This window comes from Rattus norvegicus, chromosome 15 (genome assembly GCF_021556685.1).
Source record: "Rattus norvegicus strain SHRSP/BbbUtx chromosome 15, alternate assembly SHRSP_T2T, whole genome shotgun sequence".
In the NCBI taxonomy this organism is placed as follows: Eukaryota; Metazoa; Chordata; class Mammalia; order Rodentia; family Muridae; genus Rattus; species Rattus norvegicus.
The window spans coordinates 31,392,655-31,453,288 of NC_141548.1; the positions used below are offsets into that span (position 1 = coordinate 31,392,655).

General features: G+C 47.8%; 2 protein-coding genes and 1 long non-coding RNA gene across 21 annotated transcripts; 2 read left to right on the forward strand and 1 right to left on the reverse strand.

The window, feature by feature from the left end:
- Nucleotides 1–1,878: 1,878 nt before the first annotated feature.
- Oxa1l (OXA1L mitochondrial inner membrane insertase) lies at nt 1,879–9,473 on the forward strand. Its single transcript, NM_001168583.1, is given in 10 exon segments — nt 1,879–1,958; nt 2,363–2,509; nt 4,021–4,234; nt 7,396–7,539; nt 7,734–7,819; nt 7,993–8,157; nt 8,316–8,420; nt 8,525–8,687; nt 8,965–9,045; nt 9,128–9,473. Coding segments are annotated over 10 exon segments (1,302 nt in total). The 5' UTR covers nt 1,879–1,895; the 3' UTR covers nt 9,262–9,473.
- Nucleotides 9,474–10,241: 768 nt separating this feature from the next.
- Slc7a7 (solute carrier family 7 member 7) lies at nt 10,242–59,382 on the reverse strand. 19 transcript variants are annotated; one of them, XM_087586662.1, is made up of 13 exons: nt 59,216–59,382; nt 58,181–58,357; nt 55,632–55,772; nt 54,462–54,518; nt 50,631–50,773; nt 18,583–18,708; nt 17,377–17,521; nt 14,286–14,409; nt 13,953–14,056; nt 13,584–13,680; nt 12,502–12,651; nt 10,893–11,076; nt 10,242–10,691 (listed from the first exon to the last, which is right to left on the reverse strand). In XM_087586662.1, exons 7-13 carry the CDS (start codon nt 17,472–17,474, stop codon nt 10,591–10,593), a joined length of 858 nt encoding a protein of 285 aa, XP_087442788.1. In that variant the 5' UTR covers nt 17,475–17,521; nt 18,583–18,708; nt 50,631–50,773; nt 54,462–54,518; nt 55,632–55,772; nt 58,181–58,357; nt 59,216–59,382; the 3' UTR covers nt 10,242–10,590.
- On the forward strand, nt 49,166–50,503 carry LOC148000944 (uncharacterized). Its single transcript, XR_015638784.1, has 2 exons — nt 49,166–49,704; nt 49,818–50,503. It is a non-coding gene; the product is annotated as an uncharacterized LOC148000944 (long non-coding RNA).
- Nucleotides 59,383–60,634: the final 1,252 nt, after the last annotated feature.

A 60,634-nucleotide genomic window follows, 5' to 3' on the forward strand; every position in this document is an offset into this window, starting at 1 on the left:
TGTGTATAAGTGTTTATCTAAATATTTGTCTGTGCACCACATGGAGTCCCTGATACTGGAGGAGACTAGAAGAGGGTTTCAGATCTCCAGGAACTGGAAATAGAGACAGTTGTGAGCCCCCTGTATGGGTGCTGGGACTCACACTCAGGTTAGCTGAGCCATCTCTCCAGCCCTCATTTTTCATGCCTATTAAATTTTATCAGGTATTAAATAATGGGACTATTATATTGTTGAAATCGTTAGATTATATTGGCTTCCTTAAAGTATATATTCAATTTTGTCCAAACAAAAAGAAAATCAAATTTTCTAGGATATTTTTGTTTGTTTTGCTTGTTTGTTGAGACAGAGCAAGACAGTAAGTTTCATTATGTAGTCCTGGTTATTCTAGAACTCACTATGTAGACTAGGCTGGTCTCAAACTCACAGAGAGACACACCTGCCTCTGCCTTTTGAGTGCTGATATCAAAGGCCTGTGCCCACAATATTTGACTTTAAAAAAATAATAATATGAGTGTTGTGCTTTCTTCTATGTATGTGTACTACCCACTTACCTAGTGTCCATAGGGACTCGAAAAAGGTCACACACACACACACACACACACACACACACACACACACACACACACACGCTCCGCAAAATAAATACGTATCAGTGGTTAAGAGTACTTGCTGCACCATAGTGAATACCAGAGTTCAGATCCCAGCACTCATGCAACAAACACCTCTAACTAGCTCAGAGAGACCCAACGCCCTCTTCTGGCCTCCAGGAATGTACACCCACACAACACACAAAAATCTATACAAAAACTTTTAAGTTTTTATTCCTCCAGAGTATCTAGCAGCATATGAAGAACTATATGTGATCAACTCCCTCCTTCCCCAGCAGTAGCTTATTTTTCATGTTACATTTATTATTTTTCTTTTTTCTTTTTTTTTTTTTTTTTTTTTTCGGAGCTGGGGACCGAACCCAGGGCCTTGCGCTCGCTAGGCAAGCGCTCTACCGCTGAGCTAAATCCCCAGCCCCACATTTATTATTTTTAAGGGCTCCGTTTGTAACACCACTGGCCTTGAACTCACCACCTCCCTGCATCAGCTTCCTCTTCAATGCTGGAGTCACAGGCATGCAACACCATGCCCAGCTTGCTTCGTCTCATGCTTTACTTTACGGAAGCTTTTAGTTTCAAGAAATACGCAACGAAATCTATACATAGATGACAACAAGCTTGAAACAGCAGATCCAAGGCATCAAGTTCAACTTTCATCTTTAGTCTCCTCACAGCCAGCTATTTCCTGGAAGCTGCCTTCGCTATAGCTTTGTCCGATTCCAGGCTACTTTCGAATTTCATTGGATCTGTCACTACAGTATTACCTTGCAGTAAGAAAAAACCCATGCCACTGTTTTTTGCCTTTCTGGTTTGCCTGTTTGTGGGGTTATTTCTAGTTTGAGGTTTTGATTCTTTGTTATCTTCTTGTGACAGGGTCTCTTTCTGCTGTCCAGGCTGGCTTTATACATAGTAGGTAACCAAGATTCGAACTCCCCGCAATCCTCCCAAATGCTGGGATTATAGACTTGAGGAACCATTTCAAGAGTAAAGGCTAACACAAAAAAAATCAGGGAACAATTACAGGTTGGCAAATGGAAGGGAAAACGGGAAATATACTATGTTTACACTGCTACTTAACAGCGGTCTCCAACGTGTCTTTTAGCTTCAATATCTGCGTAATCTAGTTGATGTTTTTTTTAACAACTTCAGTTTCCACCCCTCGCTTCCTTCTCTCTCCCTACTCGATCTGTGACGACAGGTCTGACTTCCTGCCCATTTCCAAAATGGCCTCTCCCGCAACTTCAAAGTTCTGTGTGCGCATGCGCGAGAGTAAGTTCTCTTCCCGGCAAGATGGCGATGGGTTCAGTTTGCCGTCGCTGGCAGCTTCTGCGACTCCTACAGCCCCCGCGTTCGGTAAGGTTCCGTCCATGGTGCAGGGATGCTGCCTTGCCCTTGTCACTTGAGCTGAGGTCACGAGCAGATGCTGACCCGGCCACTGGGACCTGCGTGTCATGACCTCGGGTCGCGTGAGGACACCACCGGGTTACGTCCCGGGGTTGGTGGCCCGGTTTCTCTGTAGCTGTCTGGGAACTGCTTTCGACCCTGAGCCGTGACCTCTGGGCCCCATCCCCGGGCTTCCGTAACAGGATGCGGGAGACCAGGGCCCGAGCTCCACCCTGCACGCTCCAGTGCATGCCTTCGGGGCCTGAAGTCAGTGCGAGCAGAGTTGCAGTGCCCCGACTGCTGCAGCAGGCTGCCGGCGGGAGAGGCGGGTCGGCTGGGACTTAAGGCCTTCCCTTATCCTTTCACTCGGTCAGTTCCACAGCGTCGCAGGGTCCCTGAAACCGCTGGCAACCAAGCTCCTCGCAGCCCGCTCGGGTAGTGGGCGGCCACACTACGCTCTTCTCGCCGTCCTAACCCCTCGCTGCATCAGTACATCTGCTGCCCTCTTTGCAGAAGCCCAGGTAAGAGGTTCCCGCTGAAGAAAGGAGCACAGCTTCTTGGCCCGTTTCTTTTGTTATGTGTTGTTTTTGTTTTGCTGAGTACAGTGAATGTATAGCAGAGTTCTTTTCACACTCCACGCAGTTCCTCACAATATTAGCCTGTTTGGAATAGAAGGAAATTCTCAGCCGACTCAGTGGGGAAATGCTTAAAAGTACACGAGAAATTTATAGGGCAGGCAAGATGACCCTACTGTACAAAAAGCTCTTGCTGTGCAACCCTGGTAACCTGAGTGCCAGTCCTGGAACCGAAGTAAAGGTGGAGCCTGTTGTGACACAGTCCCAGTAATCCCAGCACTCGGGAGGCAGAGGTGGACAGATCTCTGAGTTGAAAACCAGCCTGGTCAACATAGCAAGTCAGAGCTGTGTAGTGTGACCTTGTCTCAAAATTTAATTAATTAATTGATTAATTAATTAATGAGGAAGGCAAGAACTGGCTGGACAAAGTTGGTCTCTGACTTCCACACATGCTGTGGCATACATGCCTACACACATCATTCGCACACAATGAAAATGAATTAAATTTTGTATTCAAGACACTGCCAGAGGGAGTAGTTGTAAGCTAATAATGTAAAATGTGATTGTGGGTTTGTGTATTTGTGATATATGTGATTCTTTGAATACTGTTTCTTAGAAGCCTGAGTAGGATTTTTCTCTTAGAGATTTATCATATAGTGTTGTGTGTGTGTGTGTGTGTGTGTGTGTGTGTGTGTGTGTGTGTGTGAGACTGTGCATGTGATCGTGGGTGCCCATGGGCACCAGAAGAGGGCATTAGAGACCCTGAGGCTGGAGTTAAAGGTGGTTGTGTGCTGCCCTACAAGGGTGCAGGGAACTGAAAATGGATCCTCTGCACCCCTGAGCCCTGCCTCAGGGGAGTACTCAGTAACAGAGCTTGGTTAGCGTGTTCAAGGCCCAACCTGAACTACAGAGCAATCAAGATTCCGCCTCCAAAACTAACTTTCCCACCCACCCACCACTATTAAGAATAAAGAAAGAAAGAAAGAAAGAAAGAAAGAAAGAAAGAAAGAAAGAAAGAAAGAAAGAAAAAAAAAAAAAACTAAGTTGAATTAAAGAGAATTTCATCTGAGGGCTAGCCCAGTGGTCCGTGTTCTTGCCAGAAGTTCGGGAAGCCCTGAGTTCCGTTCCCAGCACAACACAAAAGGATTCCAAGTGCAGGCGATTTGGAATATGGGAAGGGTGCTGGCTATGATGCTCAAATGACTGAAGTCTGGGAGGCATGATGTGGGAAGCAAGTTCCCTGCCTGAAGGGTAGCCGTGAGAGGCTCTCTTAAGTTATTCTTCTTATGCTAGAGGCAAACGCTAATGTCCTTTGAAAGCAGGACTGTGTGGACACAATTGGCCATCCTTGAAGAACAAGAAGTAAAAGCAAGAAAATGGAGCCCGGGACTGTTGAGCGTAAGGGATCCTCACCTTTTGTTCATCCCACTCATGGTACTTGGTCTGGTTCCTCACAGGTCCAGGTACCTCCTGTTGTTCCTGCTGCCTCAGCCCCTGCTGCAGTACCAGAGGTAGCTTCTGCAGGACCTGCAGATGTCGTCCAGTGTGCAACAGAACAGAGCTTCGCAGAACTGGGGCTTGGCTCTTACACCCCAGTGGGACTCATCCAGAACCTCTTGGAATATATACATGTGGACCTGGGCCTGCCTTGGTGGGGGGCCATTGCCACATGTAAGAGTACATCCTGAGCAAGAGAGGAGGAAATGGGGTAGAACCTCAGCCATGGCAGCTCTGTCAGTGGATTAAGGAAATGGGTGTAGAAGTGTAGAGGTCAGAGAAGCAGATGATTCAGAGGGAAGGTACACTTGACTTTTAGTTCCTAGAGAGTATTAGCCGTTTATCATATGTGCAGCCATCAGTGTACAACACACAGATATCCCAATGTGAGCTGAGAGCTGGGGTACGGGAACCATATTAAAAGTAATGAAACTACCCTGACTTAGCAGACTAGAAGGTTAGATCAGGTACTTATGCTCCCAAATTAGAAAGCTGTTTTCATCGCTCTTACAAAAGCTGAAACTTTTAATCCTGTTTCTTCCTTAGACAGGTAGCATTTTTTTTTTTAAATCATAAAAACTCATTTAAGGGTAAAAATGTAACTCAGTGATTCAGCACTTGCCTGTCATGCACAAAACCAGCCTGGGTTACATGGTCAGGCCATATCAAAAAACAAAATCATCTAGACTTTGAAGCATTTGTCTGCCCCCCCCAGTGCTTGGGAGGTAGAGGGAAGAGGGTCAGAGTTCAGTCACCCTTACTTAAATAGAGAGTACAAGGCTAGCCTCGTACCTTAGTCACTGTTTTGTGGCCATGAAGAGATGCCATGACCAAAGCAACTCCTATAAAGAAAAGCATCTAACTAGGGACTCATTTACAGTCTCAAGTCCATCATCATCACCATCATCCAGGGAGCATGGCAGGCAGCATGAAGGCAGGCATGGAGCTAGAGAAGCAGCCGAGAGCTACGTCCTGATCCATAGGCAGCAGAGAAACAAGTCATTGGGTCTATAGTGTGGGCCTTTTGAAACCTCCAAACAACCTCCAGTGTTTCAAAACTGACACACTTGCTCTTTCAAGGCCACACACACCTCTGAATCCCACTCAAATAGCGCCATGTCCAATAAATCTGATGACTAAGTATTCAGATATATGGTCCTTCAGAGGCCATTCTCGTTCAAACTTCCATGCCTGGGCTACGTGAAACTGCCTTTTTTTTTTTTTTTTTTTTTTTGGTTCTATTTTTCGGAGCTGGGGACCGAACCCAGGGCCTTGCGCTTCCTAGGCAAGCGCTCTACCACTGAGCTAAATCTCCAACCCCGTGAAACTGCCTTTTAAAAAGTCTCAGAACCTTCAGTTGAGCTGGGTCTGGTGTACACCATTAATCCCAGTCTGGGGGAAGGGATGCAGAGACTGGAGGATCTTTGAGTTTGAGGCCAGCCTGGTCTACATAGCAAGTTCCAAGCCAACAAAAGAAACTTTTGGGGGGATGGGGAGACAAGGCTGAAGATGGCTCTGTGGTTAAAAGCACAGCTCCTTTTGCAAAAGGTTCTATTCCCAGCACCCACACACTGGCTCACAACTGTCTTTCTTACTCCAGTTCCAGGGGATGCCTTTTTGGTCTTTATGAGCATGCAGACTGACAGGCAAAACACTTATACACATTAAATGAAATTTTTTTTAAATTCCATATATATATATATATATATATACATATATATATATATTATGAGTTGTGCATGTATACCTGTGTACCACATGTATGCAATGCTTGAATCCAGTGACCTTGAACTGCTAGTGTACTGCCACCAAGACAAATTCCCAAGCCCCTTGGTTTTTTAGATTTTTTTTTGTGTGTGCATGTGAGAACATGCGTGTGCATGCATTTCCCTGTGATTATGTACATTTGCCAGCGAAAGCCAAAAAGGTATTAGATCCCTTGGAGCCGGGGTTACAGGCAGTTATAAACCACCTCTCATGGGTACTGAGAACCACACTCGGGTCCTCTGCACAAAAGCAATCACTCTTAGCCACTGAGCAATCTTTCCAGCCCACTCCCTTGATTTTATTAAAGTAAGGTCTTACTATGTGGGCCAGGCTCTCAAACTCTTGATACTTTTGACCTCTCTGGCGCTGAGTTTGAAAGCTGGTGCCACCACTGTTGGTTTCGGTGACTTCCTGTTTAAACTGAGTACACAAACAGGTTAAGCTTGCCTGTGTGTTACTTGTGGGATCCAGCAGGCGGCCTACTTCTTTCTCCTCTTTGACCCATAGCTATCGGGGTTTTGCTGAAATCACTTCACTGTAACTGCTGGTGGTGGCATTACTAAATCCACTTTCTCATACTTAACCTTAATGCGTTAGACATGTTAAAACTTAAAGGCTTTCCTTGGATTTTATGAAAACCTGCCCTGTTGTCTCTCCCTAATTTCTTGTTTTTTCTGACCACACCTGCCCATATTTGTTACCTGATACTCCACCATTCTTGGATGAAGGTATTCTGAGTTATGTCCTTGGTTTCTTAGCCCAGACCCACTTGGATGTCGACAGATAGCATAAGCTAATCATTCGTTGGAAAGGCCAGGAGTATAAGGAAAAGGAAGCGTTAAACCACCAGAACTTACTACCCCACAGACTTGCAAAACTGACTTTTTGCTTTGTTCTAAGCCAGGTCTGATGGCACATACCTGTATTTATAGCACTAGGGAGACCAAGGAAGGACAATCATGAGTTCAAGGCCAGCTTGTACACACCAAGACCCTACTGCAGAGAAAGGACTCATACTTCAGTCTGAGACTCAGTTCTGTAGAGAGGCTGAGCATGGCGGAGGCTCTGGGTGAATGTTTTTCCTTTCTCGAGGAATCAGTTTGTATATTTTCATCCTCAACTTAAAAGTTGATGGGGCTGGAGAGGTGGCTCAGGGGTTAGCACTGGTTACTCTTCCAGAGGACCCAGGTTCAATTCCCAGCACTCATATGTCAACTGTCTGGAACTCCAGTTCCAGGGGATCCAACACCTTCACATATCTGTTAGATAGATACATACACACATAGATACATAGACAGACAGACAGACAAATCTTTAGAAAGTTAAGTTTCTAGTGACAGAAAAGTCAAGAGGCTGTTGAAGTACTAAAGAATGTTTGCTTGGTAGTGGCAATGGTTGTTTCAGGGAAACGAACAAGATCCTCATCGGCTCAGAGAACCTAAGCTGAACTTTTATTCTGAGCCTTAAAGAGCCAGGTGTACCCTGTCCTTATTTCTGGGCCCCTTGGGTGAGCCTTCTAGCTGCAGGCAACTTTTCATTTCGCTCCAAGCCTATGCTGTATTTTCCAGGTACCGTCTTTGCCCGCTGCCTTGTTTTCCCTCTCATTGTGAAGGGCCAGCGAGAAGCAGCCAAGATCCACAACCACATGCCGGAGATGCAGAAGTTTTCCGCTCGAATCAGAGAGGCCAAGTTGTCAGGAGACCAGGCTGAGTGTGAGTTGGCCCCAGGGTAGGTGTGGGAGAGAAGCAGGTTTGTGCTTGAGACGTCCCACTCGGGGGAAAGAAGGGGTGCCAAGGTCGGGCAATTCTGACAAACCTCAGGGGTTTTCCATTCCTTGGAAAGAATAGGATGTTAGGCTTCACAGATGTCACTCTTAACCCAGTGATCCATTTCCCTCCGGTCACAGTTTACAAGGCCACCATAGAGATGACCCACTATCAGAAAAAGCATGACATTAAATTCTTCAGGCCGCTCATCCTACCTCTCACTCAGGTGAGCAGAAATGTGCCCTGCGAATCAACTCTGAACCCATCGAGTTGTCTCCTGTTTCCCATGTCCCCAGATCCCCAGAAATGCAAGTGATGGTGTTGTGCATGGCTTTTAGTAACGGGGCTGTGAAAACATAGCTCCTGTTAGGAGTGCTGACTGTTTATCCTGTGTAACAGGCCCCCATCTTCATCTCCTTCTTTATTGCCTTGAGAGAGATGGCCAACCTGCCTGTGCCCAGCCTCCAGACAGGTGGGCTCTGGTGGTTTCAAGATCTCACGGTATCTGATCCCATCTACGTCTTGCCACTGGTAGTCACTGCCACAATGTGGGGTGTCCTTGAGGTAAGCTGGGACTGGCCGAGTGCTAAGCCTGCCCATAAACAGGGAGTGGGGATGGAGTAGTATGAAGAATGTGTGTCTTCCGTCCTCCATTCCCTGGAGAAGTGGACAGGGTCACGGCTTGGGATTGACTCTTCTTTCCCTCGTCCCCTTCTTGGCAGCTAGGCGCTGAGACAGGTATGCAGAGCTCTGACCTCCAGCTCATGAGGAACGTCATCAGGGTGATGCCTCTAGCAGTCTTGCCCGTGACTATCCACTTCCCCTCGGTAGGCAATGGCTCTGTAGCTACCTCGGGTCCTTCAGTTGAGTGCTTCTGACAAGCTGACCGGGAACGCAGCTCTGAGCACCTTGCTTCCCCTCACCCACCCAGGCGGTGTTCATGTACTGGCTGTCCTCCAACGTGTTCTCCCTGTGCCAAGTAGCCTGCCTCCGGTTTCCAGCTGTGCGCACAGCACTCAAGATCCCCCAGCGAGTTGTGCATGACCCTAGCAAGTTACCTCCCAGGGAAGGCTTCTTGAAGAGCTTCAAAAAAGGTAAGGGGGGTGGGAGGGTTTGGGGATTTAGCTCAGTGGTAGAGCACTGGGTTCGGTCCCCAGCTCCGGGGGGGAAAAAAAAAAGAAAGAAACAAAAAAGGTAAGGGGGGTTGGACAACATGTCGGCAAGTACCTGTCCTCCCAGCAAGCCTGAGGCTGAAGCAGGATTGCACCGCCTACCCAACCTAGGCTACATAGTGGGCTATGAACTTGAGACTTTCCTCAAGGGAGAAAGTAGCCTGAACATGAGAGAGGAACTTATTTTCTTCTCGCACAGGCTGGAAGAATGCTGAAATTGCACATCGGCTCCGAGAGCGGGAGGAGCGGATGCAGAAACACTTGGACCTAGCTGCCAGAGGTAAGGAGATGGTTCAGGCCAAATCCTGCCTTCCATTTCTCCTTCTCCTTATTTACTGAGATCTTTTTCTCTTTTCTCCCAGGACCCTTACGACAGACTTTTACCCACAACCCTCTGCTACAGCATGATCCAAGTCGCTCCCCCAACACCCCCAACAGCAGCACCAACAGCGTCAAAGCAAACACAAAGAAGCCGTGGCAGGACACACTCGGCTGATGCGTTCTGTGCTCACCGGGACGAGAGCCCTGCCTCTGCACAGACTCCTCGGAACAGAGGTGATGCTGTCCTCGCCCCAGCCCTGGGCACTGCAGCATTTGGAAGTGTTCATTTTAAACATAGTTTCCACTATAGACTCTTACTTGTGTGTGTTAAAAGGGCCCTGGAGAGCCACCTGGATAGAGTTAGTAAACCTCTGTCTTATCTGGGCTTCTGGATGTTTGTTAAATATGGAAGGGGAGTTGTTGAACACTACAGGGTGGGAAATGAGCTCCCACGCTAGCCCCTGCTCTTGGGAAAGATCTTCGTATTTTATCCTGGACTTCAAAACTCAGACCTCTACCTCACACACTGCATCTCCGTCCGCAAATGCATTCTAGAGGTGTGACAGGCAAGACTGCATGACAGTCGCTTTTGTGGTGCTGGGGATTGATCCTACTTCTCCATCCCTGACCATGTTTCTTGACCCTCATGATTACTTGTGCAATTTCTTTAAGAAGCAGATATGCTGAAATTCTTAATGATGGTTTAGAAGAATGAAGGGGGTCTAGAGAAAAGGATCAGATAAGAGTTCAAGTCCTCAGCACTCATGTGAAAAGCTGAGCATGGTCCTGTTCTTACCCTGTGACCCTAGTGCTGTGGGCTGAGGAGACAGGAGGACCACCAGGCTTGCTGGCCATCAGCCTAGCCCCAGGGTCAGTATGAGATCCTGTCTCAGGGTATAAAGGTGGACAGAGCAGGACACCTGATGCCCTGCTCTGGCCTCTGCACATGCAACGCACTTTAAGAAAAAACTGAAGTGTTTATGCACTAGCCTTTTACATTCATGACATTTTAGTCCAACAATTTCGTTGTAGAAATTGGTTTTATTGCCTTTGGCAGCTGGCTTCGGAGGGAAAAGTTGATTCATTTAGTTTCCATGTCTGTTTGAACTGCGTAAATATCCCAGGGCCACTAAGCAGAATAGAACCACTCAGACCTTAGGAACATAATCTTTTTATTGTTTTGCATCTGTGACAGTTTTGTGTCCCTCTAAAGGAGACAAATTTGGAGCATTGTTGGCCCTGGTAAAGGAAGAGAGGAGTGGGTAGGCACCCCGGGTGCTGCCAGAACCAAGCCTCAGAAATGGCCTGCTTCCGCCACAGTCTGCATTATCCACTTATAAAGTCCGAAACAACACGTAGCAAAACAAATAAATTACTCTTCATCCCTCAAAAGCAAGTTCCGAGTTGAAGCTGCCAAGCCTGGGCTCTGGGTGGGGCCTCCAGAGGTTCTGGCCAATGGGAGATGAGAAACGCCGAGTTTGCCCGCATCTCAGAATTCCACGCTCTATTTAGACTTGGGACCTTGTTTGGGCAACTCTCCATCTTCCAAGTCCATTTCTGCAGCAACTGACATACAGATGATCTGGAGGTACCGTGTGGTAGACGCTACAAAGAGAAACCCGAATTAAAGCTGGGTACAGGTTCCAGGGGCTGAGTTCAGGGCTCCACAGGGGACTGCGCCAAAAGGACTGGTTGGTTCAGTTAAGCCATGTGGTTAATGGTAGGAACTAGCTGTGGTGAGGTCTGCAGAAAAGGACAAAAGCCAGTCTATTCAGGTGGCTGACCCATTGGAGCTGCCAAGCTTACCTACGATCCTGCGAAGGCACAGAGGTCGTTTGTGCTCGGGCACTCTGATGATGAGGAAATAGAAGGGCAGGCCCGAGAGCGCGATGCCGATGCCGATGAGGGAGTTGATGGTATCGCTATAAAGCGGGACAGCCACCAGGAAGATGGTACAGAGGCAGAAGACGATGGGGAAGAACAGGCTGAGCTGAGGACACAGGAAACGGTTAGCTCGGCGTGGGTTTGTTTGCTGCTTGTTTCAAGGTTGTCTCACTTTGTAGCCCGAGCTAGCCTCACTCAGCCTGAGTGCTGGGATTGTGGGCATCAACTGATCGGCCCCTACACCCAGCTAACTGGGAAGTGCTGACAACCAAAACAATCTTCATCTCTAAGGTAAAAGCACTGAAGGGCTTAGAGACAGAACTCATTGGAATAGCACTCACGGCCTTCCCATTGTCTGCATGCAGCTGCCACCGAGCCCTAGTCTCTTTACTGGTTTTGGTGGGGGATGGGGTGGGGGGCTGCTTATTTTATGGCATTGGGATGAGACAGTTCTGAAGATCCAGCCCAAGGCCTTGTGTATGCCAGACAAGAATTCCACCACTGAGCTGTAGCCTCAGTCCTTGTTGGGGTTTGTTTGGGGCAAGTTGTTGATTTTTCTTTTTTTTTTTTTACTAAAAGAAAAAACCATACAAAAAAGCAGGGTCTCATATAGCCCAGCCTGGCCATTTACAATTGGTCATCATGCCTTCCCTGCCAAGGGTTGGGGTGACGGGCATGTGCTACCATGCACGGCTTCCTGGCCCTCTGTGTTGTTTCAGAGTGGCATTTTGGGGTGTGTTTTTTTAACACATGTTTTGCTGCAAGAGAAGCCAGAGGGTATTGGATTCCTTGGAACTGGAGTTAGACGGTTGTGAGCCACCATGTGGGTGCTGAGAATCAAAGCCAGGTTCTCTGTAAAATCAAGTACTCTTAACCACTGAGCCATTTCTCCAGCCCAACCCTTGGGATGGATATATATATCTGGGGTCATTTTTTATGTTCATTAGCATTTTGACTGCATGTGTGAAGGTGTCAGAACCCTGGAACTGGATTCATAGCCGGTGTGAGCTGCCCTATACATTCTGGGAACTGAACCCAGGTCCCATGGAAGAGCAAGCAGTGCTCTTTTTTTTTTTTTTTTTTTTTTTTTTTTTTTTTTGGTTCTTTTTTTCAGAGCTGGGGACCGAACCCAGGGCCTTGCGCTTCCTAGGTAAGCGCTCTACCACTGAGCTAAATCCCCAGTCCCGCAAGCAGTGCTCTTAACTGCTGAGCCAGTTCTCTTGGTGTTGGGTTTTGGGTTTGGGGGTGTTTTTTATTTATTTTTATGTATGTGAGAGTACACTGTCACTGTCTTCAGATACACCGGAAGAGGCCATCAATCCCATTACAGATGGTTGTGAGCCTCCATGTAGTTGCTAGGAATTCGGGACCTCTGAAGAGCAGTCAGTGCTCTTAACTGCTGAGCCTTCAGCCCCAACCCCTAGTGTTTTAATCGCAGATATGTTCTACTCTGCCCAACCTAGGGAAAGGATAACTTCCTGTTCGATCCCTGCCTGGCAGCACTAGCTATACTAAATGGAGGCTGGATTACCTTGAGAGGGCGGGGCCGGTCAGGTTCCTTCCAGCGTAGGTAAAGCTGACCCACAATAGAAAGTCCCACAAAGAACCAGTAGCTGAAGCTGTAGTAGTTAATGAGCTGGAAGATGTCCTCCACACACAAGTAGACCAGTGCCAAGATACCCTGTCGGTGCAAATCCAAAGTCAGCTCCTCTCAGGCTGTCCTCCCACTCCACCCCTCCCAGGCCACAGCTTCAGGCTGCAAGTCGGCCTGCTGCTCCCACCCTGTAGCATTTTTGGTACTATATCCCCTCTCTTTCAGCTGGGTGTTGGTGGCGCACGCCTTTAACCCCAGCACTCTGGAGGCAGAGGCAGGTAGATCTCTGTGAGTTCGAGGCTAGCCTGATTCTGACAGAGCAAGCTCCAGGACAGCCAGGGCTACACAGAGAAACCCTGTCTCAAAACACGAAGAAGACACTTGCCTCTCAACTAGATTTTTAGTGCGTTCGTCAAACCCTTGCCAAGTTAACTCTAAGACTTTAAGTGTCTTAGGCAGAAGCCTGCAGTATCTCCAGCTAACACTTCTACTTCTCCTATGGCACAGCTCCACCAAGCTTTGTCGCAGGACTCTGTGATGCTGTCTGACTTACCCAAAGCCCATTTCTACAACTCTAACTTCACACTCCACCTTAAAAATGCCCTCCTTCGGGATTGGGGATTTAGCTCAGCGGTAGAGCGCTTGCCTAGCGAGCGCAAGGCCCTGGGTTCAGTCCCCAGCTCCGAAAAAAAGAAAAAAGAAAAAAAAATGCCCTCCTTCAACAAATGTTTACTCTTAAGAATGCATCACGCACCATCATGGCTGCTACTCATTACAATGTAGCCTGTGTCTCACTCCTCTCGGACCACATGCAGTTGGCACTTCTCACAGAAGTTTGAGTCTTAGAAGCTCCATCCGAGGATAGCACAGTGCATCAGTAGTTTACAGGCCAGAACCTTCTTTATGGCTTTCAGGAACCTAGACTAGACACACACACACACACACACACACACACACACACACACACACACACACACACACACGGTCTGGCTTTCAGCCTCATCCCTGAGACCACTCACATTGAAGAGTAGAGAAGGCACTGGTGTGAACCGTTCAACATGAATCATACAGATGGCATCCGGGAGGTGGCCTTCTCTCGAGCCCACAAATAAAAGCCTGTTGAGGTAAAATAAGAGAGGCTGACAAAACCGTGGGGCACTTAGGGCAGCCTGGGTCACCTGCCACATCCTTCTCCCTCTCTGCTATCCCTTCAAAGGATCTGAATAACAGAAGGGAGTTCACTGTGGAGCTTAGAACTGGGGGAGGCTAATGGGAACAAAGAAGGGACAGGGAATACTGGCAGCTGGAATCCTGGTCCGAGAATTTCAACTGTCTCTGCCAAAGCTATGCCTGCTAGCCACCCTGTCAGCAAGAAGTGACCGTCATACCTAGAAGCAGCCACAATGGAAGCATTGAGGCCACCAAAGCAGGATAATGCAACTGCTAATGGAATTGTCCAGTTGAATATTCCAAAAATCTGATCTGCAAAGGTCTAGGAAAAAGCAGAAGTCATTAGCAGATCCTAAAAGGGATAAAAGCACTCACAGATGTATGCCCAAAGTCCTCAGGAACCCAGTCCCTTCCATGGTGGAGGTTAACAGGACCTTCTTGAAGGCCTTGTGCTCTTAGCAGGCTGTCTCATCCCTTCCCATGGCTGAACCAACTGGGATATATCCAGGAGCCCACAACACACCCTCAACCTGCTACCAAGAATCCTTTACCACAGCAACCGCGTCGCTGGCCAAGATGTCCTTTATGTCTAGCACACTGTAATAGGCCACATTGGTCAAGAGGTAGATGATGGTGACGATGGGCATGGAAATGCCAATGGAGAGGGGCAAGTTCCTGCAGCCAAACAGAAAGAAGAGGATCTGTCAGTCCCTCGCACCTCGTAGTCCTTAGGTCTGCCATGCCATCTTCTCTAGGGATGCAGACAGCCGTGGTTCCCAGGTCCTTTGCCTCTGAGGTCGCCTTGTATTGGCGTAAGCTCTAAACCCTTAAAAACTAAAAAGCTTGAGGGGAGAAATGCCCCATTACAGAAGTTACACAGAGAAGGTGGCGTTGCATGTGGTCCCCGCTACTCTGAAGGCTACGGTACGCGGATCCCGAGTTCAAGACCTGTGGGGACACTTCAGGGAAACCATCTCAAGGAAGAACAGGCTAGAGATGGCTCAGTGTTAAGAGCATGTTGCTCTTGCAGAAGACCTGGGTTCAGTTCCCAGCACTCATGGGGTAGCTCATGGTGGTCTGTAACTCCAGTTCCAGAAGACTTGAAACCCTCTTCTGGCCTCGGAGACACTGGGCAATACACAAATGCAGAAAAAAAAAACCCACCCACACAAAAATTATAAAACTATTCTTAAAATAAAAAATAAGTAAATAATGGGCTGAGGACAGAGCTTCGTGTAAAGTGTTTGTCTAGAATGCCCGAGGGTCCTCGGCCCAAGCTCCAGGATCACGGGAAGACAACAGCGAAGGGGGGATTGACCAAGAGCTACATTGTGTTCCAGCATAACAGGTAGTGGGTTCGATTCCTCTCCACGGCCAGTGGTCAGGGAAGGATTCTGTCTCGAGCCCTGCAAACTGTGTTTTCAAGGTAAGAAATAGAAGAAACTAGAGAGGCAGATTGTGGAATCTCACTTCTTCAGTAGAAGGAACAGTGCGTACGTCCAAACAAGGAAGTCATTTCAAAGGATTCCAGGTGCCTTCTTAACTGGCAGCCATGAAAAAGGCACAAAGACCCCTTAGGTCTCTCAAGCGCAAAAAGATCACTGTCTATATGCCAAAGGAAGAGAGGAACAAATATGGGGTCTGTCTGTTTTTCCAGTAGTAGCAATTAGATCTAGGATCAAGGACACATTTGCAGTGGTTCAACCTGTGTGAGTCTTGACCCCTTTGGGTTGCATATTAGATATCCTATATACCAGATACTTATATTACAATTCATAATTATAGCAGAATTACAGTTATGAAGTAACAATGAAAATAACTGTGGTTAGGGGACACCACAACACAAGGAACTGTATTAAAGGGATGTAACATCAGAAGGTTGAGAACCATCACTCTAAAGCCTTGAGCATGCTAACAAATGCTCTACCATAAGCCCTGCCCAAACTCCTCTGATAATGTTGACAGGGTCTCAGTAAGTTGCTCTGAGAGGCCTTGAATTCACTCTGTACTTGGCTTTGAACTTGTGATGCCCCTGCCTCAGCAAGCCTTTATTTACCAAGAGGCAGGGTTGCAAATTATCCGCTGTCATTCCACTTCCCGCCAGTAGGTGGAAGCACTACTACCCAGTCTCCATTCACTTCTCGTACCCCTGCTCCTCTGTCACAGTGCCAGCAGCTATAGACCAGAAAAGCTTCTCGGTTTTCAAAGTCAAAAGCTAACTGGGGTGACAACTGTCATAATTTAGGGTAACTATTTCCTGGCAAATCTTAGTTTCTAGGATCATGATATTGAGGAGCCAGAAAAGGCCATGGAGATCCTATAATTCCACCCCCTTAACGTTTTATTACAGAAGCAGGCAAGGGCTAGGGAAATGGCTCAGTCCATGAAGAGGCAAGGAGGGCCTGGGTCTAACCTCAGAGCCCACGTGTAAATGATTGATGCATTGTGAGGATGGTGTGCACTTGTAATCCCAGAATTAGAGAGGCAGAAACAGAAGGACCCTAGGGTTCCACCGCCAGCCAGCCCAGCCTAATTAGCAAGCTCCAAACCAGAGAAGGAATCGGTCTCCAAAACAAAAAAGATGGGAGCTGGAGAAACGGTTCAGCTGTTACAAACACAAGACCCAGGTTCTGTTCCTAGCATACACATTAGTGGCTCACAGCTGTCTAATGCACAGCCATGCACTTAGGCACACACACACACACACACACACACACACACACACACACGCACGCACGCACCAGGCAATCTGGGCACCGTCAGGAAGGTTACAGATTCAAAGCCAAAATGGACTGCATACATAGTGAGATACTATCACAGAAAGGGGGGTGGGGGATGAAGCGTTTTAATAAAGAAAAACAAGGTATGGCCAAGTTTGATGGTGCATGCCTTTAAATCCCAGCACTTGGGAGGCAAAGAGAACTGGATCTCTGAGATTTTGAGGCCAGTATGGTCTACATAGTAAGTTCCAGACCAGCCAGGGCTACACGACCAGAGCTCGTCTCTAAACAAAATGAAGGAAGAAAATGGAACAGCAAGTTCACGGCTACAAAGCTCTTCGTCTGCTACAAGGCAGTTCAGAGCAACACAGGTGAGGCGGTCCGGTGAATGGCTGGAACGGTTCCACACTATGGTCATGAATCAGGACAAAGAGAAAAGGGCCCGGAAGGGAAATGGAAGAAGCGTTCCATAGAAGTTAGTTCTGTGACCCAAAATTATCTGTGTGGGGATCAGGGTGAGTGAAGGCCTGAAGACAGAAAAGGCTTTATGAGGTTATCTCAGATTAGTTCACAAAGCCGGAGGTAAAAGCAATCCTCTTGCTTCACCTCCTAAGTGGCTGGCAAGGACCTCGGGTGTCTGAAGGCATATTTAAGCACAAAGTGTAACCTGCTTTATTTCAGGTAGAAATGAGTGCACGTGCAAACTTCTCTAGAAGGATTTATAACGCGCATGCAAGAAAGTGCACATCTTAACATAGTTACTGCAACCATGGACGAGTTATAGCTCTAGGTCTTAAATCTGCTAAAACTCTGGCTGGTGAAATGAATCCCAGAGTTGATGAGGCGTGACACCTGGCATGGCGAAGCTCAGGAAATGGTGGCTAGCCCTGGTGTGGATGGGCAGCGGTGGGGAAACGCCTACCTCTCGGGATTTCTGATCTCTTCAGTGACATAGTTAAGGGTGTCCCAGCCAGAGTAGGAGAACAAAGCTGAGTATAGTGCCAGGGCAATGTCACCCATTGCAAACGATGAGCCCTCAAAGGAGTCCTCAAAGTTAGTTGTGGCTCCTGGAAGGTGAGGACAACAGAAAAAAAGAGTTAGTGGCCCACTCCTACTTCAGCTGATCCTGTAAAGGAGAAAAGGCTGTGAGGGTGCCATGGGTGGGGACTGGGGACAGAAGAAAGACATCTACAGAGGGCCAAGGTGTAGGGAACCATGCATGTGGTTGTGACAGGATAAGAAACTAGCACAGAGGAGTGGAGATGGCTCCGCCGTTAAAGGCTGGGTTCACAACCAAAAATATACGAAACTAGCACACAGCCCAACAGGGCTAGAAACTGAGGTGACATTCCGCTCTACACTCCAGGCTGCCAGAGCCCTACCTACTGTCTAACACTAGTCAGGGATAACTCGGGAAGGGAAGAGAAGAGATGAGGGTCAACAGAGGAGATGTTGGGAAGGCTTCAGACCTGGAAACCAGATAGGATGTCAAGGAGTGCATTTCTGACTGCTCACTTCCCAGGGCAGAAGCAGCAGAGCAATAAATAGCACTGGGCCCAGCAAACTGAAAGCCAATCCCAGGGCACAGCCATCAGCCCCCCTGCCAAGGTCAGTCTCCACGTGGGGGCGTTGTTGCTTTGCTTTAAAATAGCGTCTCACTGTATAGCCCTGGCTGGTCTGGAGCTCGATATGTAGACCAAGATGGCCTCAAACTCAAAGATGTACCCAACTCCACTTCCAAGTGCTGGTATTACAGCATAAGCCACCACACGCAGCTTCTGCGTCCCCGGCTGGCCTCGAGGTCTCTGTGTAGCTGAGATGATCTTTAACTCCTGAGCCTCTTAGTGCCACCTCACAAGCACTGGGATTATAGGTATGCACCACTCTGCCTGGCCTAAGAAAGGTAATTCCATGGCCTGTTCCCTCACTTACATAAAAGGGATACTAGTGCCTACCAAATATGGTATCTGGACAATCAGGTCAGTTAGAGACTCCTGGCGAAGGCATAGATCTGAGATTTCCTGCTTGCCTAGCATGGCCCAGACCTCTGGATTTGATCCCCCGACACTCCAAAGAAAAAGGAAAAGGGGAAAGTTTAGTGAACGTTAGTTGCTATTTGTTTTCTTACCCTGGCCAAGTCTAACAATTCCCGCAATGATGACCGCAATCAGCGCCAACACTTTAGCGTAGGTGAAAATATCTTGGACCAGGGTTCCCCACTTGACATAGGCACAGTTAATGAAGGTTAAGAGACCTGAAAGAAAAACAACACTGACCGTAACCTACCCTCTGCACCTCGAGGGCCCTAGACTCCCGAGTGACCTTCCCAGCACCACTCATCCAGATGAGCCCATCAGGTGGAGTCAGCTATGTGTCTGGGCTGTGCCAGTTTGCCCCCGATTGTCCTCGGTTTCATCACTGCAAGGCACTTGATGAACAGCTGTGTTTACACGGCCACATTCCCAAGCCCTAGTACCTTAAAACTTAGAACAAGGTGGCAGAATCCCTGGTCACAGAAGTGGGAGGCACCTGGGACTTGTACAGATTAGTGGTGTATTCTGGTCTTTCACTTTTTAAAAGCATTCTTTCCTTCCTATCACACACACACACACACACACACACACACACACACACACACACACAGGTCCCAACTCTGTGCTGTCGTTAATAACCTTGACAAGTCTGCTGTAATTTATCCAGTGTCTAAGCCAGCAAGGTCAGTACGTGCGTCCAAGGATTAGAATAGAGACCGAACTTCCTGCCCCCTGCCCACCAGCCCCACTATTTGTTTTGTGCTTTGTAAACCTCTTACAGCTAAAACAGGTTTCCGTAGAAAGAGGGCAGGGCGCTTGTCCTGCCTGTAATGGAACAGTAAGATCCACAAACATTCCTCAAGTCCTTCCAGCTAGAGACAATCCCTCTGCTGCATGAACTCAGGGGCAGTTCACAGACCAACCTCAGAGCAAGTGTTCGCAGCAGGGCGTGACGGTCACTTGCCAAGTGCTGTGGCTATGGACATAGACATTCCTCGAAAAAGAGTCCATATCTTTCGTCAAAGTCTGAGGAGTAGCCGAGGGTGTGTTCAAATGAATGCAGCCCTAGGTTCAAATCCTTTCACCCAAGAAATAGTGATCTCAGGAAAATCCATTAATTCAAAAGTTACAACCAATTACTTGGGAAGAAATTTGAGAAGGGAAGCCTAGCATGCTGTGAGGCTGACTGGCAGCTCGGGGATACAGAGGGAAGAAAGGCAGAGGCAACAACCCTGAGACCCACCATGCAGGCTCTTCAGCAGGCAGGCACCTGTATAACCCCCCAGCCTGCGCCCGCCCCCATGCCACAGAGAATCAATGCTCGGCTTCTTCTAGCCCAGCGACTGGAACGCCCCACAGAGTACCTGGCTGTCGAGTCTCCCTACAGTGGCTCTCAGAGCAAAGCTGGCCTTGCCGGAGTTGGGGATTTAGCTCAGTGGTAGAGCGCTTGCCTAGCAAGCGCAAGGCCCTGGGTTCGGTCCCCAGCTCCGAAAAAAAAAAAAAAAAAAAATTCCATGCTAAAGCTGGCCTTGCCAGTGAGGCAAGTCCAATGTAGGTCTTGATGGACTTGGGGCGTCAACACAATTTTTTAAAAAGCAAAAAGCAAAACAAAACAAAAGAAGCCACTCCAAGCTCAAGGGCAGTGGCTCAGGCTCTCACTCAGAAGACTGGGGCGGGATGGCCAAGTGTTAGATTCAAAGGAGTCTCCAGTTCCCCAAACCTCAAAACACGATCCAGATATTCAGAAATGGGCTCAACCTAGACTAGAGGAGGATTTCTGGAGGTTAAATAAAAGCCAGCAGAGGTTAGATAAAAACCAGCACTCCTGAGGACCCTGCAAAGCCAGCTCCCCTCTACCAAAAGGAGTCTTTTCCCTCATCGCTAGCAGAGGATACCGGTGGTACCTGTTAGCATATGTGCATGCTGGCCTCTAGGCTCCCTCAGTATCATAGGCACCTGTCAAAGTCCATGCTAGCATCTAGCTCTTCTTGTCCTTACCCTACCCTAAATTCCCTCCGATTCACAGGCTTCTCTCCCCCAGGTATCACTCTCCTTCTAACCCTGCTATTCTCACTCTGCTCCCCTCCACCCCTCCCCCAACCCCATCCTGCTCTGCTCTTGCTTTTGTTCTCTCTGTTCTCTATCCCCGCTACCCTCCCCTCTCTTCAGATAGTTCTGCCTGAGTCCAGTCTGCTGGCCAAGTTTAGTCTACTGCTTTCTCTCTCCGCCTGGGCTATAGAGACCTCATCTCAGGAGAGAAAGCAACCTTACTAAGACTGAGTCCTGACAACACCCTCAGGGTCCACAGACCTCCTACAATCATTAGGTCCTGGCCTCTTCGTCACTGTGGCCCAGAGGCCACTCCGCTAAGAAGCAGGGAGAAAGAACCATCTTCTCTTCCAGTCTTCCTTCTAACCTGTCTGTGTCTGTGTGTGTGACCGCACACACATGAGGAATGTGTGCTCACCCCTACAGGCACACGTGGAAGCCAATGCCAGGTGTCTTCCTCCATCACTTCCCCCCCTTATCTTTTATTTTAGTTATTCCCATGTAAGCATGCACGGCACGGCACACATATGGAGGTCAGAAGACAACTTGTAGGTGTCCATTCTCTCCTTCAGCCATGGGGCTCAGGGGTCAAACTCCGGCGTGGTGGCAGGAACCTTTACTGGCTAAGCCATCTTGTCAGCTTGTCTGCCCTACCTTTTTGAGATAATCTCCCTGCACTTGGAACACATCGATTTCCCCCAAGTACTCAGCAAGGAAGCTTTTTTTTTTTCTTTTTTCTTTTTTTCGGAGCTGGGGACCGAACCCAGGGCCTTGCGCTTGCTAGGCAAGCGCTCTACCACTGAGCTAAATCCCCAACCCCTTCTGAGGAGATTTCTGGCTCTACTCAAGTATATGTATTTGCGCCCAATAGACATAACAGTAAACAACCAAACTTTATCAGAAGACTGAGCAAACATGCACCCATCGCTCCAGGCCACCCCAGTGCTAAGCTAATCATTAACGTCACTAGTGTACTATCTCCTCAGTAATTCCACAAAATAAAGAGCCTTTATCTTGCCCTCCACAAGCCTGCCAGACAGTGCTCTTCCCCAGCCAGTCGTCCATCCCTTACTATCCACTGGACCTCCATCCTGAGCTATTCAAATGCCAAGAAACCTGTCTTCCCCTCATCCTGCAATGGTGACTCTTCACCTTTAGGCTCTGCCTGGACTTCTAAACGCAGCGCCAACAGGTTTTATTAGAAACACCAAGCACAGATGTACTGTTGCCACACTATGCTCAGGAGAGTGGGATCCCCTAGAATAAGAGCCCCTGGCAGGAATGAAGACATTCTAAGGTGGAACTTATGCCCCTCCCCACTTTTGGCTAGCAGACCACTGAACAGTGCTCCCTAAGAACTTGGAATTTCCCTAGGAGTCTCATGCCGGGAGAAGGAAAAGGCTGAAGTCTGGTGCCCGCTGGGGGAGAACGGTGTGAGTCAGAGAGACATCACACAGCTTGGCGTCTTCTCAGACCACTTTGCAAAAGGCACTAGAACTAAGGCAACAGGAGCAGGGTAGGTGAGACCACGCTTACCGGGGCTGCTTAGCTGTGCATATCTCTGACCTTCTATTTAAACCTAAACCTCATAGTAAGATCTCCTGAACCTCTTTACTTGTTTGCTTCCCTTCCCAGCGCAGCCATACTGAGTTCATCTCCCTCTGCCTCTACTCCTCCTCTGTCTCTTTGAGTGACCTACTATGGAGCAGGGTGGTCGAGCCTAGCAGGGTAACCACAGGTCACAACATGGGACTGGAACAGACACAGAGGAATACTTCTGCTTCTCGGAGTTTGTGGCTCTATGTCACAGGGCTCTTGTCTCGGTTCTGTTCCCAGTCATGAGCACAGACAAGAGAAAGCTGACTCATGCCTTTCCCTAGAGCAACCCTGGCCTTGAGAATGCAGAGCAGCGGTTCTCAACCTTCCTAATGCTGCGGCCCTTGAATGAGGGCCTCATGTTATGGTGACCCTTCCCAGCTGTAAAATTATTTTGTTGCTACTTCACGACTTTAATTCTGCTAGTTATGAATCGTACTGTAAATATATGTTATACAGGACATCTGATATGTGACCCCTGCGAAAAGATCATTACACACACACACACACACACACACACACACACACACACACGGATGGTGAGGTCACAACTCCCAGGTTGAGAATGCTGATGTAGAGGTTGTTGATATTCTGATCCCTACTGCTGGGGTCACTTCTGTTCCTTCCTATGTTCCCCGCTACTCTACTTATTTTCAGCCACAGACCCACCATCATGTCCTGGTCTACTCTCTGTACTGAACATGGCGGAGGGAGGGTCGATTTGAATGCAAAGTCCCGTACCAAGACATGGGAACACAGAGACCTGGCTGAAGAGAGCCGGCTCTCACCTTGCACAGCTCCCAGCTTCTTCCAGAGAGCCCGGCCCTGGGAACAGGAAATGAGTGAGGCAAGCCTCAATGCTGACTAGGCTCTTTGTCCCCACCCCTAACAGATACAGCTGACCATAGTCCCCAGAACTCAGCCAAATGTACAGCTTCTGAAGCGAAGCCTAACCCCGTGCTGCAGAGTGAGAGAAAGGAGTGTAGGATAGAATAGGGATGGATGTAAATAGCCTGCAGACAAAGACACCTGCCCTTCTACCCCTGGGTAATTCAGTCTCCACCCAACACTGAGCCAAGTCCATGGGAGGATTGCCTAAAATGACCTTTAACCTTGACCCAGCTGCTACTCTATCCCTGCTTTTTTAACTCCAGAGGGAAAAAAAAAAGCAGCTTCTGGGAAAATGACACTCCTGTAACCGGAAGAGGTACTCCAGGACAGGTCAAACCCAGCAGACACGAGTCCCTGAGGAGGATGCTGACTCAAGGGCCCAGAATCTGCTCTAGAACAAAACGGAAATGCCCAGCTCAGGTTGTTCTAAAAAGAAAAGATTGGAGGTTGGGGAACTGATCAGTTGCTGCTCTTACAGAGGACCCATGTCTGCCTCCCATCACCCACACAGTGTCCCACACCTAACTAGCCATAACTCCAATTCTAGGGGACCATACACAATTTTCTGATCCCTGCAAGATCACCTGTGCACATGATACATACATGCATATGTATATATATATATATAATTTTTAATCCGAAAATAACAATACCTTTAGCCTGCTCTGGTCAGTGCCCAGGTTTACTTCAAACAGTCTAAAGTCTCACCAACAAACTGTAAGTCCTTATCCTGTAGAGATTAATCCTGAAGCCTTCACAAGTTAAATGTTAATGATGCCTTAGATAAGCGTCAATAATCTCATGAGACGAGAGCAGTGACTACGTACACTGTGCTTGAATAACATACGCTCCTCTCATCGTTTACTCTACTTCTGCCTTAATACGTGGCTGCGTTTTTCCATGATATGCTTTTCTTCACTCATAGAGGTGCAATATCTAGCAGAATGAAATGAATCCCAGCAAGGGATGCTCAAGGAACGCCTTTCCTTTCCCGCTTTTGACATGCTTTGTGATCTTTATTAGGGAAGCAAACTGTTTCTTTTTCTAATCTGATAATGTGTGTCACGTGCCACAAGTCCAGAACTTCTCTCTGGCCCTGCATCTGCTCTAGCCTGCTTGTTTGCATGTACACCGACCGCACCGGTGCAGGGGCCTGAGAAGGCCGGAGGCCTGAGTTACAGGTGGATGTGCATCACTCCTTGTAGGGATTGTGAATCCAACCCAGTAGAGAGCTGAGAGCCGCAGGGGGCCCTTACTGCAGAGCCATCTCTCCAGCCCAGATTTCCCTGCACTGTTGGGAGACGGTTTACATGACAGTAGCAGACCTTGTTGTGTGTGGAGATGTGGGTGGGCCTTTAATCCCATCACTGGGGAGGCAGAGACTGGTGAACCCCTGGTTTTGAGGCCAGGCTGGTCTACACAGTATTGAGTTCCAGGCAAGCCAAGGGACATAGTAAGACTCTGTCTCAAATTTGAGAGAGAGAGACAGACACAGACACAGACACAGACACAGACACAGACACAGACACAGACACAGACACAGACACAGACACAGACACAGACACAGACACAGAGACACACAGAGACAGAGACAAAGAGACAGACGGAGAGAGAGAGAGACAGAGAGAGAGAGAATAGAGTCCTGTAGGGCAGTGGTGGTAAAGGGAGAGGTAGATCTCCAAATTCAAGGCCATCCTGGTCTACAGAGCACAGAGGCAGGTCCAGGACATCCAGGGCTACACAGAAGAGAAGAAAAAAAAAAAAATTACAACAGTGTTATGTAGTACTTCTCCCTAAGGTAAGGACACAATTAAGAGGCTGGCATCTTTGTGTCCCTTCTAAGAAATGGGCCACATTTCATAAGTAACAAGGAAGACCTCCTTTTAAGCCCAGGGACCAGCCTTCCTGCAATGCAGGCAGAGAGCTGGTGGTGCTCAGTGGCACTGGTTATTACGTTAGTTAGAAAGTAAAGGAAAAGAATGAAAATCTTTAGGCAGGTCTCAGTATCTTGTACTGAAACTTTTCCTCTCACTGCAATCAAAGAATATAAATGTGACCTTGGCAGAAGGGGCAGGGTCACCGACCAGAGTGCTGGGACCCAAGCTCTGATCCTGTGCCAGGGCAGCAAGCACTATTACCCAGTGAGCCTCACGCCCCAGTTCTAGCGAATCCAGCCGAGTGCTATCTTTCACTGTCTAACCTGAAGCAAGTACCACTCTGAGAAAGATGGAGAGAAGCTGCTGACAGACATCCACAGACACCGTAAGCAAGCCCGAGAGACATCTTTAACTTTTTACTGACTCTTCTTTTTGGATTCCCCCCAGGTGTTGTTCCAGGTCATGGAAGCTTTTCACTGACTCACGTGTCACAGGTGAAGAAGATGCAAACAGAGTGACCATGGGTCACTGAGTCAAACCCCTCCCAGTGTCCTTCCTAGAATTCAGTCAGCACTTTAATCCCTGAGGCTCTGGCATCTCTGAGGAAGCAAGCACAAGGTTTGTACATCCCCTAGATTTCTCAGCAACCAGAAGGCAGGCGGGGTGACTCAGTGGATTATCTTGGTTATCAAGGTACTCACTGCCAAGCCCGACAACCAAAGTCTGTTCCCCAGGTGAACTCTGGTGAAAACAGAGAACCAATCCCACAAGTTGCCCCCTGACCTTCGTAGGTGCACCCTGGCGCATACGCATGTGCAGATATGCATATACACAATAAATAAATAAAATGTAAATTTTCAAAAGCAGCTGCATCTTTCATGTTCGCTTAGCAGTTCAGTCCGAGTCCTCTGGCGCCAGGCGCAAGGCCTGAGCAGGCCTGAGAGTCGCCTGCCACAGCGGGGCTCCCGGGGAGGTTCTGATTCAGGAAGTTAGGACAGTTTCCCAGAGCAGTCTGGTAATGTGCTGCTTTGCATTTAACTGAGGTAATTACCTCGAGAGACAATCACGTGCAGACCAACTTAGAGCAGAACATGCCTGAACCTTTCCCTTAACCTGAGCTCCTACATCTCCATGGCACACTGCCATTGCTGGACACGTTCAGGTACCACCCACAGCCACCAAGGCAGAAGCTCTGGGGCAGCCCTGCTGTCACCAAGTTGTTAAACGGAGACCTGCTCTTCCATTTCCTGCAACAGAGGACGCCCCAGCTCTCCTTAGTAATTTGTTCAGTTTCCTCAAGTCTTGCTTTCCCACAGACCTCTGCCCTCTCTAACTCTCTGAGTGGCTCAGATACCCCAAAGCAGGGCATAAGTAAGGAATGTTTTAGAGTTTGGGTTTTTTTTAATTCTTTGGATAAGAGTGGTGGCCAACGCCTTTCATCATGCCGATCTCTGTTTGAGGCTAGCCTGATCTACGTGGCAAGTTCCAGAACAGTCAGGGCTAAATAGTGAGACCCTGTCTCAAAAGGGGGCAGGGGTAGTTACAGAGATGGTTCAGCATTTAGGAGCACTGAATGCTCTTCCAGAGGAGCACGGTTTGGTTCCCAGCACCCACATGGTGGTTCACAGCCATCTGTAGCTTCAGTTCCAGGGGCCCAGCACCTTCTTCTGGCCTTTGTGGGCACCAGACATGAACACACTGTACAGACACACATGCAGGAAAAACACCCGTGCACATAAATAAATAAATAAATAAATAAATAAATACTTTTTAATTCTCTTGATAATCCCTCTGTACGGCCAAGATTCAGACCCGCTGTTCCCAGCAATTCTCCCAGCCTCCTTAGAACATTCCTTCCCTACTTCTGAAATGGAGACAAAGGTAACAGAGAAAAGGGACAATGACTGAACCCCCTAAGAGCTGCATGGGTTAAACCCTCACACAGCTGTGCCCCTTCACTTCTGGTGAGGAATCGACACTGACCCTTCCTTAGGAATAACCCAAAATTCTGATGCCACCCTAATTGCTAAGGTGACCGTGGGACACGACCTAACCTCTAACTTAAAATGGACCGTTGGAAACACCTTCCCAAGATGGGAAACGAGCTTCCAAGAAGAAATTCAAGGAGCAAAAGTCAGTTGGAGGCCCGGCTGTTCCATCTCACTAGCCACAAGCACATGAGGTCAGTCATTCCAGTCAGGAAAAACCGCACGAGGACATATGGTCAAAGATCTCAGACACACACGCAGAGATCCGAAGTCCTTCACAGTCCACCATCTGGCTTGTCAGCTCTCGGTGAACTGTCTGTCCTCCCTTCTGCCCAGCCTCCACAGCAGAGCTTTCTCAACCTCAATCAGGATCCTTGAGAGTCCACAGCATGAAATGCCCTGCCTCAAAGACGCTGAATCGTGAGTTCTAGCTCCTGTACGGTCAGCAAATCAGCACCTACTAGAGATCCTATTAGTACATACAGTTCAGTAGGGCCAAGTGTGAGGCGTGCAAAGATGCTGTGCCCGGTTCATGGCCCTCAATAAATGACTAGAAACATGTCCTGTCAGCAAAGCGGGGTGAGGGGGTGTATCAACCAAAATAACTAATTTGCAGTGAGTGAGAATAGCCAAGACAAGAACAACAATGTCTAACCATGCTCAGTGGCCAGAGCATCCTGGCTCTGAAGAAGGCTGGTTGGGCAAGCACGGACTTCCAGATGCTTACCTCAACTCTGCCAGCCTGGTCTACACAGTGAGTTCGAGGCCAGCCAGTGCCACATAATGAGAATGTGAAGAGAGAGACAGAGACAGAAAACCATCACTCCCTTCCCTACATTGGTCTAGCATCTCCTCTCCTCTGCTGTCCATCACACCAACGTTTCCTTGAGCTCCTGCTTGGAATCTGTTAATCCCAATGAAAACCCATTTCTTCTAGAAAGACTACTTTGAGTATGAATGCACCCAGTCATGTCATATCGCCCTCCCTCTCTGCTCCCTCTTTTCCTCGATATCACATTGGCTTAGAATTGTTTATGTACCTACCTTGAGCTACATGAAGAGAGACCGTTTAATGGATCTGTCTCCTCCAGGCACGGCACAGAAATAAGTTCACAGTAACACTGAGTAGATTTTTCTTTGTGAAATAGTTCTGAAATCCAATTCCAACCTCGCCGCCTTGAAATTGCCTTAGGAGAAAGCCCACATGGGAAGTCACCACTGGCCTCCCTGGAACTCATCCTTATCTAGCTGGGCCACTCAGCAAATGAGACACTGCTCCTCCACGGTTATTTCTCAAACTGCTCTCTCCCAGGCGCTGCCTCTCTGTCTCCCCTCTTAACAGGTTCTCCTTTGTCACCACTTGCAGGACTGCGATCTCTCAAACATTGGTAATCTCAGAGTCTGTTCTTTGTCCTCCTTTCTACCACCAGACCCTAGGGTCATGCCCTCTGTGTCCTGGGTTTCTATTACTATTTAATAACAATTCCCAAAATGCAGTAGCAGCCAACGGACCATGATCCCAGAAGCATGACCAGGCAACGAGGGACGGGAGAGCCGGCTCAGCAGTTATGAGTATTTGCTGCTCTCTCCAGAGGACCGGAGTACAATCCAGCACCCGCATTGGGCAGCTTACAACTGTCATTCTAGCACCCGGGGATCTGGCGCCCTCTTTCAGCCTCTGAGAGTACCAGGTAGCATACATCCACACAGACACGCATATACATAAATAAAAAATAAAGCTTTAAAAAAGATCACTATTGGGGCTGGAGAGATGGCTCAGCGGTTAAGAGCACTGACTGCTTCTCCAGAGGTCCTGAGTTCAATTCCCAGCAACCACATGGTGGCTCACAACCATCTGTAATGAGAGCTGATGCCCTCTTCTGGTGTGTCTGAAGACAGTGACAGTGTATTCGCATACATACAATAAAATGAATAAATAAATCTTTTTTTAAAAAAATCACTACTGGATGTCATCAGCCACACCCAACTCTACATATTGAAAATTAATCTCAGCAGTTCTCCCAAACATACTCTCCCTCAACATCGCCATCCACCATACAGCTTACTACGCGGGTATCACATTTCCATCAAGCCCAGACAACATTAGATCCGACCAGCCCCCTTACCCCCAAACCATGATTTTATGATTCTAGGCCAAGTTACAGAATCAACTAGCTTACTTAACTCACCTTTCTGCTGTGGCCTGTATGCTTTTTAAAAAAAAACTTTTAAAAAATCATAAATTCAAAAATACAGAGCTGGCTCTGCGGTTAAGCACATGCACTGCTCTTGTAGTTCCCAACACCAGATTATCAAGAGGGGTGCAACCACCTGTAACTCTGGTTCCAGGGAGACCCAACACTCTAGCTTCCACAGACACCTGCGCTTTGTGTGTGTACGTTCGTGCACACGTACACCAACTTTAAAGTAAAATAAAATCTTCGTTGAAAGTGAAAGCCTTACGTGATAAAATAGAGTATGGGGACCAGGGGACACCCAGAGAGCTGGTTCTTGCAGCTCCAGCAGAGGACCTGGGTTTAGTTCCCAGCACCCACAAGGTGGCTTACAAAACCATCTGCAACTCCAGTTCCAAGGGAATTCAGCACCGTCTCCTGGCCTCTCTGGATACAAAGCATGCACCCAGTACACATACACGCATGCAGGCACTTACACACACACACAATAAAAACATTTTTAAAAAGCAGACCAAAGGGCCTAGGCAGAGTGGTGCAGGCCTTTAATCCCAACACTTGGGAGGCAGAGGCAGGCATAGCTCTGTGAGTTCAAGACCAACCTGGTCTGCACAGATAGTTCCAGGACAGCTGGGGCTACACAGAAAAACCCTGTGTCAAAAGTTTTTTTTGTTTTTGTTTTTGTTTTGTTTTTGTTTTGTTTTGTTTTTTGTTTTTTGTTTTTTTTTTGGTTTTTTTTTTTGGTTCTTTTTTTTCGGAGCTGGGGACCGAACCCAGGGCCTTGTGCTTCCTAGGTAAGCGCTCTACCACTGAGCTAAATCCCCAACCCCTAAGCTTTTTTTTTTTTAAAGATTTATTTATTCATTTATTATATATAAGTACACTGTAGCTGTCTTCAGATATACCAGAAGAGGGCATCAGATCTCTTTACAGATGGTTGTGAGCCACCATGTGGTTGCTGGGAATTGAACTCAGGACCTCTGGAAGAGCAGTCGGTGCTCTTAACCGCTGAGCCATCTCTCCAGCCCCAGCCCCTAAGCTTTTTTAAAAGTAAAAATAAAAATAGACTAAAGGGAAGGATGACCACTCGGCCGACTCCACAGAAGGGACCTGAAAGAACCTTCTAGACTGAAGAGAAAGACAACTCCATCCATGAGGCCACAAGAAATGAAGGATATAAAATAACACCCAGCACGGGAGGAAGAGAAAAACAAATGTCAGGAATCCATACACGACCTCCAATAATAACTCTGAATATCGGCGGTCTCCGTTCCCCAGTCAAAAGATACAGACTAGAAGACTGGACGGAAAAGCAGGAGACATCTATTTGCAGCCTCCAGGGAATTCCCCTCACCACAAAAGACAAACACAACCTTAGGTTGAAAGGCTGGAAAAAGAATTCCAAGTGCGCTGACCTAGTAAACGAGCGGCTGTTGTTGTTCTAATAAGAAGTAGAATTCAAACCCAAACTAGTGAGAAAGGGGAAGCCGACACTCCATGCTGATTACAGGGTCAGTCCACCCAAGGGACAAGTCTGAAATGGTACAGGGAGAACCTGCATGTCTGTCTGTGTGGCATGCACAGAAGGACTGTGAGGTCAGAAGAGGGGGCCAGGTGAGGGATACAGGTGAAGGAAGTGTAGGATGAGGGAACCCCAGAAGTTAAGTATGGAGGAGAGGCAGGACTGGGGGGTAGAGGAGAGGAGGGTTTGGGGGTATAGCGATCCAAACTAAGAATGTATAAAAATCCCTTATAGAAAGTCACTATTAGGGGTTGGGGATTTAGCTCAGCGGTAGAGCGCTTGCCTAGCAAGCACAAGTCCCTGGGTTCGGTCCCCAGCTGTAAAAAAAAAAAGAAAAGAAAAAAAAAGAAAGCCACTATTTTGTAATCTAATTAAAAATATAATTTTGAGGGGCTGAGAGATGGCTCAGTGGGAAAGACTGCTTACTACTCTTTCAGAAGACCTGAGCTGTGTTTCCGGCAGCCACAGAGGCAGCTCACGGTCACCTGGAACTCCAGTTCCAGAGGACTTGACACTCTCTTCTGATCTCATAGGCATTCCACGCCTGCTACAGACATATGCAGGCCAAACACCCATACAGCAGAAAAATAAATCCAAAAGGAGGTTTTAATACAAAACTTGTATGGGAATTTGAACACGGTAACCCTTCATGGGTGAACAATGCTTTCCCCAGAAGACATGCATCATTGAATAGAAATCTCAGCTCCAGGCATGGGACAAACCCTCACACTCAGTCACTGGATACTGAGCACTGGATAAGGAGGCCCCAAACAACAAAGGCTATTGGTACTACTCCTGGTTGCCCAACCACACTAGATAAGACCCTGTGACTGGAGACACCACACAACAGAGGAATACCCTGGACATAGAATTACGGGCTCTACCATGTAGGCACTAGAAATGGAAACCCAGCTCCTCTACAAAAGCTCTTAAGCACTGAGCCATCTCCCCAGCCCTGAAAGAGCTTCTTAACGGCATGTCTGCCTCTAGGTGCCCACGTTCCAATCCAGCTATGTCAGTTCCCTATTCAGGATAACTCTGAACCCCCGGAAAGGTGCAATTCACAATCCCCTACAAAAACGCATGGTATACTCCATGTTTTCCTCACCTGTGTGCCTTCCTATTGTCTTTCCCTCTGTCCCCTTCTTCGAAAGACGTAATGATTCCTAGAAGGAGGGCACTGATGCAGGTACAGAGTGCAGAGCAAACGCTAAGCAAAGTTCTTATTCCCATGGTGTTTGCCTTGTAGAGAAAAGGGCAGACAATAAACAAGTCATTGATGCTGGGTGGTAATGAGTACTACAGAGCAAAAGGAACTGGGGAGCTGGGGTGGGGCTCAGGAGGAGAGAGAGACAGAGAGGGGAAGGTAGAGAAGGAGGAGGAAGGAGGAGGAGGAGGAGGGGAGGAAGAAGAGGAGGAAGAAGAGGAAGAGGAAGAGGAGGAGGAGGAGGAAATATAGAGAGAAGAGAGGGACTCAGCCAGATGGCCCAGTGGGTAAAAGAACCTGCCACCAAGCCCAATGACCTGAGTATGGTCCCCAGAATTCACATGATGGAAGGAGAGAGCTTCCTCTGCCCTTCACACGTGTGCTATGGCCTGTACACACTCACAACATCAACAGCAGCCATACTTACGTTTCTTAAGAGCGGACTGGAGAGCTGGTTCAGTAGTTGAGCACACTCGCTGCTCTTACAGCCTGGCAGTCGGTTCTCCCCACCCACAGGCAGCATTAGCATTCTCACACACACACACACACACACACACACACACACACACACACTGCATACTACACACATACTCACTCAAAAATACTTTGTACAGTGTTTTAAAGAAAAAAAGTCAAAAACAAAACCGGATGAGAGGCTGAGGAGAGTTACTCTCGTTCTGGCTCCTTGGTTGGTTCTGGTGTTGAAGATCAAACCTGGGGCCCAGCACATGCTAGACCCATGCTCTACCTTTGCGCTACACCCCAGTCTCACGAGAAAGACCATTTTGACCCAACTCCCTGTAAGGTGGGATTTGTTCAGAGAAGTGCATGGAATGGGTCTGTGAACATCTGGGGAAAGAGCCTTCTCTGTAGAAGAGACGAACCAACCTGAAGCAGAAACATACCATTCAGCCAACAAGAACAAGGCAGCAAAGAGGAATAGAGGAGAAGGCAGGAAGCCGGGCAATGCAGAACACAGGAGTGGTAGAGATCTGAGTGCTTCAGCCCAACTCTGACCCTTCAGTCTTTCAGCATAGATGCAAACACCATCCGCTCGCTGAGTGTCTCTACCACTCCTCTACCACACTGCCAGGTACATTTCAGTTTCCTGTTTTATAAAACCTGCTATAATCAATAAAGGTTTTTGTTGTTGTTGTTTTTTGTTTGTTAGTTTGCCTGGTCGGTTGATTGGTTGGTTGGGGTTTTTGTTTTTTGTTTTGGGGGTGTTTATTTGTTTGCTGTTGTTGCTGTTGTTGTTGCTGTTGTTGCTGTTGTTGTGGTGGTGGTGGTGGTGACGACAGGGTTTCTATGTGTTAGCCCTTGCTACCCTGCAACTCACTCTGTAGACCAGGCTAGCCTCTGTCTCCCAAGTGCTGGGATTAAAGGCGCACCATAGCTTCAGTGAAAGTTTTCTCAGCTCAGATTTTTTAACCATTGTCCGGATTCTGTGTTCTGCAGGCAACCTCCTGGTGACTGCTCTGTGCCCCTGTGGTTTTCCACTCTACTTAGGGAAGGAGATACGCACCTGGTCACTCACCATTACAAACACATGCTCGCCACTAACACCTGGCACTGTTTAAATTAAGCATGACTCAGCTCCTCAGAAAACGACCCAACTCTGGGTCACAGTGACCCATGGGAGGCATTTGCTTGTAAGATCTAAGGTAGGCTAGAAGGTCAGGGGTGGGGGTGTATAATCAAGGGGACATGAGAAGGGAGGGAGCCTTCACTTCAGAGTCTAATTGAAATCCCACACCCAATGAAGGTTGAGAATTTTGACACAACTGAGAAAATTTGCCACAAAGATTATCTAATAAAGGAATATTCCTTCCACGTAGAAATAACTCAAATAATGTTAAAATTATAATGGACTGTGCTTATAAAGCCTTTTAGTTTAACCTCGTTCTTTTCCCCAGACGCAAACCTGTAATTTTTTGAGGATCTCACTAGTAAGATTATTAACTTTGTTTGTAATCAAAACACATTGCTTAACTCACTTGTAAACCATGAACCACCCTATGATCTCATTTACCAAAAAGGAGGGGAGAAAAGTTCTTGGCAACTCTTTGAACCACATAACATCAGAAACCATCCAAATTATGAAAATGGATATTGTTGAGAGTTCAAGAGGGAAGTTTTCTAGAGACGCCCATGACCACATTTGGGTAATTAGCCCCTTTTCCTAAGTAGCTTTCTTCCCTTAATGGTCATGCTCAACCCTATGTTAAAACCTCTTGTTTAGAAACTCCAACTTTGGGGGACTGGAGAGACGACTCAGCCATTAAGAGCACTTGGTGCTCTTGCCAAAATCTGGGTTCAGTTCCCAGCACCCACATGGTGGCTCACAACCATCTGTAACTCCACTTTCAAGTTGTCTGGTGCTCTCTTCTTGACTCTGTGGGTACCATGCAAGCAAGTGGTTCACTCAACATACATGCAGACAAAACACTCATACACATAAAATATTTTAAAAAAAGTTTGGACTGGAGAGATGGCTCAGTGGCTGAGAGGCAATTTTCAGGACCAGAGTTCAGGTCCAAGCAGCTCTAAAAGTTGGTTCCAACACCTGTACTCCAACCTCAAGGTCTCTGACACCCTCTTCTAGCCTCCATGGCTACCTGCACACACATCTTTGTAAATAAACTCATACACACACACACACACACACACACACACACACACACACAGGACGCACAAAAATAAAATAAAAAGAAACTCCCAAGTCTCATGCTGGGGAGAGGACTCAGTGACCAGTGTGTGTGCTGGACTTGCAGAACCTAAATGTTATTCTCAACACCCATTTCAGGTGGTTGACAACCACTATGATTCCAGAATCCAATGCCTCTGTCCTCTGTGGTACCCGCACACACATGCACACAGCCACATACATACACACACATGCACATAATTAAAAATAAAACAAATCTTTTAAAACATTACAGTGAGGGGCTGGGGATTTAGCTCAGTGGTAGAGCGCTTACCTAGGAAGCGCAAGGCCCTGGGTTCGGTCCCCAGCTCCGAAAAAAAGAACCAAAAAAAAAAAAAAAAAGAACATTACAGTGAATGCCAGATGTGACATGCGTGCCGTTAGTCCCAGAACTCACGAGGCCGAGGCAAGTGGATCTCTGGGTTTGTGTGAGCTGGGCTACATTTTTTTAATGCCAAGAATGGTGCCATGTCTTTAATCTCAACACTTAGGATGCAGAGGATCTCTGTGATATAGAGACCAGGCTGGTCTAGTGATATACAGTGAGACCCTAGAGACCCTATCTCTCTGTCTCTCTGTCTCTCTAAGCTGAGAATCCTGCCTTCTCCTGAGTGAAACTGTACAAAGAACTCCTCAGGTGGCTGCAGCTGACGTGTGGGTCTCTTTGTTGACACAGACCAAAGGAGCTCAGCATAGGCCCAGAAGGATCGCAGGAGCCCAGGACAGGCTCAGAAGGCCCTACTTCCTCACTCAGCCCATCTCTCTTGTTTTTTTTTGTTTTTTGTTTTTTTTTTTTTTTTGGTTCTTTTTTTTGGAGCTGGGGACCGAACCCAGGGCCTTGCACTTCCTAGGCAAGCGCTCTACCACTGAGCTAAATCCCCAACCCCCCATCTCTCTTGTTTTAAATGGTGGCCCCACACCCAACACCCTTCTCATTACAAAAGTCCCAGAAATTCTCTATCCCACCCCTCATCTGGGTCCTTAAGGTCACTCACTCCTTTCCATCACTGCTCTCCATGGGGACTCTGGTTTCTGTTCCTAAACCAGCACCTCCACCTTCCTTCTCACATTCTTTCCAAAAGCCACCCATTCTTTCCATGTGGCCATCCGAGTTCTCCTTGGAACCAATGTGTTCATTTCAGCACCTCCCACCTCCTGCAACTTCACCTGCTTTGTGAAACCAACAGTGCCCCTACCCCCAAGATCCAGCTCGTATGAGGTACCATGTAGAGCCATCGTCATCCCAGGCCATCTCCTTGCCTGGCCCACATTCCAGCCATACAGCTACCCAGAACTCTCGGAACATTCCACACATTGATGAGTCTCTGCATCTTTGCAAATAGGGTTTTCTCTGAGAAGCATCCTAGAAAGTAGCTGCGTGTCTGCTGGGCTCAGACTCATGCCTGAACTGAACATGACTCTTCTCTGTAAAGTCTTCTACCTCTCTCCTCCCACAGAAAAGTGCTGCCAGGAATGGTAAACACTTGAAATAACCAGCAACTGGGAGACTCAGGCAGGAGGACAGCCTGGGTTACATTTTCAAAGCAAAAAATAAAACTAAAGTTGTCCTCCTGTCTTCTGCCACACCTGTCACCACACTTACACGACACAGCACTGTTGCATGGCATGCCCACCTGTCTCCCTCCTGCCCTATGAGTTCTTGAAAGGGCAGGGATGTCCATTATTATCCTTTCCCAGCACATAGTGTGCCTACATTGTGCTTCCAGAAGAACGGAATGAATGAGAGCTGTGTATTAAAGCCTTTCTCTTGTTAAACATGAAAATGTAGCCTGAGTCCTCCCTTAGGCCGACTGGAATCTCAGCACCTGACTTGTGCTGTGAGCTTATGAAACAGTAACTGAAGGATCGGGTCTGTCTCTGGAGTTACTAAAGACAAAACAATGTCCAGACACTGCCTGTGTAATGTCCAATGCACATGACCACTCGGGAGAAAGTCGAGCTGCAGGAAGAAAGAGTAGAGGCCTGAGTCACAATATACTAGCTTCGAACATCTTTGTAATCAATACCTTACACTGAGTTCAATGTATGGTTTTCACAGCATCTCTCCTGTGTGTGTGTGTGTGTGTGTGTGTGTGTGTGTGTGTGTGTGTGTGTGTGTGGTGTATGTTGATACAGTGCATCCCTTGGCTGGCCTAGAACTCACTGTGTAGACCAGGCTGGCCTTGAACTCAAAGAGAGTTCACCGGCCTCTGTCACCAGAGCATGGGAATTGCCACCATACCACCGTGCTTGTTTTGTTGTTTTTGTTTTGTTTTGTTTTGTTTTGTTTTGTTTTGTTTTGAGACAGGGTATTGCTACAAAGGCTAGGCTGGCCTTGAACTCATGATAAATTCACTTTCACCTTCCAAATACTGGAATTAGAGACAAGAACCACATGCCCAGCTCTTTCACCAATTCTCGGGGGCTGGGGATTTAGCTCAGTGGTAGAGCGCTTACCTAGGAAGCGCAAGGCCCTGGGTTCGGTCCCCAGCTCCGAAAAAAAGAACCAAAAAAAAAAAGAAAACATATCTGAGAGAATTGGTTTTTTTTTTTTGTTTTGTTTTTTTTTGTTTTTTTTTTTTTGGAGCTGGGGACCGAACCCAGGGCCTTGCGCTTCCTAGGTAAGCGCTCTACCACTGAGCTAAATCCCCAGCCCTCAGATATGTTTTCTAGAACTCATGGGCTCAAGTAAGCCTCTAGACTCTGCTTCTAGTCATCCTCGAATTATACTGAAAGTAAAGGGTAGGTTACTTTCTACCTAGAAGCACACACTGTTACGCTCAGCTCAAACACAAGTGGATCGCACCTTTCACTCTAATCTAAAAAAAGGTCGTCTTTTTTTATGATTTATTCATTTAATATATATATTATATATGTACACTGTAGCTGTCTTCAAACACACCAGAAGAGGGCATCAGATCTCTTTACAGATGGTTGTGAGCCACCATGTGGTTGCTGGGAATTGAACTCAGGACCTCTGGAAGAGCGGTCGGGGCTCTTAACCACTGACCCATTTCTCCAGCCCCCAAGGTTGTCTTAAAAGTCTTCCTTTTAGGCTTTGGTCTGGCAGTCAATTTAGAACAACTTAGAACAAGGTCAAGGTCAGGGTCAGATCCATACACCCACAGGTCTGAGCAGCCAGCCTGTCAACAGTATGCAGGAAAAAAAAAAATGACATTGTCATCCCCACCTCCCACCTCACATCCATCAAACACACTTAGGCCCTATCCCTGCATACGGGCAGGCTTTGGCTCCAGAGGTCTTGATGGCTGTACTCTTTGGTCCACATTGCCAAGGAATGGAAAACCAAAGAAGTATCCTGAGAGGGGTCCAGAAAAAGGCTCTCACCTGGCCTCAGCCTAGCACCCTGGAAGGAAAAGTTGCTCAACTGTGAGGAATGCACGAAGTTGAGACCAGGGAAATGGGAGGGGAGTGCACGGAGGCAGCAGACCTCCTCAGTTAATGGCAGCTCCCCAGCAACCACAAGCACTAGATGTGCACACAGGACTTGACTCCTTCCTCAGGCCCAGGACTCAAGCAGGAACCTTCTACTGAGAACTCCAAGGCAGCAGGTTGCTGTTTTTTCCTGCTAACCATGTGTCTCTTGCACCTGGAGTGTTTTGACTATAGTAGGTGAACAATAAACCATTTTGAGTCACACACACACACACACACACACACACACACACACACACACACACACACGCGCGCGCACGCCCTGAACCCACATGCAAACCCCATGCCTTTTGCTTACAGGGGAAGTCCGCAGATTCTTAGTAAACTGTGGCTATTTTGCATGTTTTCTGGTGCAAGTGTATGTATGTAGGTGTTCAAGAGTTTGAGTACATTTCTAGTCTCAAATTAGAGACAGCAAATTAGAGGGATTGACAGGTGTAGGCAGGCATTAATGCCAGAATTAAGGAATGACTGGCAGCTGTCACAGGTGTCGCAAACAGACATGGGGAAAGAATAAAGCCCAGAGAATGGAAATCAACAGTATGCAGCCCCCAAAGAAGCACAAGCAATGTTCTTTCCTACCCAAGGGGCCTGAGGAGACCTCCCAGTTACAGAGAACTCGAGATGTGTTTAAGGCCAGCCTTTGCTATTGAGCAAGACCCTGTCTTAAAAGGAAGGAAGGGAAAGGGGGAGTGGAAAGGAGGCTATGCAATAATAACCCTGAGTCATCAAAAGAAATGTCAAATTACAAAGGCAAGCAAATGCACCACTGGTTTTAAAGAGACGTCAGCAAAAGTGGTTAAAACGATAGAAGCCTGTCGCTTACAGTGATGCCGTCTCCTTAAAAATATCGCTTAGAGACGATCCCTCTCGGCGCAGCTACACTACTTTATGCCACATCTGAGGAGCCCAAGACTAACAGATCCTAAAGGGAGGCTCGGCAGCGTGTGACCTGCCCGGTCACACGAAAGTGCCACAAGAGAAATTACAGACCACATCGGACACCTCAGGGGAAAGGCCTCCCCTAGAGTGCCCTCTGCCCTTCCTGACTACAGCCTTCCCAGACAGACACCCCCCACACAGAGCCAGCGTAGGTCACAAACAAGTAAATCACAGAAAACCAGTCAGCTGTCGACATGGCTGTAAAGCAGGGGAATGGAAGATGTTGGGCAATAAAGACAGCAAAAGAGAACAGGAAACAAGGTGAGTGGAGTCAGGCCAGGGAGTCAGGCACTCGGTGTAAAATTCCTACACTCCCTGACGCTGCTCCTCCATAAACTGACAGTGTCTGCACTTCACGGTTGAGGGATCAGAGTCATCCCAAGGTCATCATCACCCTCTGAGAAGGGGGCTGGAAAGAAGGGACTACAGGCTAGCCGCCTCTCAAACACCTCCAACGTGGCTCTATCCATACAGAAGTTAAGAGAAGAAAAAGCGAAGGTGGATCAAAATGGTAAGCGTACAACTCGGGCCCGTAGAAACGCTCGTGCAAACTGCTTCCAAGCACCTTGCTTCACCAATTAAGCTCGCACAGGCCAAGGTGAAGAGACGAAAGCATGCATCAGGCAACAGAAACCAAAACTGAAGCGGCTGTACTTTTAATCAAACAGAATACGGTTTAATTAAAAAAAAAAAAAAAAACTCTAAAGGCTCTGGGTATGATGGCACAAACTGTTAATCCCAAGCAATTGGAAGGCAGAGGTAGGTAGATTGCTGTGAGTTTGAGGCTAGCCTGATCTACATAGAGAGTTCCAGGCTAGCCAGTACTACATAGTTAGACCCTATCACAAAAAAACAAACAAACAAAACTCTACAGAGCTGAGGCATGAGGGTCACATGAACCCAAGAATTCAAGAACAGCCTGGGTAATATAAAAACCATAAGGGTTGGGGATTTAGCTCAGTGGTAGAGCGCTTGCCTAGCAAGCGCAAGGCCCTGGGTTCGGTCCTCAGCTCCAAAATAAAATAAAATAAAATAAAATAAAATAAAATAAAATAAAATAAAAACCATAAGCAGTCAAAGACAGTCAAAGTCACAGTGATAAAGAGATCAATCCAACGAGAAGAAATAATAGAAGTGGAGAGATGCCCCAGCAGACGAGATACTTCCTGCTCTTGCCAAGGACCTGGGTTCTGTTTCAAGCACCCACCTGGTGGTTCACAACTACCTGTAACTGTGGTTCTGGGGGACCTAAGGCCCTCTTCTGGCTCCCTCAGGTACTGCACTCAGACACACACACACACACACACACACACACACACACACAGACAGATAGAAAGATGTGTGTGTGTGTGTGTGTGTGTGTGTGTGTGTGTGTGTGTGTGTGTGTGTGTGTGCATGTGAAATTAATCTTGCCAGGTGATGGTGGTTATACACCTTTAATCCAAGCACCTGAGAAGCAGAGGCAGGAGGATCTCTGAGTTCAAAGACAGCCTAGTCTACAGAGTGAATTTCTAAAAATCAAAACAAAACGGTAAATAAATCAATCTGTTTGTTTGTTTGTTTGTTTGTTTTTCTTTTGACACAAGGTCTCACTGTATAACCTTGGCTACCCAGTTTATGACCTATGAGACTGGTCTTGAACTCACAGAGATCTGTCTGCCTCTGCCTGTAAGTATTGAGACGAAAGGCATGGGCTACCACACCTGGCCTAATAAATAAATCTTTGAAAAGGAAGAGAAAGAAGAGAAAGAGGAGGAGGAAGAGGAGGGAGAGGAGGGGGGGAGAAAGAGGAAGAGGAGGAGGAGGAGTAGTGCCCAGGTTCCACCCAATATTCAGTTAGCCAGGGAAGATAGCAAGGGTGGTGTGATCAGGGCCAAAAGCGATGACTTCTAGCAATTTAACTCCCTCTTGCTATGCAGAGACCTGATGGCTGATGACTTCTGGCAATTAACTCCTGCTGATTGCAACAGGAGAGTTAGAAAAGAAACTTAGCTGCTTGGGCTCCTTCCTCTTTGACTGGGCCTCCAGCCAGTCAGGCAAGAGGTTCAGAGTTCTTTAACTCTTCATGAGCCAGAGAGAAAAGAAAAGAAAGTCAAGCACACACAGAGACACACACACACATACTGGATGAAGCAAAAGGGGGCTACACTGCCACTTTATTCTTGTTCTTGGCTTTTCTACCTTCTCAGGATAATTGGTCACATGGTTCTCTGTGCGCTTCTACATTCCATAAATTCATACTGAGTTTAAGGCAACAGTTCATGCCACAGGTCAATAGGGCTTAAAGAGTTACCGCAGGATTGTTTACATATCTTTCCATTAAGACTAGTACCTACATTCATTTTATATTTTATGGTTCTACAAGCTCATTAAAAGTTTAAAGCAACAGTTTTTACGTCACAAGTTAGCAGGGTTTTGTCAAAAGACTAATCATCTGCCTTGTGCCCTGTTATTTTGCAGCCTTATATAAACTAGTCCATCATTTATTTTCTGCCCTTGCACCTACAATAAACTATCCTATTCCTAGTTTATGATCTTTAGTTATCAGATAGTGGCCTCTTTCCTAACCTAGGAGGAATGTTTTTCTAGATTGGAAATTTTTTCCACACCTGTTTTCTTTTTCCAGTGCAATTAGCCCTGGACACATGAAGGTTTACAGAGTTCTATTTGCAGCTTTTATTCTACAGGGGTTTGAAATTACTTATATCAATTTAGGAATTCTATAAAATCATTATCAGGAATTATGAAATCATCATTGTACCCATACAGCATTACTACATGAGAGTATATCTTCATGTTGCTCTGCAGGAAATTTGCCAAATATGGTTGGGTGGGCTGATGCCCAGGAATCTTTAGGCTATGTAACAGTGGCAGGAAAGGCACATCAACAGCAAGAAACAATCGTGGGATGAGGTATCTAAGGACCCCACATCTCAGAGTGCACCCATTGCGGCCATGCATAAACAGTGGGCCATCTCTAGAAAACTCACTTGATTGCCATGGCCTTTCCTAAATGGCTTCTGACAGAGGAGAAGGAGGAGGAGGAGGAGGAGGAGGGGGGGGAGGGGGTAGGAGGAGGAGGAGGAGGAAGAAGAAGAGGAGGAGGGGGGGAGGGGGGGAGGAGGAGGAGGAAGAGGAAGAGGAGGAGGAGGAAACAATTGTAAATTTCCATCACCTCTGACTTTTACAATCTTTCCACTCCTTCTTCCACAAAAATCCGTGAGCCCTAAGGAAGCAGGTATAATACAAACATCCCCTCTAGCAGAACCAAGAACCCCTCAGTCTCTTCTTCTCTGCACTCTGACCAGTTGTGGGTCTCTGTGTTCATTTCCATCTCCTGCAAGAAGCAGCTTATGTAGTGAGGGTTGAAAGACACAGGTAGTGGTTCGATGAGAATCCCCTCATACATTTGAACGCTTGGTCTCCAAGTTTGTTTGAATATTAAGGAAGGATTAGGAGGTGTGGCCTCATTGGAGGAGGTGTGTTACCAGGAGCAGGCACTGAGGTTTCAAAAGACTCATGCCATTTCAAGTTAGTTCTCTCTTCCTCTTGCTTTCGGATCAAGATGTGAGCTCTCCGCTGTTCCTTCCACAAAGCCTTTGTCTTGCCATCATGGACTCTAACCCTGAAAGCCTAAGTCCAATTAAATGCTTTCTTTTATAAGTTGCCTTGGTCATGGTGTTCTGTCAACACAATAGAAAAGTAATTGATACAATGTGTGAATCTACAGGACTCCCAGTAAGTCATTAGAAGCCAGTTTAATGCTATGTCCATTTAGCAGAGTAATAGTAGTAGGGACTCCCCAGGGCCTATCTAGCCACAGAGCACAGCCCTGATAACAGTGCCAGGAAAGGGCTGCCTCTCATGGGATAAGTCTTGCTTGTTTGTTTTAATGTGTATGAGTGTTTTGCCTACATGTATGCCTGTGTACCATGCATGTGCCTGCTGCCCTTCTAGATCAGGAGAGAAATCCCCTGGAAATGGAGTTCCAAATAGTTGTTTGTTGATCTCCCATGTGAGTGCTAGAAATCAAACTATGGTTCACCAAAGGTCAGGAGGACTCTGAACTGAAGAGCCATCTCTCTAGCCCTGTAAAATGAGCTCAAATCTAATCAGAGTAATTGGATAATCTACACCATTCATGCCACTACTGTACTTGTGGGCATATCTTGCCAGGTAGATTAGTACTGCAACTCTCAGGGGTCACAGCTGGGGAGACTGGCCATTATTTTTCTCCTCCAGTGATATGTACAGCACCTTCCAGCACTATGAAAGCTAGTCGATAGAGAGGAAGCTTCCAGGTCAGTACCAGCTTGACACCCACGTCTGTGGTGTCTTCGGCATGGTGTCTTATCATTCTGAAGGCAGCCAATAGCATCGGCAACAGCCTGTAATGTTTACGAGTCTATTGTACCCCACTGACTAACAACTCCAAAAGATGTAACCCGTTCCTGGCACCAGGGTTTTGATTTATTAGCCTGTCTAGAAAGGGCTTGACTAAACAAGAGAAAAAAATCCCACATAAATCAAAGGGACAAAAAGGAAATATTACAAGAGAAATATGGAGGATCATTATGGAGGAATATATGGCAAAAACTGGAAAACCGAGAAGAAATGGATAGCTTTCTGAACACATGTGATCTACCACTAACAAATAAGAATGCTGGATCTCAGATTAAAAGTCTCTCAAGAAAAAACTCCTCTCCAGCAAAACACACTCGGTAAGTAATGGCGCTTGTCACCAAGCCTGCTGGCCTGAGTGTGAATCCTGTGACCCACATGGTGGAAAGGCAGAGCACGCACACACAAGTTGTCCTCTAACCGACACACACACACACACACACATATACACATACATACACACACATACATATACACACACATACATATACACATACATACACACACATATATATACACACATATACACACATACATACACACACATACATACACACACATACATATACACACACATACATATACACACAAACATACACACATACACACACATACACGCACACACATACACACACACAGAGGCACACAGACAGAATAAATAAGTGGGAAATGCTCTTTAAAAAGATATCAAATCAGTGCCTGTGATACATCAATCATATTAGTAGAGTGGAGGATAGAAAGTAATTAGCAATTTGATCAATGCAGACATGGACATTATCTTATAATAAAAACCCTCAGAGTCAGTGATGAGGAAATGATACATCTCTATGGTAGAGCACAGGGTGGGGAAACAGCTCAGTAAGATTTGGTCTCTAGCACTACAGTTTAAAAAAACAGCAAAAAAACAGAGTGAGGGGCTGGAGAGAAGGCTCAGTAATTTGAGAGCACTTGCTGCTCTCAAAGAGGACCTAGGCTTGGTTCCAGCTCCAGGGGATCTGACTCTACCTCATGGACTCACTGAACACTGTACACGCGTGGTGTACTTATAGACATGCAAGCAAAACACCCATATACATAAAAATAAAGAAATAATAAATCTAAAAACACCTAGGGTGTGGTGGTAAGTGTTTGTAGTCTCCACACTAGGGACCCAGAGACAGAATGATCTCTGCACTCACTGGCTGGCAGGTCTAACGTAATTAGTAGCCCCAGTTCCCAGTAAGAGATTCTGTCTCAAAAAACACAGGGCTAAAGAAATGGTTCTTTTGAGAGGCCCCAGATTCCATTCCCAGTACCCACATGGCTCACAACCATCTGTAACTCCAGTCCCACTCCAGTCCCAGGGATTCCCTCGTCTGCCCTCCTTTGGCACCAGGCACACACACACTTGATACACATACACATGTGCAGGTAAGACAGCCATCCGCATAAAATAACATAAAATAAAAATAAATAAGGGGGTTGGGGATTTGGCTCAGTGATAGAGCGCTTGCCTAGGAAGCGCAAGGTCCTGGGTTCGGTCCCCAGCCCCAGAAAAAAAAATAATAAATAAATAAATAAGGCTTAGAAACAAAGGTGAATAGCTCCTGAGGGGTGAAATCCAAGAGAGACAGACGGACAGAGACAGTGAGACAGAGAGAACGAGAAAGAGACACAGACACGCACATGCATGCACACACACACACACACAGACACACACACACACACACACACACACACACACACGGTGCACTGTTTAGGCAGCCAGGGATGCATAGTGAGAGAAAATGGGCTAGAATTGAGCTAGAAGCTTCCTCCCTGCCAGGCAGCTTTCCTGGTGCCAGAGGGGCTACCCTGTCAGCTGCTAGGAAAGAGAGAAAAGGCCGTCAATGTTCTAACCTATCTGCAAACCCCACATGCTGCAATTCCAACCTACCAGACAAGGTGTCTGTCCCCTTTGGCACAATAGAGATGTGACTGTTATGTGGTTAACCAACTGCTTTGTGAGTGGGTTTGAGGCCGGCTCTGTAGGAGTGAATTCATGCCTGTTACTGTAAACCTTGTCTAAAGCCCATGGTTCAGGGGATCACAGATCCCTGGGGGAAACCTATTTGTGTCGCTAAATGGACCTGGTATCAAACTGCGTCCTAAATATTAATATTTATAACCATAGGTTAGTGTGGCTCTCAACCTTGGTCAGAGAAGCTTCTGTTGGTCTGGGCAGAGACTTCCAGCTGGTCAGTGTCCTATGGACAAGTGACTGTTGAGTGTTTAAATAGGACATCTATATTACCTGCTTCTAGGCTCAAGGAACGTCTCAGAAGAGAGGATGAAAACAGTGTAAGCTATGGAGGATGGGGAAGACAGTGGAGGATGGGGAAGACTGTGGAGGATGAGGAAGAGGACTGTGGAGGATGGGGAGGAGGACTGTGGAGGATGGAGAGGAGAACTGTGGAGGATGGGGAGGAGGACTGTGGAGGATGAGGAGGAAGACTGTGGAGGATGGGGAGGAGGACTGTGGAGGATGGGGAGGAAGGCTGTGGAGGATAAGGAGGAAGACTGTGGAGGATGGGAAGGACTGTAGAAGATGAGGAGGGGGACTGTGGAAGATGGGGAGGGGAACTGTGGAAGATGGGGGAGGACTGCGGAGGATGGGGAGGAGAACTGTGGAAGGTGGGGAGGAGGATTGTGAAACACTGTCTCTGGACTCCAAATGTCATTGCATTCATGAACCCTTGCAGTTGTGGTTACCTGCATCAGGAAGAGGGGAGAGGCTCATGGCCCTGAGGGGCTGGCAGAGGAATTCTTTTCTTCAGTGGTCTAACCACTGTTGCACTGCCCACGCACCAGTAAATAACTCCCCACCAATGACTACGTAAACAAGCACTATTAAACTCAGCAAGGGGCAAAAAAAGATTGGAAAGTGGGAGGGGGACTTGTTGAGAAACAGAGGTGGTTCATAAGAGCAGGGGGAGGGGATGAGAGAGAGCAAAAGAAGTGAAAATGACCCAAAATCATTGAATAAAATTATCAAAAAATTAACATTTTTAAAGACAACGTTTCTCAGGCAGATGGTAAGACCCAACACCTGATTTGTCTTCTGACTCCATTCACAAACTGGCACAGGCACACACACACCACAATTGAAGGTTACACACACACACACACACACACACACACCACACCACACCACACACACACACACCACACCACACCACACACACACACACACACACACACACACACGGGGGGGGGGGATACACAAATACACATATTACAGGGTTTGCATACTAGGTCATAAAGCAAACTGAGACCAGGCATAATCAGACCTCATCTCCAAAAGAAAAGAGAGACCTTGAACCCCTGATCTTCCTGTACCCCCACCATCACCAAGCTCTGGGGTCCAGACGCGTACCCCATGCCTGCTTGACTCTTAGGGAGTACAGTATGAGACCTACTGGCCATAAAAAGAAGGCACGTGAAGAAATGAGGCACTGAGACACGGGGGAGGAAGTCAAGCTGCCTTTGTTTACACATGACACCGAGCTACACATAGAGAAACTCAAGACCCCAGTCAAAACCTGTTAGAACTGACAAATTCAGTAAGGTTACCAGCCTTAAAGAAAAAAAAAAAAAAGCAGCTCTTTTGACACCAATACTGAAGCTGCTGGAAGACAAATCGAGTCCCATTCTCATCCACAAAAGCTGACAAAATAAGGCCCCCAGAACGAATGTGAACAAGGAAATTAATGATTTCTCCAATGAAAATCACAAAACGACACTAAAAGTTAAGGAGGATACACACAGGCACATACACACTACACCATACCACACACCACACCACACACACACACACACACACACACACACACACCACACCACACACACACACACACACCACACCACACGCACACACACACATACACACACCACACCACACACACACACACATACACACACACACACACCACACCACACACACACACACATACACACACCATACCACACACACACACACATACACACACACACCACACCACACGCACACACACACATACACACACCACACCACGCACACACACAAACACACACACACACATACACACACACCACACCGCACACACACACATACACCACACCACACCACATACACACACACATACACACACACACCACACCACACGCACACACACACATACACACACCACACCACGCACACACACAAACACACACACACATACACACACACCACACCGCACACACACACATACACCACACCACACCACATACACACACATACACACACCACACCACGCACACGCACACACACAAACACACCGCACACACACACATACACCACACCACACCACATACACACACACACATACACACACCACACCACGCACACCACGCACACGCACACACACAAACACACCGCACACACACACATACACCACACCACACCACATACACACACACACATACACACACCACACCACGCACACGCACACACACAAACACACCGCACACACACACACATACACACACACACCACACCGCACACACACACACATACACCACACCACACCACATACACACACACAAACACACACACACACACACACACACACACACACAGGACCAAGCATGGTGGCACATGCCTTTGATCCTTTGATCCCAGCACTTAGGAGACAGAGGCAAGTGGATTTCTGTGCATTTGAGATCAGCCTGGTCAACACAGAGTCCCAAGACAGACAGGACTATATAGGGAGACCTTGTCTCGAAAAAGAAGAGGGAGGAAGAGGGCTCCCAGAACCTGGGAGGGGCAAGGAAGGCGGGATGGGGTGTGGAGGGGAGAATAGAAAGACTGATAGACCAAGGGTGCAACTGGAAAGGACCAATTACTGCTAAGATTACACAGCACGGTCAGACTATGGTTGGCCACAGTTTACTGAGGACCTCAAACATTCCTAACACAGAGGAATGACAGTACACATATGGGATGACAGGAATGCCCGCCCGTCCCCAGCTGATGATGACTCACGCTGTGCATACGGATGGAGAGATGGCTCGGCCATTAAAGGCCAGGCTCACAACCAAAAATATAAAGTGCCACACTGTATCCTGTAAGACACACGGCGACTGCATATTAATACATGATTAAAAATCCGCTCATGAGGGCTGGAGGGATGGCTCAGATGCACTGACTGCTCTTCCAGAGGTCCTGAGTTCCCAGCAACCACATGGTGGCCCACAACCATCTGTAATGGGATCTGATGCCCTCTTCCGGTGTGTCTGAAGACAGCGACAGTGTACTCAATATACATAAAATAAATAAATAAATTTAAAAAAAATCACTCATGAACCAGACACAGTGGCACGCACTTACAATCCTAGTACTTCAGAGGCTGGGCCACAAAGATGCCAAGGCCAGAGTGGGTTCTGTGGTGAGTTCCAGGTCAGCCTGTGCTATACAGCAAGACCCTGTCTCAGAAAAAGGAGGAGGAGAAAAGGAAGGAAGGAAAAATGGAAACTCCTGGAAGTGCATAAAGGCTAATTAACTACCCCAGTGCACCCTTACCCAGAATCATTATAAATCTACGAAGCTGGAACCAGTGTACGGCGCCATAAACAGGCCCGCAGCTCAGTAATCTGATAAATGCTAGGAGGTGCAGCAATATAGGTGCGATGGCATCCCCACCTCATTAAAAAACAAAACTAAAATCCAACCTATCCTTGAAGGAGAACAATTAGGAAGATCCTGCCAGTTGCTACAGGAACCAGCAGCATTAGGGGTGTGGGGTGAGCGGCTTTCTTCCTTTTGCAGCGGGTGGAGGGATTCAAGGCAAGTTTTCTTTCTTTTTTTTTTTTAAAGACTTATTTGTTTGTTTATTTATTATAAGTACACTGTAGCTGTCTTCAGACACACCAGAAGAGGGCATCAGATCTCATTACAGATGGTTGTGAGCCACCATGTGGTTGCTGGGATTTGAACTCAGGACCTCTGGAAAAGCAGTCAGTGCTCTTAACCACTGAGCCATCTCTCCAGCCCCAAGGCAAGTTTTCTTTTTGTAGCCCTGGCTATCCTGGAACTCACTCTGTAGACCAGGATGGCTTCAAACTCAAAGAAATCCACCTGCCTCTGCCTCCTGAGTACCGGGCCTAAAGGTGTGTACCACCACCACCTGGATCTACCTTTATTTTTTAACACTATATTCAATTGTTTATTTGTTTGTTTGTTTGTTTGTTTGTGACATGGTTTCACTACATGGACCAGGCTGGCCCCAGAAACCCATCTAGCTGCCTTCTGGAGTTAAAGGCATTAACTCCATTACATCCAACCTGTTTGCTTGCCTTCGGCGACCGGATCTCTTCTATGCAAGGCTGACCTCAAACTTGCTAAGGAAGAGGTGACCTTGAGGGTTGGGGATTTAGCTCAGTGGTAGAGCGCTTGCCTAGGAAGCGCAAGGCCCTGGGTTCGGTCCCCAGCTCCGAAAAAAAGAACCAAAAAAAAAAAAAAGAGGTGACCTTGAACTCCTGGCTCTCAGGAGACCTCCATCTCCCAGATGCTGGAGTTACAGGTACTAACTCGTACATACAGTCTGTGCAGTGCTGGGGAATCAAAGCGTGTCTTCATGCATGCGAGGCAAGCACTTGAACTGGCTGCCTCACGGAACCTTAAACTAAGCTGAACTGAATTTTCACGCAAAACTTTTTAGGGGTACCACTGACCGTCGAACCCAGAGCCTCCGCTTGAGAGCTTATTAAGCTATACCCTGGCGGTGTACATTAATTTTTACAATTAAAAAAAAAACTGTCACAGGCATTCATTTCCCAACTAACTCCTCCTCCTCCTCCTCGACTGGACTCACACCCCTGCTCCTGTCCAGTCCTCCACATCACCAATCCTGCCCCATCTCTACTTACAGATGCAGGCAGCGGCCAGCAGGCGGCCAGCAGCATAGGGAGCGCCACAGCTCGGGAAGAGGGGCTGCACCATGTAGTTGGCAAAGGTGATGGCAATGACGGCCTGGCTGGTGGGTTCAATGATGAGCAGAGAAGTCCAGAGGCGGATGAAGGCGAGAAATCCCCCGAAGGCCTCCAGGATGTACGCATAGCTGGCCCCGGATTTCTTAATGGTGGTACCCAGTTCGGCATAACACAGGGCCCCAAAGACGGAGAAAATGCCCCCAACAGCCCAGATGACCAGCGAGAGGCCAAAAGAGGCACTGTACATGAGTACGCCCTTGGGGGAGACAAAGATCCCGGAGCCGATCATGTTCCCCACTATCAGGCACACGCCATTAAGCAGCGAGATCTCCTTCTTCAGTTTTACCTGCTCAGCTGCAGGGCCTGCCCCATCCCCCTGAGCAGAGCCATCTGCCTCGTCTGCCTCGTTCTGAGCGGCCACTTCATACTTGGTGCTGGCGACCATGGCGGAGAGAAGGCAAGTCTTCACCAGCTCCCTTGCATCGCCCTCTAAGGAAGAAAGAAGGCTGTGTTGTTGGTAACTGCAGAATCTCTCCCTTCCACCCCACGGGGCCCAAGACAGCACCCACCAACCCAGAGACCCTTCTCACTTCTGTCTCCCCACAACACCCCAAAGGCTTGTCAAAATGGCTCTGACTTGACTGTTCCCCCAGAAAAGCATCAGTAGGGTGCAGCATACCTCATTTATCTGACAACGAAACCCTCGGCTTATTATGACACAGGACAGGCATGAGGCAGCTTGGTGAAACTTTTTTCTGCCTCCCCACCACCCCCAGCCCCGAAACCCTCCCCCCACCCCCAAAGCCTCTCTTTCCTCTGATTTCAGTTTCAAATGTCTCTATGCTGAGATGCTTGCATGAGGAACCAGCCCTGAAAGCAACTGGTTTGCTAGATCCTCTTTTTGCTGATTTGCTGCTCTTTCCCCTAAGGAGTCTATGTGCTAGGCTGAAGCTTTTAGAGTGCTCCTGCTACAGATGCATGGCCACCTCCCTGTTCGGGAACATCCATTAACAAATGGTCAGCTGGCATCTTAGATGTTGGCAAAGCCCAAGCAGCCCCACCCATCCTGAAAAAGAAAGGCAGGCGACTCTCTTTGTACTGCTTTTTTCCTTCTCCAGATACCTGTCCTAGCCTCTAGCATCCCGGGCCTCCTGCCGCCAAATCTCTCCCATCCACACCGGCCAAAAAAAGTAGGAATGAGCTTGGGGAAGGGTGGCCCAAATACATAGCAGAACCCAGAGGTGACTGGAGGCAGTGGGAGGTGGCTGCCCCCACCACCACCACAGAACTGCTGCAGGCAGCGGAGCAAACCAAGGAAAGGAAAGGACTAAAAGCCCGGCGGCAGATGCCCCGAAATACAGAGCTAGAGACAGCTGCACAGCTGCACAAAATAGGAACGCTTAATCAGACAAATGGCGAAACACTCCAGCAAGAGGCTCTGGAGCTGAGGAAGTGACTGGACGTACAGAGAACAGCAGAGGGTTTAGCGAGGGGACAGGGTGGGGCACACTCACTCCCTGCCTCTGGATATAAGGAGGTTCCCACAGCAATGGCCAGGCGCAGTCTCTGAGACAAAGAGGCACACACACCCTCCAAGAACAGTGGTCTGACAGCTCCTCCTTCCTCCAGCAGTAAAAGGGAAACCCAGACAAATGCCTACCGGATTTAAGTCAGGTCAAGAAGGGAGGAGGAGGTGAGGGAGCTAGAAAAGGAAGGGGTGAGGAAAAGGGAGAGGAACGTTAAGCAACCATCTGGGTCCAAGGTTCACGGGCCTTTCACATCTGTGAAAGGGGCAGCTAGGAGCTCCTGGCTCAGCACTTTCTGTGATAAGAAGGTGCTCGGTCAGGATTCTCCTTTGTCGGTTCTGCCCCAGGACAGGAGGCCCGGAGGAAGGGACAGCTAACTGGGTGTGCTCTCTGAAACCCCCGGAGAATCTAATAAGTTACCAAGGACAGACAGCTGGTGGCACAGACCTCTTCCCACGGTTCCTCCACATTCCACCCAAACCTCACTTCTCTCTCAGCCGAAACAAGAAAGGCAGGAAGGTTACAGAACGGGGCACATTGTTCATAGCCTGAGATTGGAGGAAGTATGAGAGTGAGAGCGGTTCAGACGCCCTGTGTGGCGCTCTAAGTGAGAGCTCTGTGCACTTGGTCACACAGAGAGAGAGGGGTGGCTGCCTCTCGACTCAAGTCATCACCCCAAAGTCTGAGCCTCGAGCTATTTCAAAAGAAATATGGCTCAGAAATGTGATCAAGCTTCTGGATACAACTCCACCCCACCAGTATGCTCTTTCACCCCTAGGGAAACTCGCTAAAGCCTCTGGAGCTTCCGGAAACTTCCTGTGAATGTCCCAATACAAGCGTCCCTCGATTTCTTAAAAACCTGTGGAGGCTCAGACGTGATTGCCTCATCCCTGTAATCCCACCACTCAGAAGGCTGAGACAGGAGGATCCTATTTGGTTAAGGCCAGACTGGGCTACAGAGTGAAACCTCATGTCAAAAGGCAGGGAGGGGAGCTGCCCACAATGGAAGCCCACAATGGAAGGAGAAGAAAACTTCCTACTGTTCTCTGAGCTTCACTTGTCCATGCGTGCACGCACACACACTATAATAAAATAATTAGCTGGGCATGGTGGCACACACCTTTAAACCCAGCACTCAGGAGGCAGAGGCAGGCAGCAATCTGAGTTCAAGTTCAAGGCCAGCCTAGTCTGGCCTTCAGAGTGAGTTCTAGGGCAGCAAGGGCTATGCAGAGAAACTCTTGTCTCAAAAACCTAATATATATATTGAAAACTGGAGTATAGCTCAGCTCAATGATAGAGTGCTTATCTACTGTCATGCCAAAATAGTGTGGAAATGAGGTTTCACTGAGCTATGCTAGACAGGCCCAGAATAAACAGAAAAAGTCTTACAATTTGAAAATCACAGTTTGTTCTACCTTTATAATCTACTTTAACTCTGGTGCACTGAGCCTTTTTTACTGCCTACCTGTTCTGAAACCCAACTGTCTATCCCTCCTCCTGCCTCCTCTTCCCCTCTTTGGTTATTCTACAGAAACAAACCGAGACAGTTCGTCTCTGCGCTCACTCAGCTTCCCATTCGGACCCCTTAAGTCTTTCAGCTAAACCAAGATGGAATGCTGGGCTTGGGCCTCCCAAAGACCGTGCCTGAGGGTGGAGAGACGGCTCAGGGGGTTGGGGATTTAGCTCAGTGGTAGAGCGCTTGCCTAGGAAGCGCAAGGCCCTGGGTTCGGTCCCCAGCTCCAAAAAAAAGAACCAAAAAAAAAAAAAAAAAAAGAGTTGCCCTGGTCCTGGTGCAGCAGCAAAACAGTAAGGGGCTGGGGATTTAGCTCAGTGGTAGAGCGCTTACCTAGGAAGCGCAAGGCCCTGGGTTCGGTCCCCAGCTCCGAAAAAAAGAACCAAAAAAAAAAAAAAAAAAAGAGAGAGAGAGAGACGGCTCAGAGTGCTGTCTGTTCTTGAGAAACCAGGCTCAATACCCAGCACCCGCATGCCCGCTCACAACTTGATGCCCTCTTCTAGACTCCATGGCTGCTGATACACACATAGCAGGCAAACACAGGCAGGCAAAACACCCATACACGTAAAAACACATTTTAAAAAAACTTTAAAGATCGTGTTTCTCACAAGACAGCCCTACGACCATCTGAAATCCATCTTGAAGACACTGTCCTTTTCTCCCAGCATCCCCTGCAGCGTGTCTGTGATGGTAATGCTAACATTGCTTGAGTTCTTGTCCAAGCCAGACACACCACCCACATCGGTGCATTAGTTCAGTGGAATGTATGCAATCCGAAAGCAGGGAGTACACACTCTGCAGGGTGCCAAAGCAGACAGGTGGCAGGCAGCAAAGATCACAGAGCTATGCTGTCTCCTCAGCTTCCAGCAATCTGGCCCTCCATTGTCTCTGGTCACTTGACCATCCCTTTAGACAGGAAACCGCTCCAGGTGGCTCTGTAATGAATTACCTAGCACGGACTAAGATTAGATTGGAAAGCAAGCCTCTGTAGTCTTTAGAGGGCAGCATGGGCGGAAGTGCTGTCACTGCCTTGGGGCTGCACCTCCCATTCTCATTTTGGGTGAGGAGAGGTCACAATGTCTACCCAGAGTGCTTTGACTTCTGTTACAGACACAGAAACACACATCAAGACACCTGCCCTTTTAGGATCAAGATGCACTTGCTGTCAATGGCGTACAGACTTGAATGCAAATCCCTGGAAAGGAGAAAGGAGAAACGGACGTGAGGGTCCATGAGATTGAGCTCATGGTTGGTCTCCCCCCCAAAAAAACAAACAAACAAACAAACCCCCAGTGAAATCCTTAAGGAACTTAAGGATGGATGGAACCCACACCCCGGCAAACAGCACCCCCTAGTGGTCCCACCAGGAAGTACAACAAATGGAATCTTCTTCCCAGCTTCCTAAGCCCTCTGCAACCAGGCAGGGCAGGCTGCCACTCACAGAGATGTTCCCTCTTTCCTCACCCACTGCCTAGCACCAAAGACAAGAGGATGCCACTTTTGGCTCTCGCTGTCCCGCTTCCACCGTTCAGACAGCCTGGTAAAGCAGCATCCCCTAGGCTCTCCTCCTAGGAGGAACTCAGCCAGGGCAGATTTTATAGAAGCTGACACACTGCTTGTCATTTTCCTTTTCTTTTGCTGTGCTCATCTCTAAGGACATCACGGCTATTCCAGAAAAAAAAAATGCACTCATTCTACAGCCTAAGGAAGTTTCCAATCCAGGGCTTCCAAGAGCAGGCAGCAGAACCCCCCCAGGCACGAGTGCCTGACAGAGCAGCCAGCCAGTGTTAAACAATCATGCTTCATGCTTCAACAGCAACACCAAAACGCCCTTCCTCCAGGAGCCTACCAAGCTCAGTGAGCTCCTGTGAGAACACACTTTGTCCCCCCAGAGACCCCAGGGCTTGCCTTCCTCGCTCTGCAACTAGCCTGGATTGCCTCCCTTAACAACAGAAACAAAACAGATACATAGTAGTGAAGTTGGACTCCTCATCCAGCCTCCATAGCTGCTCAGCCCCTCCCTCCCCAGTTCGCCATTTGTTTTTCTATAGTCCACTATAGCTAAAACCGTCCCTTTAAAAAAAAAAAAAAAACAGTGAATTTAAAAAAAGAAACTGTTTACTGCTCTGACCAGAGCTTCCATTAACTAAAGAGCTGAAGTCCCCGGACAGAGCACTCTACCCAGACAGTGCCAGAGCTAGGGGCCAAGAAATAAGGTTCTTCCTCTCTCTTTGGCCAATTTTCAGGTATTCCATCCTCCTCCTGTGCTTCCTTACACATTCGTTTTCCTCGCTTCCCCGCCTCTTACCTGTCTGGAGGCCTCTGGGCAAGTGCAGGGAGGAGGGGGCTAGCAGCACACTGGGGTGAGGAGAGGTAGGTAAGAGAATCGGGGGTTTGACTTCAGCAGCTGTTGACACGGAGGAGCAGAAAAGGCAGAGGGTGCCTGGGACTGAAATGGAAAACAGGAAAACACATGTGTGACTCTAGCCGGCGGTGGGGAGGGGCCAGAGGACGAGCTTGGGCTGAGATTGCCTGGTCAGACAGGGAGGACCTCAGAGCCGGCTGGCACCCGGGCATCTTCTCTGTTGGGCTCCTCCTCCCCACCTCAGCCCGTTGCCTTCCTTCCTCCTTGTTGCCCTAGCTTGCTGAGTGTTTAAGTGTACCCTCCTGAGGCCCCTCTCGACCTCTCCTCCATTCTGTGTCCTAACTCTCCAACCCTGCCTTCTGTGCTCACTGCCTTTGATCTCAAGATCCCACCTTGAGGCCAGTGAAACTCTGCAGTCCTATCTCAAGAGTTTGTGCCATCTCAGCCTGGAAAACAAGCCCAGGAGGCCAATGCATAGCAATGAAGGCCACCTGTGAGTACAAACAAGTTTGTACCCAGATATCAGTGAGCTCCCTCCCAGCTCAGATCCCTAATTGGCTGAGGAGTTGTGAACAATGAGACTGAATTACTAGGTAAAAACCAACTAGGCCCGTGCCACCCTGGGCACATTCCTAAAGTTGGCAGCCTTTCAAACCACTGTTATTTAAATATCTGTTAAATGTTTACTTTGCAGAAACGGAGAAAATGTGACCCTGGACTAAAAAACGAGGAGAGAACTGGGGAGATGGTTCTGCAGATCAAAGTGCTTGCCGTCAAAACCTGACAAGCTGATATAAGCCCTGAAACCCACAGAGGAAAGGGGAAAGGCAACTCCCAAAAGTTGTCTCTGGCCACACATGGTGGGGTGGTGCAGAGTTTAATCCTCTAAACCCAGCATAGGCAGATCTCTGTGAGTTCTCAGGAGTTTGAACCCAGACTAGCTTACATAGAGAGATGTAGGGTAGACAGGATACATAGAGAAACTTTGTCTCAAAAAAAAAAAAAAAAGCAGAGCTGTCCTCTGCCTCCACATGCACTGTGGATACACGCACACACATACACTAATTTAAAAAAAAAAGAGTTTAAGGGGCTGGAGAGATGGCTCAGAGGTTAAGAACACTGGCTTCTCTTTCAGAGGACCTAGATTCAATTCCCAGCAACCACACGGCGGCTCACAAATGTCTGTAACTCCTGTTCCAGGGGATCTGACACCCTCACACAGACATACGTGCAGTCAAATCACCAATCTACATTAAATAAATAAATAAATAATGAAGGTTTTAAGTTTAAACTAGATGAGCCTCCTTATATTCAGAATCAGAGATATAATTTTCAGAAGATACTTCTTAGTAGGCATATTAAGCCACTGAAGGTGTAGCCAGTATAAATCTCTGTCCAGGGGAGTGGCATGTCACAGCACAAGAAGTATTCGCACAATCCAGGTGTGACCACTGCCTTTGGGCAGCCATCTGTTCCATAAATTACTCCAGATGTGGTCCAGATAAGGACTCGAGAATTCTCACTGGGGACTGGAGAGATGGCTGCTATTCCACAGCCACCTCACCCACCTCAGGCCGCTCCTGACTGCCTGGATCTCCAGGTCATCTGACACCCTTTTACATCCGAGTGCAGTACTCACTCACAGCACGTATATACACTAAAAATCATAGAGTAAACTTTAAAAAGAATTCTGACCGCATCCCTAGATGGGGAGCCAAGTTATATGTTACCAAAAGGCAGAAGCCAGAGCTCGCTGGCACCAAATCAGAAGTATCCCAGGGAAAACGTGAGGTTCTTTTAGATCCCAGGCCACTTCCTGGCTGACCAGCCCTTTAATCTTACTCTGGGGACAAGTCCAGGTTATCAGTGAGGGAGGTTCACAGGAAGAGAGACAGAGCTGGCCCTGCTTTCCCTCTTGCTGGGACCACACAACAACCTCACTCCCACCACAGAGCGTTTGCAATGTCAGTTTGACTGTTGGGCTGTTCTTCCTGCTGAGAACATTGTTCTCTGTGACATTTTTCATTCCTGGTACTATCTGTCATCATCTCAGCCAATAGCAGATTAGCATCATAAGAGCTCTGTTCCCCATTGGACCCTAAGAAGGCGGGGGACCTCACACAAACCACCAATATATGAAGAAAGGAAGAAAGAAAGGCAGAAAGAAAGAAAGAGAGAAAGAAAGAAAGAAAGAAAGAAAGAAAGAAAGAAAGAAAGATTGATTGATTGATTGATTCTGTCTCTGATTTCCCGGCTGGCTGGGCTCCTGGATGGGTCCTTGAATTTGCCGTCCAGGCCACCCAGTGTTGATACCCTTAGCTTCAGAACTGCCCCCTTCACTACTAGGTTACTTAGAGTAAGGAGAATTCACAAATACTTAATCTTTCCCGTTTTGATCCACTTAAGGGAAAGAATGTGGTTTTCACTTTTACTGACTGACAGGCCTAAAACAGTTTGAACTTGACTTTTGGGCCAGCAGACAGTGCACTTACCTAGCAAGCACAGGACCCGGGGTTCCACCTCTGAACAGCCGGTGCAGTGGCAGTGTGCCAAGTTTAGGGCTAGCCATGGTCATTCAAACTCAGATGTGGAGGCAGAAAGATCTGGAGTTGAAGGCCAGCCAGCCTCGATACATATTGAGTCTGAGGTTGGTCTAGACTGCAAAGAAACTGTTTCCAAAAAAGAAAGAACAGAGAAGATGAGGGAAAAAAAATGAAAGGAGGGAGGAGTGGGGGGAGGACAGGAGGGACAGGTTCCGTGGGTGAAATGGCGAAGTAGCTAAGATTGATAGCTGCCCAAGCAGTAAGACCTGAGTTCTAATCCCAGCTCCCTGGTAAAAAGCTACTAGGGGTGGAGACAGGAAGATTACTGACACTTGCTGGCTGCCAGCCTAGCACCAAATAAGGTGAGAGGCCTTGTCTCAAGGGAATATACCCTGCATCCTCTGATGCCAGGTGTGTACAGGGACAAGCACCGCCCCCGCCACACACACACACACACACACACACACACACACACACACACACACACACACAAGCTCATACACCACACTCAACATACAGGTACACCAGAAACGAAATTGACTTTTGTTTTAGCTAATGGAAAAACTAAAAGGCCCACACCTAACGTTCTTTCCTGGAGACCCTCATCTAGATGTGGCCCATCCCCCTCCACCAGCGGGCTCACCTTTGCTTCTCTCCCAAGCTTCCTCCCCCGTTACTCTCCTTTCACTGGGGCTCCGTCCCGCACCTCTCTTTTGTTGGGTCTTTCTCTTGGTCTGCAGCTCTGAAATATCTACCGCTCAAGACCCGACCCAGCCACAATCATCCGGCTTGCCCTCGAATGGGCAGGCGCCGACCAGGGCTGGGCTCTTCCCTTTTATCTAAGAAGCTCTAGAATAAGGAATTGGGGTGAATGAGAGCGAAGGAAGCAAAGGTCTGAGAACCCAGAGACCCTGCAAGCCGACCCCAAGCCCGGCCCCGCGCCTACATGATGAGTCCCCGGGGAATGAAAATGATTGCGGATACCCTTGGAGACGTGTCCTCTGCCCCAGGCACACTCAGATTCCTCTTCCCTTCCCTCCCAATCCAGCCCGAGCTGTCAGCCAGACGGCGGTCTGACCAAAAATTCCAACCCTAGACAGCCCCTGCCTCCAACCGAAGAGCTGGCTGAAGGAACCCAGGCCGGGAATCCCGGGAGACAGCGGGGGACGGGGGCGGTGCCTGCTTGCAGCCGGGGGGAGGGGTCTCCCGGACTTTATCTCTGCCTGTCTGTGTGTTCCGACTCTCCGCCCCCTCGGGGGAGCTGTTGCATCAGCTTCTAGGTCCCAAATTTAAAAAGTGGCCACGGTGCCCCGAAAGTGTCCTGAGTAGTCGCCAGGAGGCAGCACTTAACCAAAAATAGCGGCTGCAAAGGTGACTCGAAGACCAAACTTGTCCAGTGATCCTTTCATCAAACCCAAGCAGAGACAGATGGGGTCTCTGAACTTGACAAGGTGGCACACGCTTGTAATTCCAGCACTTAGGAGGTGAAGACATGAGGATCAGAAGTTTAAAATTATCTTCGGTCACATAGCAAGTGGAAAGCCATGCATTCTCAGAAAAGAAAAAGAAGAAAAGGTCTTTGAAGGACCAGAGTGACATGGAGTGCTTGCTTGCCTTTCGTGCTTGAGTTCTGACAGTCAAAGGAGTACCTTAGGTGTCTTCTTTTCCTACTCTTCTCATTCCCTTGAGACAGAGCCTCTCACTGGCCCTGAAGCTCACCGTTTTTGGTAAGGCTATCTGGCCAGCAAGCATCTGGGACCTGCCTCTTTCTGCCTCTCTCCCTCCAACTCCCATCCTCCCAGCCCCCCACCCCCACCCCCGCTAAGATAATAAGCTCATTGCGCCAATCCTTCTTGTTGAGGTAGCTGCTAGAGACTCAAACTTGGGTCCTCATGTTTGTTTAGCAAGCACCTTTACCTGCTGACCCATCTTCCCCGCTACATAATTTTTAAAATGTTTTATTCATTGGCACCTGCACACATGTGTGCATTCATGCATGTGTGTTCGTGTGTGTCGCTTATGCTGTGTGTGTGTAAATGAAGGTGCATGTGTACCACAATGAGTGTGGAGATCAGAGAGAACTTTCAGTAGGCTCATGGGACTGAACTTAGACTTTCAGGTTTACACAGGAGTATTTTTATCTACTAAACCATCTCACTGGTCCCCATAGACTTACTTTTTAAAGAATCTGGAGTGGAGCAAAGGAGAGGCTGAGACAGGAGGATCGTGTATTGGAGACCAGCCTGACCTCCTTTGCAAGCCTCTGTCTCAACTAAATAGGATACAAAAGAATATGGTATGCTTTGTGCGGGTTCCTGCTAGCCAGAGGTCTGTAAATAATATTTCTTGCATAATTCGGCCTTGGCTTTTTAGAGGTGAAGAGTCGGGTCTTGTTTTGTAAGT

What these genes read in the sequence shown, in the direction of transcription:
- Slc7a7 (XM_087586657.1), bottom strand. Translation starts at nt 50,729, where the DNA reads ATGGTCGCCAGCACCAAGTATGAAGTGGCCGCTCAGAACGAGGCAGAC. An exon ending in CCAGCGACGCGGTTGCTGTG is followed by an intron (nt 14,057 to 14,285) that starts GTAAAGGATTCT and finishes GCTTTTTCCTAG; the next exon opens with ACCTTTGCAGATCAGATTTT. An exon ending in GTGCCTTCGCAGGATCGTAG is followed by an intron (nt 10,692 to 10,892) that starts GTAAGCTTGGCA and finishes TTCTCTTTGTAG; the next exon opens with CGTCTACCACACGGTACCTC.